The sequence below is a fragment of the Hakea prostrata genome, chromosome 1, assembly GCF_041222555.1.
Source record: "Hakea prostrata isolate BN-2017 chromosome 1, UWA_Hpros_2, whole genome shotgun sequence".
NCBI lineage: Eukaryota > Viridiplantae > Streptophyta > Magnoliopsida > Proteales > Proteaceae > Hakea > Hakea prostrata.
In genome coordinates this window covers 2,968,311-3,029,816 of record NC_142600.1, presented here as the reverse complement: position 1 = coordinate 3,029,816, position 61,506 = coordinate 2,968,311, and the positions used below count along the sequence as shown (strand labels likewise).

Sequence of the window (61,506 nt, the reverse complement as noted above, 5' to 3'; positions counted from 1 at the left end):
ATTTTTGCAAATTTTCCCTTTAGAGGTCTAACATTGCTATATTTGATGTTTGACTTACACAAAACATGATCTCTATTATCCTTAGAGATTTACCCTTACCTTGACAATATTTTGGAGATCTAACTTTACTGGTAGATTTGGGGTTTAACTGCGCATAACTTGATCTTTATTACCTTTGGAGATTGTCCTTATCTTGGTAAAATTTTCTTCTCTAGATCTAATGTTGTTGTAGATCTAAAGTTGTATTTTTTCCTGCTGTACTCTAGCAATTACCCTCTAAAATATATTTCTTCTCAAATTTGTGCAGAAAATGATATTTTCGATATTTGAAGATTTTACCTTTTTCCTTGGACGTTTTTCTTTGAAGACCTAAATTTGCAACAAAGATGTGGACAAAGCCAAATAAAAATTAACAGACATTTTCTTAAACAAAAATTAGAAAGTGGTCATTAATTTGTGAAGTCCGAAGATTGAGTTGTAGATATTTATCTGGACAGATGTTTATTTCTATCTTGACCAAGTTGAACATGTGTGATATCTATGCCTCAACCTGGGGGTGGGGGGAGTATTAGAAGTATGACTGAGGTTACCTAATTGGAATAGAATTTTCTTTGAATCTCTTATTTAATTATATTTTATCATCATATATTTTCTATATTGATTTCGTATTTGGTGTTAGATCGGCTTCCTAACAAGTCTAGGTTTAATTTTCTACTTGTTTTGTAGTTTTTCCTTACTCAGAGTGTGATTTATTCAGATTATAACTATAATACTCCATTGAGGACTATGAATGAAATAATACATTATGGAACAATAATTTCTTCAAATTCCCACATCAGTTAGTGTTAAGAGATCTTTTTCCAAATCTTGAAGATCCCAGTTAAATTACTCCACGTAAGCATACGCTGGGCCAAACACTTTATTCCTTAAAAAGAGAACATATCTGCCGCATTTTCTCACAACTCACATGTTACCTATTAGGCAAATTTATTTAGGGCCTATGTGGTTACATGAATCCAAGGATTTGAAATGAAATGAGATTTCAAATTTATTGATTCATGGTTCAAAAAATTAATTGTTTGGTTAACCTCAAATCTATTGAAGTTCATAAAGTTCCGTTGGATTACTCCGCATGAATCAGCAAATTTTATTAATTTTATACTATGATAGAATCCATGGATTTCACATAATACCCAACAATGACTTAATTCACGTGTTTAAGCAAAAAAGTGAAATCTCTAAATTTCATGAATATAGGGATGTTTTACAATCAAATTGGAATAAATTTCCAATTCATGAACCAAGGAATTTGAAATCTCAAGATTCAAATAATCCACGAGTGAGATAAGTAATCTTACTACGGAAGTCAAATGTACTTCAACCCTACTCGCTTTTTTGGAAGGAAAATCCATAGTGGTCCCGTTTGTGTTCCTCGAAATTCAAACATGCATAGACTTTGGGAGAATTAGGGAATAATGTGCTACTCTAGAATACTAGATTCAACAAATTTATTCTGCTTATATCGAGGATTCACTGTACCACCAAAAAATATTGAAAGTTGTAACAATGGTCTTAGAATAATACCTAACTAAAGGAATTAAGCCAGAAGAAAACGCCTTAATTAAAAGCGCCATCCTCACTTTCCACTTTAGCTAGTAGCTAGTGACTCCAGTGAGAAGCTTCCAGGAAATAAAAAGCTAACAGAACAAGAGAGACAAGGGGCTCCTAAATCCAATCCCATCCCATGTCTCCAATTTCCCATCTAGGAGTTGATTGGTCTTTGTTTTGTCTTCTGGATGGTTAGGGTGCGCACGCCAAAGTAGGCTTTTAAGGGCATTTCACCCCACGCACGCCATGCAGAAAAAGACGTGAGAGACAATTTAAAATATCAGTATTGAATATCGTATCAGTCAGATGACTTTGATAATATGGTATTATATCGGACTAACCAATGTATTTTAGTACAATCCAATAGAGAAACGTATCGATAGTATCAAATACAGATACATATCGACTAGTATGGTATCGTATCGTAAGATACTTTAAACCTTCCTATTAAAAACTCTATTTTCTTGAATTTTTAATTCTTTTGAGCTAGACTAGCTTGCTTAGAGGGACATGTTGGTCTTCTTCGATCAGAATCTGGTCCAGTTTTAAACCAGCATCATAAGATCCTCAACCAAAGGGTCCAAAACTCATCCTATAAATAAGCGGTTCGTTTGATTTTTTTTGGTCTGACTGTTTCCCAAACAAGAAACTCTATTTTCAAATTTGACATATAAAATTGAAACCGGTTCGTGAGGGAGTGTAGGATTTACCTAGGTACCTGCACTTTTGTTTGTCCGAGATCTCATACATCTGCAACTCATGGTGGCTATAAATTAAGCAACGTAAATACTAAATAGCAAGTAATTAGTAACGTATCATCACCGCAAATAATGTCTTTAATGCGTTCACTAAATAATTCTAACGAAAGCATAAGCACTTACATAAGCATTAAAGTATACAACTCAAATCCATGAATCACATTAAACAGGTGCCTTATTCTTTTCCTTAGCAACAGTAATCAAAACTGTTGGATAGGCAAGCAACCTGGAGACTTTTATTGGATGAGGGTTTTAAAAATATGAAACAATTCAACCGATTGCGACTATATTCTATGCAGATCTTCACAATTCAGGCTCTTTTTGGAATCAATTATCATTCTCAATTATGAAATTTTATTATTATTTGAAATTGTTTGGCATCGATTATCAGTTATCTTTTTATTTAAAATAATAAAAAAACCTCTAAAATCCATAATAGACTTTTTGTATATTATGGATTATGATGAGAATTTCATTCTCTTTATTTATATAAAGGTTTACTTAAAATATTATAGTTAAGATGAGGGTAAAATATCAATAAACATTCTTTTATAAAAAATCATATTTTTTTTTCTTTCTCTTTTTCTCTTTTCTCACTTGTTCATTATCATTTTCTAACAATTTTTTATTTTGACATATCAAACTTATTTTTCATTCCATAATTTATTTTTGACAAAATTCACCAAACTATTTTTCATTTTTGACCAATAATGAATTCTTGTACTTATTTCCTTTAAATAGACATAATAGAAAATGAGAATTGATACCAAAAGGAGCCTTATAAGACAATTCAAATAAAAATCCAAAATTTTATTATGGCCCCAACCATTGATACAATTCATAGAATAAGAACTGCAAGCTGAAAGCATTCTCACCACCGGGGGAGAGAGACATTTTTCCTAAGGAAGATGGAACTGACACTGGTTTTGAAGCAGAGATTTGAAGGTGTAACTACAAGACTTCTTCAATGCATGCGAGTCGAGAGGGGACTGCGGAAATGACACCAGATCTTATTTTCTTACCGATTCATACAAATAACCATTCTAAAAACAATGATTATGTCTTATCGTGACAACAAAAGTAACCAAAAAGGAAAGAAAGGAAAAAAAGAGAGACCCAAGAGTTAAAAGAGAAGCAAAACTTCGGATTTTGTTTCAATCCGGACCAATATCAGATCCATTTTTTACAAGGAAATGGACCATCCATTTCTTTGTAGATGTGTTGACATGTGTCTCAACATTATATCAAATGATAGAAATTCATTTACAGGTCACATCAATCAATTCTTTGATGTGACTTATAAATGAATTTCAACTATTTGATGTGATGTTAGGACACGTGTCACACATATACAAAGAAATGGGGTCTTCTTGTCAAGGACTTGATAAATTTCTGTTTCAATCCTGCACAATAAACGTGCAGAATTGTTCAGCCCAAAATAGTGCAGTTGTTGGGTCGAAATCTAGAAAATTTCGACCGTGAAAAACCAAGTGGTCAAAATCAAAATCTCAATTTGACAACTGTAATTTCCACCAATCGTGCCCTGTTCATTTATAGCGCAAGATTACGACTTTCAAAGGTCAGTGATAGCAGCTCCCATCCATGACAACTATTAGGGGTTCCAAGACACTACTCCCAACGATAAAAGGAGAAACATCTAAGAGTTATCTCAAGAATTAATTCATTTTTATATTCCTCAAAGTATTAACATGGTACGTACCTCGGTGCATATACTTCGACACAACATCCCCATTTTGAAGCATTACCATTTAACCTACTATTGTACTGAAACAACAAAGCTTTATACACTATTAATCCCTCCCTTCCTTCCATAGCCTGAAAGTTAAAAAAAAAAAAAAAAAAAAAAAAAAAAAATCAAAAAGGGTTAAGAAAATGAACCATAGACACTGTAGTTACACTATATTGATTAATGAGCTTTTTTACAATAGTCCACCACCATTAAAGTGTTAAGTGTCATGTTCACAATTACATGTAATAACAGTAGTACGCCATCCTAAACCAAAAAGCATATTTGTACAATCATTAGTGATGTTACATACCATCCTGAACCGTCTACTTAAGGTGTCTGCAAGTAGTCCACCTTTGCGTCACTACCACCATGCATATGCTTATGCCATTTCGCAGGATTCCAAGGTAACACCTCAGAGCAAGCGACACCTTTGTCCTGAGAAAACATGCAATATAAGAAAACAATAACTTAGTAGGTTTATTCACTAATCTATCAAGAGGGCAGGCCTCAGTGAAATGGTGAGGTTGCTTCATTGTGACCAACTAGTCATGGGTTTGAGTCTGGAAACAGCATATCTGCACAAAGGATGTTTAAGGCAGCATCCATTATGACCCTTACCCACACCCTGCATTGGCAGGAGCCTCAGATATTGGGTACCATTTCTTATTCCCCAGTAAAAATCTCTACCAGAAACAACATTAGACATGGGTGCAAAAAGCATACACTGGTGATAGGGCAAACTAGGATTTGCCTTTGACCGGGCCAACCAGGTACTGTGATGAGCACAGGTCGCATCAACCCACGACCACAAGAACAGCTTGGATAATTGTCCTCCAAAACAACTAAGCTTCTATTTTCCGTAGTATCCTGTTGAACAACATGCTGATCATTCAGAAACGACTGAAGGTGGGACGTTTACCATGGTAAAATAATAAAGACCTTGTGATCAAAGATTATTAGATAATATTAAATATAATAGACACTATTGACAACCTTTTCAGCACTCACTGTAGGATTACGATGCCCACCAAGTGCCTCCCCGACGGCATCGAGTATTTGGGCTGGGCTCAGTCCTGCATTAATGAGGTGCTCAACCATTACCTTCACAGCAGCATTACATCCTTCGTGTGACCTCAGTGTGAACGTATCTTCCTCTGGGACAAGCTCATGGTTGTGTTTTTCCACAAATTTGTCCACAATGAAACCACTGGGAATTGCTTTAATCCGCATAAGTGCCTCACATCCCACTCTAACCTCTGGCCTTTGCTTTACTACCTTCCCTCTCTGTCGTTTGTCATTCTTTTGCTTAAAACCTGCTTTATGGCACACATACAACCGTGATAATAGCTCACCTTTACCATCGGTCTTCTTTGTCCTTGACCGGTATAGCTTCTGCTTCCTAATACCAAAGCCTGTCAACCTTGCATACTCATCATAGAATTGGAAGGCCTGATCCTCATCAGTAAACTCCAAACCAACATAAGGAACCCTTGAGGTTGGATTGGCTACTAAAATTTCACTGTTACTGGTATTGATACCCTCATTACTAGCTGCATCTACGTGTTGCTTTTCTACTTCATCTACCACCTCCTCTACGGTTTCATCATCTAATTTGTCACCCATTTCAAAAGCCTTAGAATTTTCACCCTTACCTACTACTTCCATCCCAAGTGACACAGTGTTATCAATTGGAATGTACTCTTCACCTCCATTATTTTCCTTGCCTGATGCTTGGATAATATCAGTCTCCATGGTTACTCACATGTCAGTCTGACCAACATAACCATAAATGCTCCCTGCAAACTCAAATCAAATGTCGTAACTGATATAATTCCTGTTCTTAATTTTACAATTCCATTCCTTACATGCTACCTAAGTAATAGAAAATTCTACACACCTAAAATGAAATTAAAGGGAGGACCAGATATTTTTGTTGCTGACCTCTGTCCATGAAGTCCAAGCAACTCTCATCCATTGTCTTTTACTCTTCTGGTTCTCTGACAAAGGTACTGTCAATGGTACACTTGTTAAATTGGTATGTAATATGTACAAGCTGAAACAAAATCAGCAAATATAAGCTGTTAAAGTTGTGTTAAAAAAATAAAATAGACTTCAGAGTATGAAAATGACTGCAAACTACAATTAAATTCTAGATTTTAATTCAATAATGACACCAAAAGAGACTTAGCAAATCGACTGGGTACATGATTTCTATAAAAATCCCAAATTATGCACCTATTCTCACCAAGATCATGTATTACTTGCTTTTGTCTAGCAGAAATAAGCATGAAGGCTACAAAGTAAAAAGGAAGAAAGAGAGAGATGGCTGATGACAATGGCATGAAGGTTGCATCATCCTTCTCTACTGGAAAGGCAGGTTGCATCTTCAGCCAGTACCCAGGTTGTGGAGAAGCAAGACCAGCTTGCCCTCATCTGGAAGTGTTGCACATTCCTCCTCATCTGGGTACATGATTTCTATAAAAATCCCAAATTATGCACCTATTCTCACCAAGATCATGTATTACTTGCTTTTGTCTAGCAGAAATAAGCATGAAGGCTACAAAGTAAAAAGGAAGAAAGAGAGAGATGGCTGATGACAATGGCATGAAGGTTGCATCATCCTTCTCTACTGGAAAGGCAGGTTGCATCTTCAGCCAGTACCCAGGTTGTGGAGAAGCAAGACCAGCTTGCCCTCATCTGGAAGTGTTGCACATTCCTCCTTCATACTTGAAAGACCAATTGTTGAGTAAAGTTGGGGGGGGGGGTCGGGAGGGAGGAAAGAAGACTTGGGATTGAGAGGCCAGCCAGGACAATCAGGGAATGGAGGAGGCGGAAGAAGAGGAGTTAGAGAGAGGTTATTCCTAAAACCCTTCTTCTGCCATGATAAATTGACACAGAGAAAGACAAAGACAAGGAAGATCAAGAAGTGTGAAGAGTCGTAAGACAACGTAGATCTTCGGTAGCTGCAACTCTTCTTTAATCAATAACACTAACAGATCATATAAATCTCCAGTTGTTTGAAATATGATCTGCTTTATGTATTTTTTCTACAGGAAATGTTGCCTCAGTGCACCTTGTATCATAAACAAACAAAAGTACTTTAACTCCAATTCTGCAAATTAGAAGATTCTTATCCCACTGACACAAGAGGGTTCACTCTTCACCATGGGTGAATAAAAACTTGGCTCTACATTATAATGGGTGGCTTTATGGATGGGTATGCAAGCCTGCTCAAAACTCCATAATTAACTTCTACAGCAACTTCCAAAAATGTCTTTGGGGCACCCTATGAAAGTACAAACTTATCCCGCACCTACCAATATTCCAATTTCCAACACTCATTAGTGTCACAGTTGATGGATCACGCATATGACCTAACAGGACTCCTGTTCCTTGAATATAGCCGACTTTTCCCATGTATATGTATGTGTGCGTGTGTGTGTGTTGTGCCTACATACTTTTTGAAAAAAAGATACTGGTCGTCTGCCTCTAAAGCTGGACACTACATTCACTCTCCTGAGTCCTGACCACAATTGCCTGGCTCATTTCATAATATTGACTAATGACTTCAAAGTATTTAAATTCACTACAGCATCAATTCCCCTTGCCTTGTTACAGTGGACCAACTAAGTTTGGCTGTCTAATGAGCTTCCCTGACACACCAATATACCACATTCACTGTTGAGAAAAAAATATTATTTTAACTACATGATCATGAGCATTTGTCATAAGAAAAGCCAGCAAAAATAGCACTTTGCATGGGTAGAGCTGCAAATTCCATTACTCTTGGAACCTTACACATGAGCTCTCAAAAATGACAACTCAACTGAACACAGCACTTTCCACTAGTGGATCTTCTTTCCCCAATCAACTCGAGTCAAACTCATACTTATCACCAATCATAAACCATGCAAGTCTTTGCTCCTCCTACGTCCACAATCAGACTTCAAGGCTGGTGCTCTCAGTTCAACCCTATTCAGCAGAACATAAGAATAATGATGAGGACTGTATGACAGAAAATTAATTTACAAGGGCAAGTATGGATTCTCAATAAAATGTTATAAATTTAGTTAAGAAAGAAGGATAGAAAGTTGACGTATGAAAAACCAAAGGATTTCGGCATGTATGTCAAAAACCAGAAAACAGGCTCATTACACCCAGCAGTAAGCAAAAGCTACTGAGATAGCGTATATTACTGTGCTCAAGGGACAGAATGGATATTAAAATTGTCATTATACTCTACATATCCTTCTCAGTATTTTGATATTAGTTAGCCATGTTTCTATCCGTCGCAGGAAAAGTCGGAAGTTGTTTAGTTGCATTCTGTACAAAGATATTTGGAATTTCTGATGCAAGATGAAGTGTAATCTTTCTTTTAATGACCAAGTGTAAACAGGTTCAACTCTGGAAACAGCACCCTAGCAAGAGCATTGGTAAGGCTGCATAAATTATGACACCCCAGAACCCTGAGTGGTGGAAGCCTCATGCATTGGGTGTGCCTTTTTCAATCTTTCTTTCAACAAATCTAATGAAAATTTCAGCTTTTAAACCATTTATAATATCTCTGATTACTTGCACAATAAAGAACTCAAGTAATTTATAAGATTCACTTTATTCATATATATCATGTGATGTATGACTATCTTAGAATTAGAAATACATGTGGGCATACAGGCAGTTGGCACTATTTTCATTCCAGTCCAAGTACCACTTCACTTGAAAGAGAGATCAACCCAGCAGTTTTGAGAACCACCAGCTTGGTTTGGTTACTACCTTGATTTAAAACCTAATAGGAAAAGACAAAGACACACCTATGGAGAATCAAGCCTTGAACCTATTAGTTAGGATGAGAAACATGAACCACTAGGCCAGCGCATGGTGTTGGTATAATGGAGGTTAATTTTATATTTATTTATCTCCAATTTACATTTTTACTTTCTAATGGACTGATTCTTTTAATTATACTTTTTAACTGTGGTTTGATCAGTCAAACACCTCTGAGTTGGTGCCAGGGCCTTTTCAGTTCGATGTCCAGTTCCGTTTTGAAGACTACAAGTATGACTAGCATGCAGTCAGTCAAGTCTGAGAACACAAGTTGGGTAATTTCCTATTCAGCACAATATAGCCACTTACAATGACACGATGCAGCACATTAATAAACGATAGTTTAGAAAGTACTCATAAAGTTCATGCACACTAATGGGCTTCTCTAAATTCAATTACATTATTTGAGGCAATAAAGAACAACCATTTTAAGTCATCAGTATTACTTAAGTTGGTGAAAAAGCCTTGGCATAATGGTGAAGTTGTGCTGTTGCTGCCTGTTGGTTGTGGGTTCAAAACTTGGAAACAGCATTTCCTGGGGAGCAGAAGCAAGGGGTAAGGCTGCGTACATTTACCCCTCCCAGACCCTGCATATGTTTGCTTCGTGCACTAGGACGCTCTTCCTTTTTGTTTCATTAAGTTGTAACAAGTTCATGCAAACTAGAGTAGAAGACAAAAAACTTATTCAGCTAACGTACAAAAAGGTTCATGAAGTCCAAAGTTGGTTCATAGAACTCTTTGCAACTAGGTGGGCAACATACATCCAATATAAATATCAACACAGCATATATGCAAATCATTCGCCATTGAGAAATGGGGAACTGTCAACCATTAACCATGTCTTGGATACATCATGTCTTAGCAAAATGGGTCGTAATATTTTTTTTTGGAAAAAAGGAGACTTTATATTAATAGAAATAAATAGAGTACATACAATAATACAGGATTAGATTCTAAAGAACCTACAACCTTGCTGCTCTTCTACAACATATTGCGAGAGCTGAGTAGGCAAAGAGAGAGGATTCAACAAAATTTCTTGGTTTGCCGTTGCCAATCTAGCTAAATAATCTGCGCACCTATTAGTCTCCCTAACTCCATGCACCAAAATACACTCCTGAAACAAAGATCTCAAGATGATCCAACACATTAATCCAAAAAAAACAGGGTCGTAATACAGAGCAACAACACATTCATTCAATGCAAGCATACTCAAGATGATCCCACAGTTTAGCCATTCCCTGACAAGCCTGCAAAGCATTTGATGCTTCCACTCAAGCCAATATTTCTTGCATCACAAGTCGGTGGTGAATCACTTCATGTCAGTTCCAACTATAACCTCCTGTTCAGCCATAACTCTCAGGTAATGGGACGAATTAAAAACTATTCCTTCACACAACTGAGATGTATTCCAACCATGGTCAAATAACCCTAATTTGGTTCTCTCTTTTTCCTTTATCCCTTAATTTTTCACCTTTGACTGATTTAGGCAGCGGAGGATTCACCCAGAACCAATGGTCACCCTTTATGTTTATTCTTGTAGCTGCAGTTGCAGGTCCGTCCATCTGACGGCCAGCATCACCCCATAGTTTTTCCTCATAACTAGAAAACTTTAAGGATCTCCACCAGGAAAACAAGAAGCTTTAATTTTTAAAGTAATAGAAGAATGCTCCTTTTCAAGTTTGGAGAGAGATTTTACTTAAAAGTTCTTCATCCTAAATTGGTATTCTTTATATATGTTCACATACCTATCGTCCATAATAACAAAATTTACTTCTCCCTGTTTGTTCTTACTAATACTCTTATGACTCAAGAGGTGAGGAGAATGACAAGTGGACAGTCATGGTGGCCACCCACATGAATAAATGAGAGAGACGTTGACCCGTGAACTTAGGGGCACATACAACAGAACTTAGGTAAGAGTTCGATTAAAGAATTGCCTAATTAGTTAGGCATGGTTATATATATACATGGGAGGGCGATAGGATGGGAAGCCATTATGTTCTTTGTTTTCAGTTTCTGTAAATTCTAGGGGTTAGAAGCAGTAGAATTCTTTTTCTTGTAGTAAATTGTTAATGAAGTATTCAATTGTCATCAATATATTTTTTTCAATCTTGTTAACTACTCAATAAATACCACTCGATGTTTGGAACAGGGGTCTTACCAACAATTTAATTCTGATAAGTTCTCAGCGCATAAATTAAATTAAAACGATGAAATGATTGTATCCATGAACACTATGTTCGCAGCTAAGACGATCGAGCAGCATATTTCTGGCGAAAATAGCAATAATAAGGAAACCATCTTTGAAATCGAGCATCCAATTTCCTTGAAATTAAAGTAAGGGAAGAGAACAACTCTTAAAACTGTTGAAGTAAAATAGAAGGCAATGCATTATGCAGATTGAAGAATGTGTAGTCGCTTCAACACTACCTGTTAAGAAAACCCAAAAGTAAAAACCGAACTTCTTAGTCTTGGATTAACAGAAAGCATACCAGAGATGAAGCTTTATCGTTTGATAGGCTTAAAGAATCTTTAGGTGTTAACTTGGAGAATCCTCTGCAACTCTACGTACTGTAGTCAAATTTAGAGGGCGGGAGAAGAAAAATGTGTGCGCTGCTAAGTGTCCACGGTGCTACATCTCAGCAAGCTATAAACGAGAGAGGAGGGCAGTACAGGTTACCAAGAGGCCGAGACTCCAGGGTTTCAACCAAACAGACCCTGTAGTCAAATTCATTTCCGTGAGGATAATTTTGTTTGGTATGATTTCTATTTCAGAAACTATTTTTTTTTTTGGTAAATATTTCAGAAACCATTTTCCTGGGAGATTTTTATCGATTTTCATTAAAAATTAAAAATAGGCGTGAACCTTCTTAAAATCTTGAAAAAAAAAAGTTTATTAATAATCTTTAATTTTCTTGCGGGAGATTAATAATCTTTAATTAAAAGTTAAACCGCATCTTTTCGAAATCAATTGTCGTTTTTTTGGCCAAGTAAATCAATTGTCTGATTTTTACCAAAAAAAAAAAAATAAAATCAATTGTCTGATTAAACCCTAGAAATTCCTTATTTGTGATAATAAATTAAATAAATTAATAAATAAAAAGGAAGAGCAAACGGAGCATAAACCGACTATAAAATATCTGACCCCAATCAAACCCAGAGTTCCGTCCTCTTTTCCCGCCTTTCTCGAATTGGCTGCAAGTAGCTTCAGAATGGAGATCTCAGAAGAAGTCGAAGCGTTCAAGAACTTCCTCGTTCGCTACCACTCGGAAGACATTCGTTCCATAGTTCTCTCCCAAGATCCTATGCTTCACTACCCTCTATGCATAGAGTAAGCAAGGGTTAATCTACATTTTCTCCTTTTCCGCCTTCTTTCTTGTTTCGCTTGTTTGATATCGTTGCGTTGATCTGGTTAATCGATTATCGTAATATCAGTTTTGCAGAGCTAACGCAAGATAATCATCAGCTCTCGCATCTCCTATTCTCTCAACCAACGCGCTTCTTGCCTCTTTTCAACAAAGCGGCTTATCTGGTTCAGGTATTCAAGTTTTTTGGAGATACTGTTGCCTTCCAATCTGATAAACTGACTGCCAACTTTGAATGTGTTAACGGCAGAAAGATGTTTTGGTTGCCCTTAAGGGTTGGGACGATGCAAGTATTAAGGGATTCGTGCATGTTCGCATCAATATCAGTGGTTCACCTTTGGAATTCCCTGGTTCGTTCTTACATGTGGCATGATTTATTAGTTAATTGCTTCATATGTTTTTTGTTTGTTTGATTTGTGGTTGTTTGGTTGTATGCAGAAACCTTTCCGAGCATTGGGCGGGTCAGAGTGAAGCACCGGGGAGTTCTTCTCACTCTCAAAGGGACAGTCATCAGGTCGGGTTCGGTAAAAATGATAGAAGGAGAACGGAAATACATGTGTCGAAGATGCAAGTTCAGGTGATTCTTCTTTTATGTATTTCCCGTCGTAGTCTTTTTTGTTTATGATCCTGTTCTACATTCATCGTTTTATTTCTCATCAGTAGGCAGTTCGATTTTCATTTTCCTCTTTAATGTCTTTTGTTCATGGTCCTGTTAACATTCATCGTTTTATTTCTCATCAATAGGCATTTCGACTTTCATTTCCGCTTTAATGTTGCAAATTTAGAACGTTGGTTTGTTTTCAAGCATAGAAGACTTACTCGTCAAACAATAGCTTGCTATTTGATTACCCGTTTATTTATCAGATTTTCATGGAATTTTTGTTTTATGCTGAGTTTCTAATTATTCTCTGGCAACAAAGTCACTTTTCAACTTGTCATGGTTCCCAGAGCATGGTTAAGGGCTTATTAGTTTACTGATTTGCTGTCTTTGCTTTTGAAGTTTGTAAATTATTGCATTTTCTTATGGACCTGGATGGTATATCCTCATTATTGGTATGGAGTGAGGATCTACCTTGTGCAGTCCATTCTGAAGGTGCAATATAGTTTCCCAATTGAAACAAGTCTGAATGTTCATTTGAACAAAATAGCTTCCAAACCGAAGTGTATTTCCACAAACTGAAGAGGTTATGTCTTATCTGATTTGATTGGAGGGGATGCATATTGGATCATACGACATGACTGGTCTTTGGATTGGCTTTGTTTTTAGGTTTGATGTTCATCCTGAACTGGAGAGTGGAAATGCCATAAAGCTTCCATCATCTTGCCCCTCCGAGGTCTATTTTTTTCCCACCACCATGCTATGCCATGCATCAGTTGCTTATCAATACTCTTTCGTTTAAACATTGATGGTATAAAAAATGATGACAACAGATGAAAGCGACTATTGTATTGCTACTGGTTATGTTGCTATCATACCGCATGCTTTTATTTCCCCTTTTTCTTTTTGCAAACTGCATATTTTGTGGATTATAGATGGAAACTCAATGTAACAATCAAACCATCAACTGTGATGTGTCATGTGTGAGATCTGAAAACAAATCAAACCTATTCATCTTTTTTGTTGTGCTTTACTTTCCATCTTAAATTTACTGCTTTTCCTTTACATTTTGAAATACTTCCTCTAGGAATCTTCATTTTACACATGAATAGTTGTTAAATGCCTTGCAAATTTTATCCTTTTTTAGAGGGTGCTAATTGGAACAATGGAGGTAATTTGCTGTTTTACTTCTCTTCTTGTGTTACTATGTGCTTTAGTGCCTCCCATTGATGTTTTTGTATTCTCTACCAGGGGACTAGATCATGTGAAGGCACTAGTTTTGAATTTATAGAAGGCAGTATTGTTTGCCACGACTATCAGGAAGTCAAAATCCAAGAGAGCACACAGGTTCTGGGTGTTGGATCCATACCTCGTTCAATTTCTGTTGTTTTGAAGGATGATCTAGTTGACCTTGTCAAAGCTGGAGGTAGTACATCTTGGAAGCTCCTCCTTGGCTCTTTATTAATCCTATCGTTGTGGAATTTTCTGTGTCTTTGGCTAAATACTGCCTAAGAGCATCCATCATTGGGGTGTGCTGTAGCTACTCTATGATTTTTAATAGTTTAAGAGTTTAATCATGGCACAGGAAAAAGATCTTTAAATGAAACTGATAAGCCACTGGTTTCACAAGCATACACTTGTGGTGGTGTTCAGCAAACTGCTGGGTTGTTAGGCCAGCGGTTACATAAAAATAAATAAAGAGAATAAGCAGTTATTTATATGTAACTAAGGAGAATAAGGGTACAGGTGGAGGGCACTGATTGGGGGTAGACCAAGGAGTTTGGCTATACAACTCAGAAATGGGCAGGGAGAGAGAATGGGTTGGTCTTTTGCTTTCAAGAAATTACTTCAGTTCTCTCTTCTTTCTGGGGAGTGGGGGTGGGTTGTCAATGGTACAATAGATGTCTCATGGAGGCCTCAAAATCAAATCAAAGAAATAAAAAAAGGGAAACCCTGCAAAATAAAAGAAGAAAAAGAAAACTGCTGTATCCTAGAAAATACTTAAGCAGAAAATAATTGTTGCAAAGCCCCTCAAAACCCTACCCCTCTTCAACTCACTAGGCAACAAAAGGCTTTGAGAAAAATACACAGTAGATGTCAAGTGCCATACAAAACAATAGTTAGCAACATTAAGCAAGATCTTTATTTTGATGGTATCATCTGATTTCCGATGGATAGAATGCATTTGTGTATCCATTAAACTTGTCTTGGCCTATATCTTTCAATGTATTCCTTTGACATATTTTACTAACGTCTTGATTTATCCAGATAATGTGATTGTCACTGGGGTTTTGACTGCAAAGTGGTCCTCTGATTTAAAGGATGTCCGCTGTGATCTTGACCCAATATTAGTTGCTAATCATGTCAGGTAAATAGAATTTTGTTTTATTTGGTGTAGGGAAACAACACTAGGGAACTTTTTAACCACATGCTGGTAACCACACTGTCCACTTCAATATACTTTTTGCTTTCTTAGGGCAGAAAGCATGGTTACTCACTTTATTAGTTGCTAACCGGGATTAGTCTTGCTATTCCTAGCAACATCTGAGGGGAAGAAGAAGCACTTACATCTATTAGCTACCTCTCTCTCTCTCTCTCTCTCTCTCCCCCCATAGGTTTGTCTCTATGTGCTTCCACTATACATTTGCTTTTTCCAGGAGAACAAATGAACTGAAGTCGGAGATAGATATACCTGACAATGTTGCCAATAAATTTAAGCAGTTTTGGACAGAATTCAGAGATACTCCATTGAAAGGTACTATAACGCATTGTAATTGTTTTGTCACCCTTCATCTGGTGGCCAGTACTGTTTTTTAGCTGAATAATGATTCTGTAAAGCAGTGAAAATTTAATGCAGGAAGAAATGCAATTCTCCGGGGTATTTGTCCACAAGTTTTTGGACTTTTCACAGTAAAGCTTGCAGGTAAATTGGTATATCATATAATTTTTCTTGATGTTCATTTTGAAAGTTGAAATTGCATTCCTATTGTTGCAAGGAAAATGTGAGCGGTCTAACCTTCAAATCACCGCTTGAATTGATGTGCTAATGAAGCACATTTTGTTTCTTCTGGATCTGACAACTCCATCTTTTGTGATGTTCAACCTGTAGTTGCCTTAACTCTGATTGGAGGTGTACAACATATTGATGGTTCTGGTACAAAGGTTCGTGGAGAGTCTCACTTGCTTCTGGTTGGCGACCCTGGTAATTCTTTTATATCATAAAAGACAAAGTGTGGTCTTTTTATTCTAAATATCAGCTTTAATTCAGTGTGTAGGCAAGACTGTGACAAGTCATCTAGACACTTCAGTCTGCACCTTGTTCATGAAAGCATATTTTGATGTTTTAAGGTTTAGGAAGAATGGTCCTGCATCTTTGATCTTTTGAAGCTTAAATGTTGGAAACTTCTACTGAAAAGAGCCCTCATATTTAAATTGTTCAGTTCTTGACAAGAGGAGAGAATAATCATTTTATATGATGTCCATTAGATGCATTTATTTTACAGTTCCTGTTTGTTCTGTCTAGTGGTGGTTGATCTGCGTTTTGCCAATATTCATTTATTATTATTTTTTGGTTGAAATTTAAATTCCTGTAATGTTTCATTATTTACTGGTTGGCTCCATTATATGATACAGTAAATGTTTTTGATTTCTTTTCTTTTCTTGAGGATGGTGCTTATTTCATATCAACAATCTTGCAGGCACTGGGAAGTCCCAGTTTTTGAAATTTGCTGCCAAACTGAGCAACCGGTCTGTTATTACTACTGGGTTGGGAAGCACTGCTGCTGGATTAACTGTTACTGCAGTCAAAGATGGAGGTTTAGTTTGTAATTTTTTCTGATCCAGTATTATGAATTTTGATTTGCTTTGTGGTTATTCTAATGTGTTCTACTTATTAAAGAAGAGGGGAAAAGGAAAGTAAGAGTTCTCATGAATTCTGGCCACCTTTTATGGTATGATATAATTTGTGCATATGCACCTCAAGTAGGACTAGATGAAAGCCTAAAGCTAGAATTTTGGAAAAATATGGGTGGATTACTGCAAGGAATTCATCAAGGAGAAAAGATTATCATAGGAGGTGATTTAAATGGACATATTGGAAAAGATCAAAGAGGATATGAGAGTGTTCATGGAGGTTATGGTTTTGGAGAAAGGAATGGCGAGGGGATTTCAATTTTGGATTTTGCTACTGCTTTTGATCTATCTATTATAAATACTTACTTCAAAAAGAGAGATGAGCATTTAATTACTTTCAAAAGTGGACAGCATAGAAGCCAAATAGATTTCTTCCTAACTAGAAGGACTGATAGATTGTTGTGCAAGAATTGCAAGGTGATACCGGGGGAAAGCTTAACTGCACAACATAGACTTGTGGTCTTGGATATGTGCTTAGTCCCAAGAACACATAAAAGGTCTAAGGTAAACTATCCCAGAATAAGATGGTGGAATTTGAAAGGAGAGTACTCTAAATCCTTCGTTAATGAAGTAGTCAAACAAGGAAAATGGGATTTTAAAGGGGATACCAATGCAATGTGGAATGAGATGGCTATGTGTATTAAGAAGGTGGCTAAAGATGTTCTAGGTGAATCAAAAGGAAAGATCCATTCTTATAGAGAGACGTGGTGGTGGGATAGTGAGGTTCAAGCTGCCATTAGGAATAAAAAAGCTAGTTTTAAGACATGGCAAAGAACTAAGGATGTTGAGGATCTTCAAAGGTATAGGTTAGATAGAAATGAAGCTAAGAAAATTGCAGGAAAAGCAAGGGAAAGGAAGTATGAAGAGTTATACAATAAGTTGGGCACAAAGGAAGGGGAAAAAAATCTATTTATAAGATAGCTAAGATGAGGGATAGGAAGAGTAGAGATCTTGACCATGTTAGATGTATTAAAAATGGAGATGGTAAAGTATTTGTTTGTGAGGAGGATATTAAGAAAAGATGGGAAACTTATTTCTCTAGTTTACTAAATGAGCATTCTTCAAGCACTTATGTTTCGGACGATTACACTTTTCACCAAGGCACTGGTGTCCGAACTTATATACGTAGAATTTCGATGTCCGAAGTTAAAGAAGCTTTAAGGAGGATGAAACTCGACAAGACACAAGGTCTTGATGAAATCCCAATTGAAGTATGGAAGAGCTTAAGAACCCATGGACTAGTTTGGTTGACTAAGTTGTTTAATAAGATTATGAGCACAGGGAAAATGCCAGATGATTGGAGGAGAAGTGTTGTGGTTCCAATTTACAAAAATAAAGGAGATATTCAAAGTTGTAATAACTATAGAGGCATTAAATTGATGAGCCATACGATGAAATTATGGGAGAGAATAATTGAAACCCGGTTGAGACACTTAACTACAGTTACGGAGAACCAATTTGGGTTTATGCCGAGAAGATCTACAATGGAGGCTATTTACTTAGTTAGGAGACTTATGGAAAGGTATAGAAAATGTAGGAAAGACCTTCATATGGTATTTATTGACCTAGAAAAAGCTTATGATAGAGTCCCTAGAGTGTTAATTTGGCGAGTACTAGAGAAAAGAAGTGTTGCAAGTAAATATGTAGATATAGTTAAGGATATGTATGATGGTTCGGTGACTAGTGTTAGAACAGTGGGGGGAAAAAGTAATGAATTCCCAATAACAGTTGGGCTACATCAAGGGTCAACTTTAAGCCCATATCTATTTGCACTGGTAATGGATGAATTAACCAAAGACATTCAAGATGAGGTCCCCTGGTGTATGCTTTTTGCGGATGATATTGTGTTGATTGATGAGACTCAAGTGGGGATTAATACCAAATTAGAATCATGGAGAGTAGCTTTGGAATCAAAAGGCTTTAAACTTAGTAGATCGAAGACATAATATATAGTTTGTAACTTTAGTCATGATCGGGCAGATGATGAAGTGGTGATACTTGACGATAAAGAGATTCCTCAGGGTGATTGTTTTAGGTACCTAGGTTCAATCTTAAGTAAAAGAGGTGATTTAGAAGATGAGGTTTCCCAAAGAATTAAAATAGGGTGGATGAAGTGGAGAGGTGCATCCGGGGTCTTATGTGATCGGCGTATTCCATTGAAGCTTAAAGGAAAATTTTATAGGACCGTTGTCCGACCAGCTATGATGTACGGTGCAGAGTGTTGGGCTGTTAAAAAGAATCATATAGATAAACTCAGTGTAGTAGAAATAAGAATGCTAAGATGGATGAGTGGCAAAACTAGGATGGATAAGATAAGAAACGATCATATTAGAGTTGGTCTGGGAGTTGCTCCCATAAGTGATAAGCTTAGAGAAAGTCGTTTGAGGTGGCACGACCACGTTCAACGGAGACCTATAAATGCTCCTGTTCGGAGAAGTGATATAATCCATATTGAAGGAACTAGAAGAGCTAGGGGTAGACCTAAGATAACCTTAGGAGAAGTGGTGAGAAAGGATATGTATAGCTTAGGCCTTGTATCTAGCATGGCCTTGAACATAACCGATTGGAGGGCAAGAATCCATTTAGCCGACCTCATTTAGTTGGGAAAAGGCTTATTGTTGTTGTTGTTGTTTTATGGTATGATAATATTGAGTTTTTTGAACTCTATCTTGTACTTCTCTCACGTGTACGTAATAAATATAGGGCATTGTGAAGCATGGGATTAGGACAAAGAATCTACTAGAAATGAATGAGAAATAATATTGAGATTTTGTGGGTCCTTTTAACCTAACAGCCTGTGAGGATTATAGGAATTTCTCTAAATAATATAAACCTATCTTGTGCAATTGGATATAGATTATGGAACTTTTATATATATATATATATATATATATATATATATATATATATATATATATCCTTTTTTAATGGCATTCTATCTGAATTTTACAAGGAAGTATTTTAATTGGTGGACCTTTTGAAGATCAGTAACTAAAAACTAACTACTGGGCGATAAAAGGTTTTAAATGGTTTTTTGGGAAGAGGGTCCAGGTATTGGAATTGTCGGTGAAAGAATAAGATATATCGATATAACTTAATAGATATAGGATAAACACATAAAGTGGAAGAAATATAGAAAAATGGGAGGCACGCAGATAGAATTGCATGATCCTTGAAGCACCATAGATGGAAAAGTATTTTTGTGAGGTAGCTAGTTTGAGAACCAATATTTGATGAGTATAAAGATTTAATGTTGTTGCTTGCCATTTGATTTAGGCACAAGGTTGTGTAAATTTATCTTCTATACTTGAATAAACACTTCTTCTAGTTTTTTTGTAGATTGTAGTCCTTACTTTTAGGGAATGTTCTCTTGTACAATTTTAGTTTATCCATTACATCATTCCAAGTGTCCCGAGGCCGAAAACTAGAAATGGTTATTGTTATTGATGCCATGTTAACCAAAGCAAACAAACTCGCTGCACCTCTTTGGGTGTCTTGTCTATCTTGTGCATGGACATTGCACTCATAGAATTGCATGTCCTTGAAGCACCATAGATGGAAAAGTATTTTTGTGAGGTAGCTAGTTTGAGAACCAATATTTGATGAGTATAAAGATTTAATGTTGTTGCTTGCCATTTGATTTAGGCACAAGGTTGTGTAAATTTATCTTCTATACTTGAATAAACACTTCTTCTAGTTTTTTTTGTAGATTGTAGTCCTTACTTTTAGGGAATGTTCTCTTGTACAATTTTAGTTTATCCATTACATCATTCCAAGTGTCACTGAGGACCGAAAACTAGAAAAATGGTTATTGTTATTGATGCCATGTTAAACCAAAAGCAAACAAACTCAAGCTGCACCTCTTTGGGTGATACATTGTACTATCTATGTAGCAATGGACATAATAAGCACTCAACTGTGGCACAATTAGTTCAAATGCCGGCAGAATGCCTTGAAATATTCCATTCTTGCAGCAGCCACTGCTTTGAGTCCTGTTCCTCTGCAATTTCTTGCCCCATATTGAGGTTGCATTGTGGGTGAATTTTTCCTTGATAATGTAATGCACATGTCAATACTCAATGATGATCTTGGTAAACAGACAGCAGTGGTGATTCCTTGTTAGCATATTGGTTTTACCCCTAATGCCTAACCATGGGCTCTCAGACAAAGAAAACAAGACAACTAATGACACCACGCCTTTAGAAAATTAGAAGGGGGGGGGAAAGCAAAGAAAGAAGGAATTACAAGCTAGGCAAGAATTAGCCAAAAACAAGGACATTGGGCCCAATTGGACCAGAGAGAAACCTAATCTTCTCTCTCTATTCTTTTTTCTTCTTCTTTCCAGCTGATATAAAGTCAACTAAAAAGTCGTAATACACTTGGTAATGCCCTTTATTAATATGTTTGCTTCTCCTTCATCCATTACGATTAAAGGCATACAAAGTGGTTAGATTATCAGTATTGAGAATATCCGTTGAGACATCCTTATCGCACAACAAAGAAAGGTTCTCCTTTCAAGAAATAGGCTGACTGCAGTTGGAGAAGATGGGAGAATGAGTTACAATGAAGGGGATAGCCAAACATTTGAGAAAATTGGATACCCTTCAATCAGAAGGATGAACCGGCTTGGATAATGAAGAGGAAGTGGCGATCGACTGAGGATGGGGGAAGGGGAGGGTTAAATTAGGTAGAAGTGATAGAGGTGGGTTGTAGGCTAGGTTGAAGAGAGGTGGGGGGTCTTGGGTTGAAAAGTCAATGGGGTTAGGAGGTTTGAGTTGATGGCTATAGTGGGTCTGGGACAAAAGGAGGAGAGCGATAGGTTGAGAAGAGGGGTTGGCTTGGGCCGGTGGAGGGTGGGCCTGGGTTGGGACTTGGGAGAGAGGGGGAGGAGTGGTGGAAAGCGAATGGGTTAGGGGAACAGAAGCGGTTTGGTGGGCTGGGTGGGGGCAGGGTTTGGGAAATCGAAAAAATCTAAAGAGGAGAGGGGGTGAGGGGCTTGGGTGGGCCAGACAAGGTATGGTTGGGGGGGGGAGAGTCCGGAGACTAGGCTTAGGGAGGTGAGGTAGCTCGTTGGTGGGAATTTTGGCCTTGGGGGTCAGATAAAGCAAGGGAAGCAGGTCCTAACATTGGTAAGGGAGCTGCAACACCAATTGGAGGAAGGCCACCTCCATCATTAGCAAGAGCAAGAGTGAACTCAGCTGTAGTGGTCAGACTTGCAGGCAACAACAATCTCAGTCGAAGCAGGTCAGTGGTGACTGAAGAGGGAGCTTCGTTGGAGGGAGCTCTGCGAAGTGGAGAGACTCAAGGTCTGCCTGGTCATGGGAGTTTGCAGAGTGGTGCACAATGGTGTCCTTGACCAAGAGGTGCTCGATCGAAGGGTTCTAATCATCAGCAGTAGGAAGAATAACAACTTTAGACCTGCTTCTCGACGATCATTATGGTAGACTACGATTTGACCTGTGGCGTGACTCTGGAACCTTATGTCTTCATCTTCCTCAGTGTTTGTCCATAATATAGTTGGAGGGGGCCATATATTGACAAGCACTAGCTATTGCAGGCATTAGATGCAGCAAAGGTCCATTGGCAATAGGGGCTTGAGAAGAAGACCACCAGAAGTCTAAAGATGCAGCAGAGACAATTGCAGTGGCGAAGTCATGGGTTGGTTCCCCTTTACAGGATGAAGTTGCATGTCCAAACAGCTTATAGTGAACACAATGCGTGGGCAGCCAATCGTATTTCATAGATTGTACAAATACATATCTAAATCTTCAATGGAGACAATGGTGGGTGGAGGAGCTACCACAGAGATGTTGACTCAAACCCTAGCATAGGAGAACCTCTTCTCCATTTGTAGGGTGCAAGCTTCCGAATAAAGGGGGGGGGTCCTAGAATCGAGCCAATTTTACAGAGACAGTCTTTGTTCCGGAATTGCAAGGGCAAGTTAAGGAGGGTGATCCATAGATGTAGCTAGTTGAAGTGATCTTGTGGTACTTGGTATAGGTCATCAAGGATGGGATGAACAGGATAAGGAGTTGCATATTGGTTAACATTTTTTAATAAGTCATAATGTATAGAATGAAATATTTTTGATCTGTCTGATCTGACTATCAATTTAGTGTCAATTTGACTTGTTACTTTATTGTGTCAACTAAAATATTGCTTGGATTCACAAGTTTTAATATAGAACTGTATACTGTTTCATCCACAGTCAAGCGTTATTTATTTTGTTCATAAAAACGTGTTGTTTATTGAACTTACTAGACAGTTGATCTTACATACTGGAGAAATCTCCAGGGGAATGGATGCTAGAGGCTGGAGCGCTTGTTTTGGCTGATGGTGGGCTTTGTTGCATAGATGAATTTGATAGGTACTTGAATGAAAATACTGGCATGAAACACACCCACTATTGCTTTATATATCATGTCTAGATTTAGCATCTGTGACTTACCTGGGGACAGCACTTTTCCATTTTAAAGTAATGTTACATGGATTCCTCCCCACACCACCCCCTTTATTAGTTTGGTTACACTTTAGGTGCTGTATTTGGTTGCTAAAATTATTGTATTTCCTCAATAGCTATGGCTTGTCAATACCTTAGTCGTTAGTGTATGGTTTTTTACATCCATGATTGATGCATCTTTCTGCTTTTACAAGTTGAAAGTGTCAGGATTCCTATAGTCACAAATTGACTTTTAATATGCGTGCAAATTAAATCATTAAACAGAATGTGAAAATTGCATCTAATAGTGTATACATGATAGAATTGGATGCATAGTTAGGGATTGATTAGATCATTATCTAAAGATTGTATGACCTAGTCCCTTAGCATATCAAAGCATAGGTATATAAGTTTTGTGAGAGGTGACCTTGTTTAGTCAATTAGTCCTACCTAATCTTGCTTATACATGCAGCATTTAGGAACATATATCATATATGCTATCATTAGGATGTATCATAAATTAACTATAGTCCTCCTTCATGTTTAGATCATTCTCTAAGATAGGCCATATATGATTAGAATTTGTCACAAACTAACTGCAGTCTTCATCTTAAGAAGAATTTCACTGTTTATGTATCCTATCCTAAAGTGGACTGTCAAAGAAAAGAAAGCTATCCCTCGAATATGCCTCCATGTCCTTTAATTTGGGCTTGGGGGGGGGGGGTGAAAAGCTCTTTGCTAAATCTCACTGAAAAGACATTCCATGATTGCATAAGATACATTGTTAAACATTATTTAAGTTTTTTGGAGATTTTAGTAGGAAAATACTTTAAGTCAAGTCTCATGGAAAACATTATTTAGGTCATTCTGAGATTTTGGAAAATGCTGAGGAAAATGATCCATATGACATAAGTCCTTGTAGTGTAAAGGATCCACTGTTGTAATATAACTCACTCATTTACAGTTCCGACCCTTGTGGGCCACTGATTTGGCAAGAGCTTGGTTGTTCTGGGGACTTGATTTACATGCCTGCTCATATTCCCAGCACTGCCTTTATTATTTTTGCCTTATGCAAGCCCGTTACGGCCCTTGGATTCTCCCATTAATAATGTCTATAGCCAACTTGGAACCAGACTGGATGCCAGCAAACCTTTTGATATACAGATCCTCTAGCCTTCATAGATTGCTTTCATCTCATAACTATTGCACTCTTTGAGATTTAAACCCTATACCTGTTATATTTAATTACTACTCTTGAACATTAGGCTACAATTGTTGGGGAAAAAGAGGTCGAGTATTTTTCCCACCTGTGAATAGTGTTATGTGGGGCCCTTGTGAATAGTACCTTTGTAGGACCCACGTGAATGGTGACCATGTGAACAGTATCAAAATAATGCCGCAAATAATACAAACACAAGATGCACGTGGTTCGGCTATGCTTACATCCACGGGACAACTAGGAGTTTCTTCACTATGAGAATGATAACAATACAAGAAGGTATCCGATTTTGGATATAGGGATTGGGTTTGGTGTAAATCCAAGTGTATTTCTTGTACTGTTATCATTCTTATAGTAAAGAAACTCCTAGTTGTACCGTGGACATAGGCATAGCCAAACCACATATATCTTGTGTTTGTATTCTTTGTGATATTATTTTGATACTGCTCATGTGGTCAGTATTCACGTGGGTCCTACAAATGTACTACTCACGAGGGCCCATATAGCACTACTCACAACACAAACAATATTGAGACTACCTTTCTCTCTCTCTAGGTGTTCTCTCCCCTGTGTTGTATTGTCACAAACAACTCAACCCTCGGAACACTTTCTCCTTGATGTGTTCTCTGGCTGCTTGTTCCTTCCTTAAGCAAACCTCCTCTCCCTATTTATTGAACCGGAGAGGTGGTTGAGACTGCGAAGAAAAAAACTCACGATTTTCAACTCTCCTCAACTTCTTCTTCTCATTTATCTCTTTTTGTCTTTTATCAATTAATTCTCTTCGGTGGAGATAAGAACATAAGGAGATACAAAGAGTCTACCAAAAAAAAAAAACAAGGAGATACAAATAGAGAGAGAACTCTCTCTCTTCAAAAGTCAACATAAGTGGCTGCCCCCTCATTTAATGCATTGACAAATGCATTCAATGATAAATGCAATGTACTTATCAAAATTCGGAGTGTCCTCTTATGAGGAGGAGCCACAACAACAATGCAATTTACTTTTTGTAATCATATTATCAGGAAGAAGGTAAACAATATGATTTTGCTTGGCAAAAACACAGGCCTTACAAATTTTGGAATAATATTGCGTTTTTTAAATAAACTAGGAAACTCGGAAGATGAAGTACTAAGAGGTGGATGGCCAAAATGCTTATGCCACTGATTTAACTCTGATAAAGTGGAAGCACAGGTATCCAACTGACAAACCTGAAGATGAAGCACAGATGTAATAGAGACACTGTTCTCTAGGAGGTATAGTCCATCTATCAACCTACCATTGCCAATCTAGGACCTTTTTATTCATCTATGATCTTGGCTATTTGCTCCTTGTTGATCTCCTATCACTCTAGGACTACATCATGGGCACTCCCATATGTTTTTAAACCAGCATATAAAAAATTTGTATAATTTTCCTTTTTTCTGAATGAATATAGCTGTCTAACTTAATAATGATGTTATTTGAACTTTGTCTTATGGATCGGTTCAAGCCTCTGAATTAAAAGAAGTCCTTTCCCAACAGAGTGACCTACCAATGGGCCTGGATGAGAAAAAAATGGGAGTCAGTAGACTGTCGAGTGGTCTCTAAAATAAAACCAGCTGGGTTTAGTCCACCTCCATGGTCAACATTTTTCGTATTTTTTCAAACTGAAGACTTAAAAAAAATGGTTTCAGTATTGCTGCTCTTTATTTTTCTCTCTGTTGATGAAGATGGAAGAGGCTTCTATTGGAGGATTTGGAAACTTAAATCATTACTTAAATCCTAATGGCCATCTTTATTTTGCATTTTACCCAACCTATCCCTCTTTATATCCTTCAGATCCAATTTTAATATTTTGGTTGTCTAGTGGCAATTGGATAGGATAAATAAACAATCCATATTATTATATGGTACTACAACAATTTGTAATTGGAATAGATCTGCAGCACATGAATGCTCACTCAATAGAGCTAGACAATTGATATAGAATATTTTGCCCATATTCTTGATGCTTCAGATGTGTGATATGAAACTAATTCTCAGCTTTATTCATTTGATAGCATGCGTGAACATGATAGGGCAACCATACATGAAGCCATGGAACAACAAACTATCAGCGTTGCAAAGGTATCCTAGAAGGCTTTTTTGTTGTTGGGTGAATTATCCTAGAGTGACTTCTTAAAAACTGTATATGAATTTTGTTGGTGAAGTGACTTCTTTATGAATGTCTTGCTTGCATAGGTTGTCTTCATAGAAAATTGATCTTTTCTTCAAGATACCTGGTTTAAATTCAGAATTCTGGGCACTTCCTTTTCACAAATTCTGCCATCAGAAGTAGGTCTGGATGACCCTTGGGAGCTGAGGACCCCTCTAGATTTAATTTTTGGGCTCCAGTAATGACCCCTTATGTGATTAACCAAGTTTTCTCTTTTTTTCTTTTTCCTCATTATTAGTTTACATGTTATCTGAGGTCAATCCTGAAGAGTGCTAAATTTAGTTTTTTTAGTGATCTACTTCATCGTACCACTACTATGTCTTGTGTATTGATATTGATCTCCTTCGCAAGTCTCTGTTACACTTAAAGGTGGTGATTTCACCCCCTTTTATGCTGGTTTTTTTGTTCAACTGCAACCTAGGCATTGGTCAATCACTTTTTGGAAGGATTGATTGAATATAATGCCACATTGATTGATTACTTCTCTATTTGAGGCTTTTCGTAAGGTTGACGGTTGATTTTTGTTAAACTTAGTCCATGATTAGCAGTCGATTTTTTGGCGAAGATGTGCTTAATACTTCTCATTGGTCTACTATTTCTTGGTCAGGGTTTTTTCAAAGATCAACTGCTGTTTAGTTCATTAGACTTTTTCAACTTTTTGGTTTGTGTTTTGGTGGAGATCTACTTTTGTTTTGTTTAGTGGGATGCTAGAATCCAAGCCTTTGAATACTCTGATGTATCCAAATATGAGGCTTACATCTGAAAGTGGTGCTATTGTAGATGTTGAGAAGTATCAAAAGTTGGTTGGTAAGCACCTCAAGACAGCTCCAGCCTATGTGCTCTAGTATACTCTTAACCATGGGCATAAACTTATTTAAGGCTTTTGTGATATTGATTGGGCAGGATCTCTTATTAATGTATTGTTAGGTAAACTATTGGTGTTTGTACTTTTGTTGAAGGTAACCTTTTATCTTAGAAGAGCAAGAAATAGACTTTTGTGGCTAGATCTAGCATGGAGACCAATATCAAGCCCTGGTGCATGTCACCTACGAGTTCATGTGGGTGATGCAATTGTTGAGTAGGCTTAGGCTTGAAAAGGCATCCGCAAACACTGTGGTGGTGATAAGCAAGCTTCTTTTCACATTGCATCAAACCCAGCTTTAGAATGAAAAATATTGAGGTGGATTGCCACCTTGTTTGGAAAAGCTATTGCAAGGTGCTTTATGTATAAGTCATGTTTGCACATGAAAATATCTTGTTGATATTTCTTTTGAGTTGAATAGAATGGTAGTAGAGTTGATTAGATTTGTGAAAGTTGGGGATGTTATCAGTTGAAGAATGTGACCAATAGTTATGTTATTTATGATGTATTGTGCCCTTGATAGGGTTATGTCATTGTATATTGAATGAAATGAGAGTATCAACATGGATCAAAGTCTTGGTATCAAGGGTAGTTTTACCAGCTAGAAATCAAGATATGACCGAGATGGGATGAAACTAGGGATTTTGGGGTAAAACTCAACGTGTGATGGGCTTGTCAAACCTTGTTGGAACCAGCTGAAACTAGGTCGGTTGAAATTGGTCATAATTTGGTATTTACTGGTCAAAACTATTGAAAATTTTGAAGTATTGCTGAATTTGTCGTAACCAGGTACTAACCCTTGGTTTGGTTTAGTTTCTTGGAAATTGATATTTAATCTAAATTTTGACCCCTCCTAGTCAAAATTTGAACTATGGTTGTCATACAGGCATATCCTTCATTTTTCTCTTTTCCTCTTCATTGTTAATTTGCAACCTGAAGTAAAATATGTGACCAAAACAAATAAAATATGTTAACAATATTTGTTTCAATATAACCAACTAGACCACAATTTTTTGGTTTTTATCATAGGTAAGATAACAGTGGAGGACGACCCTCTTGGTGACCGGGGTAAACCCACTCCCACAGGGGTGCTTCAGCTTCATTCCCCGATGGAGGAGGAACCTTTTTCTTTTTTTTGGTGTTCGACCTCGATCTCCATCTTCGATGGTGGCTTCTTCTGCTGCTGCATTCAATGGCCGTCAGGACCACTACAAAGTGCTTGGCCTTCCGGCCACTGCTTCTTCCTTCGACATCAAGAAGGCTTACCGTCTTCTCGCTCGAAAGGCTTACCATCTGCCACTGCTTCTGCCCCTTGATGTTTCTTCTCCCTTGCCGTCGATAATGTTTCATCTTTTGCCTGAAATGTCTTCTCAACTGCCTGAAATTTTGTTGCCGCTTGCTATGGTTTTTGCTCATGCATCCTCTCCTCTCGCTACTACTGGCTCGTCCCTTGACGCAACCACTACCGTCATCGCTGGCCATGTCCCTTTCCCTCTCCTGTGCTTAATGAGACTTCCTATGCTCCATCGAGTGAAAGCTCTCTCGTTATGTCCTCTACAACTCTAGCCCTCTCTCACGTTAAGCCTTCTGAAACACCCTCATCCTCTGCTTCCCAAATCACTGCCACCATGAAACATCGTAACCCTTCTTCCTCCTCCGAAGATGTCGAACCAAGCCAAAATCTGCTCAAACTGGGACATCTCCTTGCACAGTTCCCTTGGCTGCATAGTCCTCTGTGGATTCCTGCCATCATATTGCTGCCGAAGACCCTGCTACCCCTGTCAAAGCCTGGGGGCCCATCTCCGCCTCTCTTTCCTCCTATTTTGGTGAAAGAAACTTTGAATGCTGATTCCACCGGCTCCCCTATTATCTCTCCTCTCTCCTCTCACGATCATTTCACCATGCCCATTTTACCCTCCCCCCTAAATGTCCCTCTTTTGTCCCCATGGCCCATGGGCCTACGCCCCTCAAAGCTCGCCTAACCGATCCTTAGGGCCCTATGGCTCTTGGGTCTAAGCCTTTCAACCCATGTTCCGCTCGTGACCCAATCTCTTTCGAGTTCGATTCAAAACCTCCTTCCTCCCCCCCCCCCTTTGCATATCCTTGTTCGGGCTGAGTGTTGAAGGAGTATTCGATCTGCTAAGGGGCGCAACCCATTTGGAGACAACTTCTTGGTTGACTTCAAGTCCTCTAAGAAAAAGAAGAAAAAGAAAAGATCCGCTACTTAGTCTCTTTGGCCCTGTTCGGCCATCTTCTTTGGGTCCTGCCTAGTTTAATTTTTCAGTGCTCTTTGCTTTTTGCTTTATTTCTGCTATGTTGTAAGCGTGTTGTTGGTTTAATACAATTATTTATTCATCCAAAGAAAAAAAGATAACAGTGGAGTAATCAGGTGTGAGTCTCCTTTGCTACAGGTTTTTCTTTATCCGAATTGGTTGAAATGCTTAAAAAAGAACTTTGGATTCCTTTCTTTAATCATTTCTTATGGTGTCAATGACATGAAGGCTGGACAGAGATAGTTGGTGATGAACAAAATTTTCTGTATTTTGCAGGCTGGTCTTGTAACAACTCTTAGTACCAGGACAATTGTCTTTGGTGCAACAAACCCAAAAGGGCAGTATGATCCTAATCAATGTATCACTTTCATTTGAATATTTTGTTTATTCTCATTATGAATGTAAAGGGTAAAGCTATATTTAGCTTTATTACTTATGACATTAGATATTACCTTAAGTCAAGCTGACTTAATGGTATAAGATATGTTAATCATTTCATTTTTGTTTTGAACTCATTTTATCTTGTTGTGTTTCTTGACCTGTTCTAGCTTTGTCTGTGAATACTACACTTTCTGGGCCCTTACTTAGCAGATTTGATATAGTCCTTGTCCTATTGGACACAAAAAATCCAGATTGGGATGCAATTGTTTCATCTCACATTCTTGCTGAGGTAAATATGTTACGTAATTGATCTAAATGGCTTTACAAGCATTATGAGATGTAGGAATGAAGATAACTTAATTTTTTTTTTTTTGGGTGAAATTAATCAGCAAGAAGAACCTGATAGAGGCAAGAGTGATGACGACCTAACAAGTATCTGGCCACTACCCATGCTCAGGAGGTAAAAGTTAAGAGTAGAATTAGTGACACTTGATTCATAATCAGATGGACTCTCTTTAAAGCTTCTGCTTAGAATTCTGTCTCTCGTTACTTGCAAAGAGCCAGATGAGATTCAGTATATGAAAGTAAATGCAATGTAATTATTATTTTATAAAATTTTAGATTTTGGGATATTTTTAGTAGAAATTTGTTGGGTTACCTATGGTTTTAAGCCACTTTCTCTTTGTTGCTGTCAGAACTCTACTTTACTGCTCTTTGTTATTACTTTGCTGCTAGTCTTTTCATCATTTTCTTGACTGCTGTTGAGAATTCTGAAGTATTGCTTGAACCCTGAGGATGAACCATGCCCACTTGCCATTCCTACTGATTCTTCATTTTGAAGGTCAGTTGATTTGCCATCTCTCTCTCTGGTTGGGCTCCTAAATACTATGTGTAAACATTTCCCTAGTTCATAGTTTCTTGTTATGACAAAATTCATCTATTTATTTCTACAAGATATAGATCTGAATATGCAAATCGATCATACCAGGTCTGCTCAAGTCTGATAGATGTTTGGGTTTTGAACCAACTCCTGGTGATGGTTAAAACCCTAGATCCTTTGCCTGATTTCCAGTTAATTATTTTACCTGGTTGGTATTATATAATAAAGTCAACTCTTTTGAGTCTCATTTATTTATTATTATTGTTATTTTGATAAATTGGATCTGCTGAAGTTATATTTTTGAGAAACTTTCATTCATGGGATTTCATTTGGTTTTTGGCTGCTGCTGAATCTTTTATTGTTCTGAATATTGTATAAAAGGAACTTAATCGTAGTTTCGTAGACTATCTTTCTGGGGTTAATTGGCCAGGTGTTCTACACACTAGTTATGGTATTGATGTGAACCGGCTGGGATGTGAACCTAGGATCTAGGGATCAGCAATTGATGCAAACCCTAAATAAGGTTCACCCTCAGGATCTTACTCCATAACGGGGAAAATGATAGCCAAACTACGAAGGTCCCTATTTTTTTGGTAAAAAAGGTATTTTTTGGAGACGCGCTTATTCTTACCTATATGGATGGATATGAACCAGTAGTAAATGAGGGTTTAGCATCCTGCGGTTGTAGGGTTATGTCTGAAAATTAGGTTCTAGGGTTGGGAAGAGAGAATGGCTTGTTTCGGGTAAGGCTAGGGATTTGGGCTGATTGAAACTCAAAATCCTAAACCTTGCTGTAAAATAATTTAGATTTGAATTTTCCAAGTTTAGGGTTTTATAGAACTCGGGTTTCTAGGGGATGGACTAGGGTTAGGGTTATTGTAGAAGTTCAAGGGCGGGTTAGGGAAGGTAATTCTAAAAGGAATTATGGATTGGATGTAGGGTTTGAAAGTTATAAATGGAATTAGGATTAGGGTTTCCATGGTTTTTGGAATTTAGGGCAGCAAAGAGATTAGGGTTTAGACTAGGGTTAGGTTGGTCCTGTTGCGTTCAAATTGAGAGGGTAGTCATTAGGGATAGGGGGATGATATTCCTAAAGTTTGGAACAGATCTGATGGTTATATTGTTGTAGATCTGACCTAGAATTTTAGGTCTTAGAAAAAGTCCGGAAATTCCAGGAAATAAAAAAAAGGGATATGGGGCTCAACACACACAGGCGCAAGTCTCCTCTCCTAGGGAAACCCAGGACTCCCTTTTTGGAACTCCCCAGTTTGAGTTTAAAGGTCTCCCTTTCTATTTGATTAATTTTAGGGTTTCTTTAAGAGTCCTTTTTCTATATAATTAGACCTTTATGAACTCCATGGGTTCATTACAGCAAGAACACCCCTCCCCGTCACCTCAAGGTTCCCTACCAATCGCAAGTCTCAACCCTTCCCTATCCTTTCCGCAAGATCCCCTATCCCTCCCTCCCTTAAACTCAAACTGGGGATACCCTACCACTTTCTAAAATTAATTAAATAGAAAGGGAGACCTTTAAACTCAAACTGGTAGGGTATTCCCTCCCTAGGGTAATAGGTCTCCCAGTTTGATTGGAGTGGTTGTGAACCTCACTTCTCAGTGGAGAGGTCGTGGGTTCAACCCTTGCCGGCGGCATATGTAATTTCCCCATCCCCAATTTCCCTATATATAAAAAACTTCTTTGTACCAAAAAAATAAAAGATACTTCCCGTTCCTTGTTGTTAATTCCCTATACTTTTCCTTGATTTTCTTAACATCTCAAATCCCTACCCATACCAATTTTGTTAACCCTAGGATATTCCCTCGCTTTCGCTATCAACCCTATGTCATCCCATAGGGCCTTGGGGTACTCCTGCAACCAAAGATACATAACCTGTTACCCTTTCCCCCACTCACGCCATCCCAAAGGGTAACCTATAGATTTTAGCCATCCAATAGTATACCCAAACCCTCCCATAGGATACCCATAGGCTCCCTTGTCTTTCCAAACATACCCAAATCATCCCATAAACAAATCCTAACCTTTGATAATCCATCTGTTTGCTGGTTCTAGTTAAAGAGGGTCCTCGAATGTCTAACCTAGACCCTGAGTTACATCACTTGAGACTCATATTCACACAAGGACTATATTGTATCTCATCCTAGGATGATCCAAATTGCAAAATAAGAGAACATATGGACTCCTATAAGAAGTGGATTGTAATTAAGGGAATCCCTTTCCAATTGTGACTCCATACCTAACTGGGGTTCTTCAATAATTTGTTCCTAAACTCAACCAAATTAAGAAAACACAAAAGTAGTTTTTGAATCCTTGATGTAACCAGCCAAAGACAGCCCAAGAAGGGCTGAAAAGGGCCTAGCCCACGTTTTGAATCAAGCCCCCCAGGGGGGAACCAAATGGTATTTTTGTCATTTTCCCACCCCTTGATCAAGTCCTAAATAGTTGGAAATAATCATAATCCAGTTATTTATTAGAGTCCTTTAAACTGTTTTTCCTTTGTTATTTGGAGTCCTAGTTTGAAAGTTATTTTAGAGTTTCAGGTTGAGTGGAAGCTAGTTGGTTGTGATGATTACTCATCCAAAGGGCTTCGTATCTTTTAGCGTTTGTTTTTATTTTGAAGTTAGTTATTTGAGTCCTTGTTTTGCACGTAATTGAAGTTAGTTAGTTTCCTTAAAAGAGTCAAGTAGGAGTCTAGTCCTCTCTAAAAATACCAATTGAGTCTTGTAAGCAATTCAGCTTGATTGATGAATAAAATTTGTGATTGAAAGTAGACTGTGAGAGTCGTGGGATCCCTAGGGTTGACCTCCGGCTGGGTATTTACTATTGTTTCTGCAGCACCTACCCATTCCCCCCATAGCAACCGTAGCTTTCTCACCCTTCCCTTCCTCTTCCTTCGATAGCAGTTCCCCTACCCCTCTTTTAGACCTACCCGATCCCCTTTAGATCCCATTCCCCCTCCCCTAGGACTGCACCTGGTTTTAGAGCATTACCGTATAGCTAACTTCCCAAAACAACCCTGTTTCCCTAACCCAGAAATTTTCTGCACTTCTTCTTCCTTGGAAGAATTCTGCAGAATTTTAAAACCTCTGAACCTTAATTTGTTGGACCAGACTAGCTCCAACTCCCTTAAACCCTTAAACCCTGCCAACCTGCCCTGGCTGAAACCTACCCTAACTCTAAACTGAGTTTCGATTTGGATTTCAAATCTGGAATGTCAAATTGCAGCAACTTTCAGAGCTATCACCCTGTTACAGCAAGGCTAGCTAAGCCTAGAAGACTTTGCAACCTCTGAACCTCCTTGCTCTTTTGCTGGAAATCCTGGTCAACCCTAAGAATCCAAGGGGATTACCAAACTACCTCTAGCCCTAGATTTGGGGTTACATCAATCCTACTAACACATTGGACCCTTTAGTGAGTATAATTTGAATGCTATTAACACCTTGGATCCAACTAAAGGATTCTTCTCTAATTAGGGCTCCTAACTAGACTAGGACTATTTCATAACTCAACAAAGGAGGACTCAAAAAAATAACAAAATAAAGGTAGAGTAGGACTCCTGATAGAATTCTGATTTTGTGCTAGATCAAATTGAGTGGGATTAGGGGTACTCAAAATGACCAAAACTCCCCGGGTTGTTGGCAAGGCCACAATGTACTCATGACCTTGCTGGGCCTTCTTCGGCTGGTCATTGATTCAGTTCACATCAGGTAGGCACGTGGAAGAAAAAAGTAGATAGATCATACCATAAGTTCCATAACTAGGGTAAGCATCTAACCAATCATCATCCATTTTAATGCACCAATTGGTACATCCACATCTATAGGGCAAGATGTGGTCAACCATCCAATCATAGGGTAACATCCACCAACTGTGTTTACCAAAAAAAAAAAAAAAAAAAATATTCACCAATTGTCCATTTGCACACATTGTTTGCCATCCTTTTTTCAGGTAGGGGTGTCAATAAAACCCTGTTGACCCGGCCCAACCCAAACCTGTCCTGAGCCCGACCTGATTCCAGCCCAATTTTTTCAACCCGAAGGGTGGGCTTGGGTTACAAAATAATGAGCCCCAACAGGGTTGGGTCAGGTTTTGGTTTAGCCCTTAGGCCAACCCGACCCTATGTTACTTTTATTTAATTGAAGTTATATTTAATGTTATTTAATACCAGAATTATATACCAATGCAACATTGCTTAGTTGGTAAAACCAACAACTTTCAATAAAGAGGTCATGGGCTCAATTCTACTTGGTGGCAATATTATTGTCAATTTTGTTCCCCATTAAAAGTCAGGGTCAGGGTTAATTAGGGCCAACTTGACTCTCTCAGGGTTAATTCGGGCGGCCAGGTTGGGCCGGGCCCTGTTAGGGTTGGGGATTTTAAAACCCTGACAGGGTTGGGTTCGGCTTGGGTTTCAATTTCAGTCTCTAGGGTAGGGGTAGGGTTCAAGGTTTGCCTGGCCTGTTGACACCCCTATTTCTAGGCTATGAAAACTAATGCTCTAAAAAACATGAAGATTAGAGCAAACACAACCCACCCTCCACATGGATGTAATCTTAAGCTTTGCCTTCACATTCAACCCCAACCTAAATCCACCCCCCCTCCCCAAACATTGGTGCGCAGACGTGAAAGGAAAAGCATAACACAATGATTTTACATTTTGTGGCTAAGGTTGACTAACTGAAGAAGATTGTCGTTAATAACGGGTGTTTGGTATCTTCAGCCAGGAACCCTGTTGATAACCCTTGTAATCCCATTCACATTGGGAATTAAAATCCAAATGTGACAAGGATTGAAGAAAATATGCAATTTAAAAAGAAAAATTTTAGTGTCAGCAAAGGGTTGATATCCCTGATCTTCTGTATGGGTACTCATTTTTGGATAGTCTTGTTTCTGATAAAGTACAATGCTACAACGTTTCTGCAAATGTCTGTGGAACCTACCAAATATTTTGTTTTTGCAAAGGGTTGAAATGAAACCCGATGCAGTACTGTGGATTGAGCCAGTTTCAACTGAAATTTTGAGCATTTGGTGAAATTTTCAGCCCATAGTTTTTTAGCCAAATTCTCAGTCTAAGCATTTGACTTTAGTTTAATGACCACGTTGTGAATGTAATACGGTCAAGATTTGACCCATTATATTCATTTCACGTAATTTCAAATTAGAAGCTTGGAAAATCCAGGTTTTCAGGTTTCATGGCTGAATCATCGATGTACAAAATTGGAACAGCTACTTGGGCAGTAGAGGAACAGAACAGAAGTGGTAGTTTGCTGCATTGTTGGAGCATGTTTGTAGGATCCAAAATTTGAAGTATGTCACTTGCTTTAAATTCTAAATCTTCTGGAAATTGGGATAAACTCTTGGTGCTTTGATATCGAAGTTTCATTTGTCATTCACTGTAGTTCATTATGTTTAGCAAACCTAGTATAAGGTATTCTAATTCGTTTTCAGGACTTAATTTGGCCATTTGGCTCCTAAATTTTTATATGTTCTGCACCATAGGCCTTTCTGTAGGTGGCCTGCTATAGGTTGTCCTGATATGTGTTCAGTACTTAATTTGACCATTTAGCCCTCAAAATCAATCATTGAAATTTCCAGAGAAATATGTGGCAGTTTTGAACTGTAGTTTGGTTTTGGTCTGAACAATTCTTCTGGAGCCTGGTCAAAACCGAGTCTAGAACCTTGCTGAACACATACACATTCCCTAGCCCAGGTAACGTACAAGATGGCAATCTAGTTCTACCCAAACATTGCTTCAGCAAAAGTAGTGTAATCATCTATTAAAAATTGATAACAGTATGTTCCTACACTAAGTTGTTTTAGAGCCAGTACATATGTTTGGAAGTTTGAATTAGTGTTTGTGCAGGTACATTCACTTTGTAAAAGGACACTTCAAGCCTTTCATGACCAAGGATGCAGAAAGAGTTATTTCTAGCTATTATCAACTCCAAAGAAGATCGGCAACAGATAATGCAGGTTTGTTCCCACACCAATGCAACTCTGACAATCCATTTGTTTTATTTCATGGAAGTACTTCTATTTTGCAGCAAGGACTACTGTGCGCATGCTTGAAAGTCTGATACGCCTAGCTCAAGGTCTGATATTGCCTTCTCCATAATGTGTCCTATTCAACTAACTTCCAGTGTCCTGGGATTTTGACGTTATTAACATTGCAGCACATGCAAGACTCATGTTCAGAAACGAGGTGACTCAATTAGATGCCATTGCTGCCATTTTATGCATTGAATCATCCATGACAACTTCTGCTATAGTGGATAGTGCTGGGAATGCCCTGCATTCCAATTTTGCTGAAAACCCAGATCAGGAATGTATCCTAGTGGATTAGTTGCCTTACAGGAGTAACAAAATCTGTCCCGTAATTATAATGTTGTCCACTCTTGTATAGATTATGAGTGGTATCCTTCATTTCAAATACAGGGTTGCAATTGAATTTTATTTTAATCCTAGACTGCTTTCGAGAATGTTGAATACTACCTCCAGCTCTTTTGGAATCTTACATGCATGTCAGTGCACTTGCCATTCGAGGAAAAACTGTTTTCTAGTTGTGCTGATTGATTTTGTCGAACAATATAAATATAACACAGTATGCCCTGAAATTTCCTCTTCTCCTTCTTTATTTATTTTAAATATCATTTGTGCATTCTTGACCTAAGATACCATAGATGCAAGGCAAGAGAAGCTGATCCTTGAAAAGCTGAAGTCAATCGATGAACTTCCTTCATAAATAGCTAGGTAAGGGTGTTTGATGTGATAACAATTTTACAGCAATGCTGAATGCTGGAATTTTTTTTTCACAGGTATAACACAGAGCTGTGAAATGTCTCTAACAATAATTGATCTTTGAACCCAGGTACAGGGGGTAATATTATATAAATTATTGTTAAGAGTAAATATCGGCCTTTGTTTGAAGTTGCAGCCACGGCCCAAGCTGAAGCTAGTTAGGTGATGCTGCAAAATGTAAGGTAAGCTACTCTTTTCCCATATTTACATCTTTCTCTGCTTCTGCTAAATTTGAATTCAACATTCATTTCTTTTTTCGTGCTTTCCTCCGCATGTCTCCGTTTTCCCTTGTTAATGCTTTTATGTTCTCTTGTCGATTCTTGTTAGTTTGGACTTCTGTTTGCTCTTATCTAGTAAACCATAGTAGCAAAGTCTATGCAGTCTTCCTTGGTAACATCTTGTATGCCCAACCTTCAGAAGGATTGTTCTTGTCCTTTATAGGCGAATGTTGATACTTGTGCATTCCAGTCATCAAACAGCAAATTGGGCTTTTTGGTTAGGTAATGTGGACTATGTATAGTAAAGGATGTCTGGACTTCAAACTATATCTGAAAATTCACTGGGTAGACAGCCAATGAGGTTTCCTGAAGCATTTCCCAAAACTAAGCCTTTCAATGTAACCAAAAGTATAGACTATAGAGTGCGTATCATTTCTTAAAATATGGCAGCTTGACTTTCTTACGTTAAGTTAGATCTCTGAGGTTTCCTTGACTTCTTATGCCATCTGAGTGCTTTGTGATACTTATTACAGAGGTAAGTCTCCATTAGGTATCATGGGGGAACGGCTAACAGGTTTATCAACAGGATAAACCTAGCTTGGCTAATTATGCTAGTCGAGGCCCATAAAGTTCAGCTGTGTAAAATTTAGGACTAGACGGATCCAGTAGTGCTCGGTAGTATTTACTGCGTTTGTCGTGGACATGGGCTTGGCAATGCTGCATTGGCTACAAATTTTATGACTTACCGGTATTTCTGATGCCCCAACAAGCTGAAAAATAGTTGTGCCAATGCAGACGGTGAAAGGCAGACCAGTTGGGATTCTTTTTCTCCTTTAGATCCGATGAGGTATAGAGTACAGCTCGCCCTCTCCACAGTTGACAGCTCTGACTATTCTTCTCAGCCGATGTGAGTTAGCTAAGGCCCCAACATTCGAGGGCCTCGTAGGCGTATGGACGTAGAAATTACTTATTACTGAGAACCTGGGATCTCTCAGGGTTTAAACAGAATTGTTGTTTCAACCGTCGAACTCAATCTGAACCAAATCAATTCTGATCTTTATTTTTTTCCCCTTCGAAAAATCAGTTCGAATTATCAGTTCTAATACGAGTAGCATAATTTGTCCTTCAAAAATAGCGTATTCCAATGGCTTTTCGGCGTGAATCAGCCGTGATGTATGTTAGCAATCAGATATCGTGATTTGTCACTCGATTCACAAACCCAATTTAAAACCCTGGATTACCCCCACCCAAACACTAAACCACAGGGGTTACTTCGTGAGAGAGCCCAGTCGAACGATGGCCCCCTGGATGACATGGGAGAGCTTTACGGAAAGTCTCTTTCCAATTCCTAATTTTCTCTTCTACTCGTTGGTTTTCATCCGGTGTCTCTTTCTCTAGTTATTATTTTTATTTCCTCTTTTTGTGGGGGGGTTTTGATTTTTGAAAATGACGTGCGGGGTCCAATATCTTGCACCAACCATGTGAGTGGAGCCCGCGAACCCCACTTGGTCCGACATCTAACGTTGGCCTATTGTTTTTGAAAAAGCAATTTCGGTTTCTTGTATTTATTTTCTTCATAAGAAAGAGGATGGGAGCCCTACACCTAGTCACCTACCACCTAGACTGTTTGACCCTATGTATTCTGGAAGATATTAGGATGCCCTTTTTCTAACACCCTTTTTCGCATTGGGAAATTGGTTTTCCACTTTTGCTCGCAGCTATGAGAACCGGATCAGACCAGACCGATGCGTCTAATATGATCCTATTGTGATTGTCTCCTATCGGTCTAATATGGTCCTATTTTAATTGTTTTTTCCCATTGACTTAAATGAAAAATATTTTAATTGTGTAGTTGAATTTTTGGTATATGTCCAATCTCAAAGTAGGATTTTTATTTTTTAGTAAATTAAATAAAAGTTAATATTTTTAATCATATTTACTAAACTGGTAACATTTGGTTTTGATGTTGCACATGTATTAATAATCCAACTATGTGGGTTGAAATAATTTTTTCTGTGAAAATAGAGAATTTGACTAATGTTCTATTAATTTAATGAGTATGAATATATTTTCTATATAGTTGCCACGTAAGAGATTTCACAGTATATGTGCCATAGTTTTAAAGATCATGAATTGCATGTGAGTTCCCACCGAGTTGATTTTTCGAGTGTTAATGGGTTTAAATTGATCTGGGTAGTTTAAATCCAATCTTTGTTGAAGGACCTAAGCGCTAAATTATTTTGATTGGCCTTTACTTTGTCTTGATTTCTAACTCTTAAAAACAAAACATGTGTGTTATTGTTGATAAGGAGATTTGAAATTTTAACTTTTTTTATTACAAAGTATTTTTGCTTGCGGATTGAATCAATTTTTCGATGTAGTTTTAATTAAATTAACACAGGGTCGGATAGGGCTGAGTTGGTTTTGTCCTAGGGTTAAACCCACAAACCTTGCCCGGTTTTGTTAGGGCTAGTTTCTTTGAAATCCAAACCCATATATTGGGGTTAATAATAAGTCCGGGCGAGCTTGGGGCGGAAGGTGTATTTGGGATGAGAGTAAAGAGAGTAAAGCCACGGAGAAAAGAAAGAAGCCGGTCCGGCGGTCGGTGCAAATGCCGCAATAGATGGAGAGTGTCTTGTAATTTTTTTTGGTGCAAAGAGTGTGTTGTCATTACGATATACGAAATGTGCTAAAAAGCTATCCGTTCAAACTGGTGTTACATCCAGTCAGCTCTCTTCGGTTCCCGACGCTGCGTGTCGTGCTAGGACCCACTTTAGGATTCCTTATGTCTTGGGGCCCCTTCTTCACATTTGAAGCTGTGCACTATAGCAGCCAAGTTCTTTCTCATCTTCTCTCCGAATGGAATTTTTAATTTTTCAGATGAAAAGAAACCAAGAAGCCAATGCAATTCAACCGTTACTTACACCGTCATCTATGGTTCCTGTTATCCATCCAACCTTGCGTAAAGGTATCCAACTACCAAGAAGCCAATGCAATGCAACCAAGTGCTATTTTTTTTTCAAGGTGTGTAAGAGCCTTGATTTCCGATCCCGAAGTAAGATAGAGATACCAGCTCAGTGCATCGTATACCTTTATGTTTCTTTACTATTATTATTATTATTTTGGATAGAGTTTCCTTATTAATTCCAAAGGATATGAATTTACCTCTACCGTGTACGTATTAGGATTTGCCTATCATTTGTGGGACAGAGTTGTCATATTCCGTGGGGTTTCCCGGCTTTTTATAAAGCTGTAAACAAGAGGGTTGGGGTGGTGGCATTGGGGGATTAGATAAGAGGTTTTGAAACAATCCCAACAGCCAACCTGTTACGACTTGCAGGGTGCTTTTGGTTTTTGGTGTCAACGTGTCCCCTTTGTAACCCACTTTTGAAAACAGACACAGTCTGTGATGAAATAAGCAGGCGAGTGTCCAAGCAAGAGAACTAATAATGGATTTAGCATCCAAGACAAATGAGAACTTAGATGCACGAATCTCAATGCAGACTGACACAAAGAAATAAGAAATAAACATGCGAATCAAAATGTTTTGAGGGCTCACTAGCGCAAGCAATCTGATACCCAATCTATTGATTAAGCTAATAGCGGTTACTGGGGAGAGTGGGTAAGATTTTGAAAGATGGGTTAGTTTACATTCTTGTTATTTCAGCTTTCGAGTTTCTCTGACTCTTTTGTGTCAAACTTGATTTATAAAGCTGACAAGGAAAGTTATTTATGCATTTGAGGCACTAATCTGTCCTCCTAGTTACATGTTCTTCAAAGCGCTAGAAATGATAGAATCCTAGTTTAGTCTTCTAGGTTTCATATATTAACTACATTTCTCATCCGTATCAATCATGATTGATCCACACTGAGTAAGAAGTTTTAGCATTCACTTATTCACAATGAGTGGTTGCCCTACATTTTAGTGGAATAAATATTGGATTGGGTGCTTTAAACCACTCAGAATTTATGATGGTTTGTTTCTTCATGTCCCCCTCAAGAGTTGAATGAGAAGATGAAGAAAACTATCTTGCAAAAATTAACTTACAAGATCCGAAATTTTCATATAATTTAGGTACATGCAAGCAACATGTCGCATTGGCGCCCAGATGCCGTGATAAGTAGGCAAGAGTTCCCGTGCCGTGAACGAGTGTGGGTAAAGAAGTTAGTCTAAAAACGTAGGATTTGATTGGCACCTTGGAACATTGGATCTTTGATAGGTAAGAGCTTAGAATTGATAGATGTAATGAGGAAAAAAATGATTAATATAGCCTGCATTCAAGAGACGAGATTGAATGGTAAAGACACTAAAGAGTTGGATGACTTTAAACTTTGATATACTGTGGATAAATTTAATAAAAATGGAGTAGGTATAATGGTGGATAATGATTTTAAGAATGATGTGGTGGATGTTAAAATTGTGGCTGATAAGATTATTGTTATCAAGCTTGTCATGGAAAAAGAGATTGTAAATATAATTTGTACATATGCACCTTAAGTAGGATTAGATGAAAGTCTTAAGTTAGAATTTAGGGAAAATATGGATGGACTAATGCAAAGAATTCGTCAAAGAGAAAAGATTATCATGGGAGGTGATTTAAATGGACATACTAGAAAATATTAAAGAGGCTATGACAACGTATATGGAGGATATGGTTTTGGAGAGAGGAAGAGATTCTAATTTTAAAATTTGTTGTTGCTTTTTATCTACCTATTGTAAATACTTACTTCAAAAAGAAATATGAGCATTTAATTACGTTCAAAAGTGGACATCATAGAAGCCAAATAATTTTCTTCCTATCTGGAAGGACTGATAGATTGTCATGTAAGGATTGCAATGTGATACCAGGGGAAAACTTAACTACACATTATAGTCTTGTGATCTTGGATATGTCTTTAACCCCAAAAACTCATAAAAGGTACAAGATTAACTATTCCAGGATAAGATGGTGGAACTTAAAAGGAAAGTGTTTGAAATTCTTTGCTAATTAAGTAGTCAAACATGGAAAGTGGATTTTTGATGGGGACACTGACGCGATATAGAATGAGATGGCTATGTGTATAAAAAGGTGGCTAAAGATGTCCTAGGTAAATCAAAAGGAAAATTTCATTCTTATAAAAAGACTTGGTAGTGGAATTGTGAGGTTCAAGCTACCAATAGGAATAAGAAAGTTAATTTTAAGGTTGGCTAGAAGAAGTGTGAAGAATTATACAATAAGTTGGGTACGAAGGAAGGAGGAAACTCTATTTATAATATAACTAAAATAAGGGATAAAAAGTGTAAAGATCTTGACCATGTTAGATGTATTAAAAATGGAGATGGTAAAGTACTGTGATGAAGACATCAATAAAAGATGGGAAATCTATTTCTCTAATCTACTTAATGACCATGCTTCAACCCTAAACCAAGGCACCAATTTTCAAACATATATGTCTAGATTTTCGATATCCGAAGTAAAAGAAGCACTAAGGAGGATGAAACTCGGCAAGACACAATGTCCTAATAAAATACCAATAAAATTATGGAAGAACTTAGGAACCCGCTGGCTAAGATGTTTAATAAGATCATGAGCACAGGGAAAATGCTAGATAAATGGAGAAGAAGCATCGTGGTTCCAACTTACAAAAAGGAGGAGATATTTCAAAGCTGTAACAACTATAAGGACATTAAGCTGATGAGCCATACTATAAAATTATGAGACAGAGTAATTGAAACCCGTTTGGGACACTTAATCACAATTACAAAGAACCGGTTGGGGATTATGCCGAGAATGTCTACAATTAAGGCTATTTACCTAATTAGGGATTGGAGACTTGTGTAAAGGTATAGAGAGTGTACGAAGGACTTTCATATGGTATTTATTAACCTAGAAAAAGCTTATGATGGAGTTCCTAGAGTGTTAATTTGGCAAGTACCAGAGCAAATAATTGTTGCAAGCAAATATGTAGATATAGTTAAGGATATGTATGATGGTTCAGTAACAAGTGTAAGAATAATGAGGGGGGACAAAGTAATGAATTTTCAATTACAATTGAACTACATCAAGGATCAACTTTAACCCCATATTTATTTGCACTCGTGATGGATGAATTAACCAATGGCATTCAAAATAAGGTCCTTTGGTGTATGTTTTTTGCAAATGATATTGTATTGATAGATGAGAATCAAGTGGGGATTATTACCAAGTTAGAATCATAGAGAGTAGCTTTGGAATCAATAGGCTTTAAATTAAGTAAAATGAACACATAATATTTAATTTATAACATTAGTCATGATCGGGCAGACAATGGGATGGTGAAACTTGATGATAAAGAGATTCCTCAAAGCGACTCTTTGAAGTACCTAGGTTCAATCATAAATAAAAGAGCTGATATAGAGGATGATGTTTCCAAGAATTAAAATAGGGTGGATGAAGTGGAAAGGTGTGTCCGGGGTATTGTGTGATTGACATATTTTATTAAAGCTTAAAGGAAAATAATATAGGACCGTCGGTCGATTAGCTATGATGTATGGTGTAGAGTGTTGGGATGTTAAAAAGAATAATATAGGTAAACTTAGTGTAGTAGAATGAGGATGTTAAGATGGATGAGTAGCAAAACTAGGAAGGATAAGATAATGAATGATCATATCAGAGTTGCTCTAGGAGTTACTACCATGTTCAACAGAAGCATATAAATGCCCCTGTACGGAAAAGTGATATAATCTAGATTGAGGAAAACTAGAATAGATAAGGGTAGACCTAAGATAACCTCAAGAGAAGCGGTGAAAAATGATATGCTTAGCTTAGGCCTTGAACAAAACTAATCGGAAGACAAAACTCCATGTAGCGGACCCCATTTAGTTAGAACAAGACTTATTGTTGTTGTTGTAATTGGTTTTTGTTTCAGAGATGTGGCTTAAGTTGAATTGGCTTCAGGTGTGGAATACCCCAGCACAAAGCCTGATTGAATGAGGATCATTTGGCTTGGTCAAAACCTGCATTGGGTCAGTTTGGATCAGTTTCCGCATTTAGGGTAGGTTTTGACACGTACCAGAGTTCAATCCAAGCGGGAAAATGATCACCGTAAGCTGTGGATTGCAGTATAATGTAAGCAACTGCATACATATACTGTTTTATACACTCGTACCCAAAGATCTAAACTTCAGTCTTCTCCAAAAATTCGTTAGAACCCAATTTGTGCACCATAGATAAGCTAGACACAAACAAGTGTTTAGTGTTTCTTTATTTCCTTTTTGTTGGAAGAAGTGTTTTTTAGTGTTGGGTAGGTAAAAAGATGGCACATTATACATAATCCTATAGTCTTATGATATTAACATTGGTAGAATTAGACATAGTAAGCTATACCCCTGGAAGATGTTTAGTGTCGGGTAGGTAGAAAGATTACAAGTAGATAGCTAACATCTGACTTAAGTAGAAAATTAATTTAAGTGAAATTAGAGAGCAGGTGAACAACACTTCATTCTACATTAAGTATGAATAGATTCCATAAATAATGTCTAGTCCCTTGTGACCTGTCAATCTGATGGTCTCCTAGGTTCCGACACCTTGAAAGCAACAATAAATATTGTTAGAACATGGCTGGCGTAAGGGAACGTTAATGAATAATAGTTTCGACACTGTTAATTTCATAACCCAAGGGGAATTAGATTTTATATATCATCTAATCTTCCTAATTAAAATAGACCCTGGGGACACTCTGCAATGCTGTAATGGCATCAGCAAACTAATAAATATGACTTAAATTCGGCTCGAGAAAGTCTATTAATTATGATGTAGGGCTTCTAGCTGATAAGTTACTGGATTGGAACCACGGATTAACCGTTGATATGAGCAGAGGAGAGATGTAAATACTAACGTAGTTTTTTTTTTTTTTGGGCCAAAAATACTAACGTAGTTAATTAGGAATTTGTGTTCGTTTTAGCTTTACCAAGTCATATCCCCTCTTCGGGCATAGGACAAGTATCAAATGTAAGTTCCAAAAAGTTGAAAGCGATGTGCCTTTTCCACAGATGTCATTTTTGGCGAGGTTTCATATACTCCTTAAAGCTGCAACGTCTCTTTTTCATGTCCAACCCGGCTTTACTTTTCAATTGGAATCTGCACAAAGTCAATCCAATTGTTCAAAGTTCTAACAGCGCTTGTAATATAGCACACTAAACATTCAAAAACTACAGAACTCATGGATATGATAGAATTTGACTCTGAAAGTTGACAAATGACGAATTCGAGCTTCAACTATTATCTTATGACTAGAATTACCATATTAAGCTATCATATGGTATAACTAAGAATAGAATATTTTGTCGTCTTAATACAATTATCTGGTATCAGATTTAAAGCATGCGTAACTCTAGATATAATACATTATACATCTTCTACTAAAATAAAAATACAATACATCCCATATTTTACGGGTAAAGCTACACAAATTACAAGTGATATTTAATACTTACGCTTGTCCAAACATATCTTGTTTTCATTAAATTTTTTTTTTTTTATTTTTTTTTTATAGCTGTTTTTTGTTTGTTTTTCTTTTTTCTTTATAGATAGAATATAACTGACAGCTAATTGTTGTATACAATACATTTCTTACAAGGCTTTGTTTCAGTGTGTAGGATGTGGGATTAACTGATAATTAGTATTTAAATGTTCTAGTTTGTCTACAAATATTTCATTGTACTTCATCTGAAGTGGTACTTTTATTCTTTCATTTTGACACCTTCCCCCTCTTTTTCTTTATCTTTTTACGAATTCAACCATTCGCAGTAGTATATACTTAAGAGTTTCCCTGTCTCTCTGAGCAGGTGCATGATCATTCATGACACTTTTTAAAGGTCGTCCAAGAAATCATTATATATGCATGCATGGCTGATGGCTCCACGTACAAAATCCTGGAAATTTTTTATTATAATGGTCAAGTGGAGTAAGTGCTCTCAGGTAAGAAACACCTCTTTAATTGATTGAATTATCAGAACACACTAGCCTCCCTTTTGTGGATTTTGAAAAATGTCCTTGATATAACACATATATATCTGGAGAATGACACTTTCTACCTCTTGTTGGATTGTTCAATGGACGAGCTCCCAAAATCATTGAGAGACTTGAGTCTGAGGCATGAGTGAAATTTTAAAAAAGACAAAAAAATTGATGAAAATAGAAAAAGAAAACTCCTCCACAGGACCACAAGAACAAAATTTTGAAAGGAAAAAAAATCTGCAAAACTTTTGCTATTCGCCACATAAAAATAGAGATATTTTGACCTCCCGTCAGTTAGACGTTATGTATTTATGTTGTCCTTATGAGGTGAAGGCATTGTCTAGGGAATGTGTTAACTAATAATCTACTTGTATTTGTTATAAGTATTTTGATTTTCTTTTGTAATAGAAGATCTGCTCTCAGCAGCGAATCTAATATTAAAACCCTAAGTAACTTTTATAATGCCCTGTCTGCTTGACCGAACTATTAAATCGTAGTTGGGTGAAGCAGATATCGTATTTTATAATTCATTTTGGCTTTAGATATATGGAGTAGAAGAAAGAAAAAAACAAAGAGATATAATAGATTCATGTTGCTGTCTCTTCACTATTCTATTGATTATGTATCTTAGGTTCTAACTATTATTAAAAAATATACTCTAACATATTTTTCTATATAATAGAATACAAATAATAATGATAACTACTTTTGATCATGACATGTGTCCAATATGGAGAGGTTGCCACTAATAAAAAACATGTCTTCCAATGTTTAAAATAGTGCTTACATTATTGAGAATTGGGTTTGAGAGAATACTGAAAATTCAACTTGTTTTACCGTATTATTTGTTTACAGATTATAGGTATTGTTTAAATTTGTTTTTTTTTCTTCTTTTACTTATAATATATAATAATATAATTATTTTCTAGTATTCTCAAGCTATGTACGTGGTTGATTATTTCTCTTTTACTACATATTACGCAAAGACTTTGGAAAAAATATGCAAACTAAGAATTTCATAATCATTTTGAGGGAAATAGGCTAAGAATCAAAATTTCTACATGATTTAATGAGACTCTTTTAATGTTCACAACGAGATGAGTATATGGGAACCTCACAGTGATGTTATATGATATTCAATTAAACCTTATATAGGAACTTTACCTAAATATTCATATGACCTTAATAGATTATAGTAGTCTTCTTTGCTTATGCAAATGATAGAATGCAGACTCCAAACCTTTAACAAGTGTCATTGACAAACAACACATCCATCACATCAAGTGTTCTCTCTATTGTGTAAAAGTAAAGTTTATTTGAATTTAAAACCTCTTGGAAATTGACAACCTTAGTTATCTATCAACAATGGCCAACATATTAATTTGGGTGGGAATCATTTGAAGATATACATTTCTCTAGCTCTGCTGATATCACACAGGACTTTAGCAAGGAAAGCGAAAGATAGAAAATGCAGCCCAGAGACTATAGGCTATTTTTTTTAACTTGTATATTTAAAGTGCTTTTTTTCTCTATCGTGGGAGCAAGGGATTGTGCAATTAGGTTCTGACACCTGACCAGAATTGAACAAGTGGGATTAGCATATTCCTTCATTTAATTCTCTGGTGATGTTGGATTCCATTACATGCATGAGATCATCAAATTGATTCAGGGGATTGTTAAAGCTCGGGATTGAGACCCATTAGCCAATCTCTTACAGGATAAAATGACCCTCAGGATATCCTTCACCCTATAATATTTTATTGAATTTTTCATTCAAGTTTCCTTTTTTTTTCTTTTTGAAACTGAAGTTTACACATATTTTACCCCTTAATAGACGGGTCAATTTCACTAAATTGGGCAAGCAGCAGTATCTTTGATGATATATTTCTCTGTATCCTGATTTGATTTGAATCTTTTTAGTTTTGTTTTCAAAATAGAGTGGATAATGCTTTTGCTGACTTTTTAGCTGGGGAAGTTCTTGAGTTCACTATTAGTCATGTGTGGTGACAGTTTCCACCCCTTGGATTGTTCAAATGTCTAATGTTTTTTCTAGGAATATAATCCTAAATAGCCTAATATAAGTGGATTTCTAATCCCTATATATATATATTAAGTGAGGTTTTGCTGTTGATTTCGAGAGACTTGACTCTCGACTTCATACTAAGAGAAATTGGTCTTTTGCAGCCTAAAATCCCACTAAGCTCTACTTTCAGGTTTTCTTTGGATAATATTTTCCCTTAACCATAATTGAAGAGAAATTTCATTCCTAGGATCTACCGATATTATGATCTGTAACCCATTGAAAAGCATAATTTAAACATATGTATTACATTTAGAGATAGAAGTCTGCCAATATAGGAAGACTTTGTTGTGGGGTGGGAAAGAAAAGCATAAATCGATATCTTTATTTTAATTTTTATTTAACCCAACCCTAGTAAAGTTGGAATCACTTAGGTCTGTTCTTTTCTTTCATGATGTTAACATATAACCAAAGAAATTTAATTTAATCCTGTGTTGGTTAAAGAGCGGTAGTAACCTTGTATAAGCGAGTGTGGGCAAAGTGGAACATGTCACCCTATGTGCTAGCTGCCTGGAAATTTAAAAACCCAATAACAAACAAATGGATACTTAGGAAAACTTTTGTTAAAATATTTATAGTGGGAAGACAGATGAAAGTAGGGAGGAGATATGAAAATAAAATAAGCTAAAAAAAGGCAACCCACTGATGGCAAAGAAAAGAAAAAAAAAGAGGTGTAAAAAGCAATTCCAATTTCTGGATTATCTCCATTTCCAATCACCATCCATCTGCAATTCACCGTGGTGATGGTAATGATGCTTCATGGCCCTACATCACATTTCCCGTACCAAGATTTTTATCATTTTTAAAATTGAAAATAAAAAAGGAGGGCCCCACTTATTGCAACTCTTAGGGGCCACATAACACGATTCCTTCACTCTCCTAATAGAAAAGAAAAGAAAAGAACCCGGAATCTCTCCATTTTGAGTGCCCTGATGGCGACACACGACCCCTGAGACAATCCTACGGTTCTGGGTATATTCATTGGATGTTGTTTATAGGTAGGCTTTATTTTTTTGAGAAACCTAGGTGGAGGAAATTTCATACCTGTATAAAGGTATTTTTGTTTACCAAATATATATATATATATATATGGTTAGATTACCAACTCCAAATTGTTCTATATTTGCTGGAAAATCTTATTTTTATGATTTTAATAAATGAACTAAAATATTTGATAATGAAATATTGCCGACACAATGGACAAAATGTTCGGTGAAATATTGCAAACATTTAAATGGGGTTTCATCAGTGTTGGGGAAGTCTTTTTGCTAGAGTGAAGAAAGTAGAAAAAAATGTAGAGGACAAGAGCAATGGCCACCAATCAATGTTAAATTACAAAAGGCGCTTGTCTATGTAGAGGATGATAAATACGAAAGTAGGCATGGTGAGAATTGAGAAGAATCTATTTCTTTTATAGGTTAGGAATAGGTGTGAGTTTGAGAAGCCAATGTACTTCTCTCAAGGGAAAATTGTTGCCACAGCAACTTTCAAGAGGAGTCCAAGGAAAATTTGAAGAAGAAAGAGTGAGAGACAAGAGATTTACTGAGAGAAGAAAAAGAATATGGAAAATCTAGAAAATGAAAGAGTGTTGATGCAGATTTGGATTCTAAAATTTTCAATATTTTTAGCTTGCCGATTTTTTCTTTCCTTAATCGTTACTAAACGTATTATAAAGTGTCGTGGTATATTCTTTGTGAATTGTTTAGGAATATCATACAGTATGCTTATAGGGGTTTCTTTGGCTAACTGTCAATTCCCATCCCCTTTCTTTACTCCATACACCAAAGTCATCCACTTTTGTTTTTTTGTGGGCCGGGCCCCCCGGGGGGTTTTTTTTTTTCTACCGTTCCCATTAGATACATTATTTAATTAAAAAACAAATTTTCTTTTTCTCCTTCGGCATAGTATAATCTAACCATGAAAGCAAGATAAGGAGAATCTAATATTTAAAACTTAAATTATTCGTAAATTTACTTCAGCTTCACCCAATCGTGATTTAATTGTTTTATTGATCAATAAAAATTATTAAATTATAATAAAAGAGATACAGTAGCCTTACATGTTGCTCGTTCTTCCATTCCATTGGCTTACCATTTTAGGTTTAAATATTATATATTTTAAAATGTTTAAATTTATAATAATTAAACTGTTCAGTGTATTTTCTTTCTCTTGCCATCAAAGGAAAAAATGTGAGGGTGACGCAAATGCATATGCTTGCATTTTCATTGGTGAGCACAAGCGTGTACTCTCTATAGACCCCAAGGAATTGATCTTCCCAACAATGATATTGTACATTAGAAAAATATAGATCAACTAGAGTCGTGGGATTGAAATGTAGATAAAAATTTCAATCTTGACCATTGATATTCAACTGTCGAGATTTTGATTTCAACCGGAATCTCGGATTTGAGGATCCAAAATTTTACATGATGGTCTTGTGCATTAAATGTGCATCGCATTGGGAAAAGGCTGACGTGACGGGCGACAACTAGTTACAGAACTCCAATAAAGTATCGAGAGGGCTATCATGGTCAGGTGTGAAACAATTGCCCCTATTTGTAAAGAACCCCTTTTCCCACTTAAGCAATTTCAGTCAATTAGTCCTTAATGCTTTGTTCCAATTTTATCCATCAAAATAAATCCCAATAATAGTAGATGTGCCTGTCTGGTGCTAAGTCTTAAAATGAACCACCCATAATTGAATCAGTTAGGATCGTGATTGATCATGGCTGGTTTACCAATCAAATTTCTAACTTTTTGAAACAACGGGTCTTTCTTGGGAGGAAAAAAGAACATTGAGAGTTTGCCCTACCCATTACAAAAGATAAGAAAATTCGATTACTAAAATCGGAAGGCAACATATAATTTAGTTTAAATTGATATGTGAAAAGTAGTTTATGGTTCTTTGAATTTCTAGAAGCTTAGATCTATCTTATGGTATCTCCATAAAATACGTAAAAAATAAGATACTGTAAGGTATGTATGTGATGGATTGTATTCTTTAATATCTCGTATCTTTCCTAACGTTTTTAAATGACTTTTGTAGTTATCATATAATAATCGTCTCGAAAATGATAAAATATCTGTTGAATGGAAGAAAAAAAAAAAAGGACTGTTCAAAGTATTGATATATGATTTGTATAATAATATGCGAGTAAATAATTATTAAAACTCTTAATCCAGTATTAGTAAAATAAACAAAATACCTTCAAATCGTGATAAATTTTGTTATTTCCTCGTCCAATGGTTTTGGAAGGTTTTAGTCTTTTCAGATATTTGAATTAACCCACCCAGTTCAGAAAAAGTTCTTGTAAGTTGTAATAGAAGCAGTAGATCATTTGGGTGGCGTTGCTGTCTTTTCTCATTTCTACGATTGACGTCAACGCCACAATAGTTTAAGCAACAAGTTGCCATTATATACAATCAAAATTAACTACACCACACTCTACGTGGCTATCACAACCTTCCGCCCGCCAAGAGACTTCCAAGTTCCAAGCAAACTTGGATTAGATTCCTTATAACGCTTCCTCTTCAACAGCGGCGGCGGCGGCTGTGATGGCTTCATCTCACCTGCATATACTGTTTATCGTTATCATGCCCGCTCACCCAACGTCATAAAATGGCAAATGGTGGCTCTCAAGCCTTCAAACTCGGGCCTTGTGCGCGTGTGTGATTGTGAAGTGACTTTGAGGAGAGAAATTTGAATGATTAATTTGCAGAGACCCAGAAGATACGTGATTGGATCCTATCTTAAAAGGGTCTGCAGTGAAAGCGAATCCAAAGTATCTAGAGAAAAGGGATGGGTGGAAATTTTCCAAAAAGCTTAGATCTGGCATTTTTTTTTTTTTTTTGAGAAAAAGAGACTTTATATTAATAGAAATAAATAAAATACAAACAATAATCGGGATTAGGTTCTAAAGAACCTCGCTCTCTTCTACAACATATTGAGAGGCGAGCAAAGAGAGGATCCAACAAAATTTGTTGGTCCGCGTTGCCAATCCGGAAAATCCGCGCACCTATTAGTCTCCCTAACACCATGCACCAAATATACTCCTGAAACAAGGATCTCAAGTGAAGAATATCCTCAACATGTGTGGTATCCCCCAATGTGGGCGGTGTGAGTCCTAATTGCCACCTGGGTCGAATGCACCAAAACCTTATTGCGCCGTATTGGTCGCAATTGCAAGCCACACCGATTGCAAGCATCTCATGAAACACCCACATTAGCACAACCACCGACAAGCAAAAATAACATCACCCCGAATTTGGCCATGCCCATACCCTCCATTGTCCCCGGGATGTGATCGAGTCCAACCCCAGGGGGGTAACCAATAATGGACTTCTTGGCAGAAACCGAAATCCCCAACTGAGAAGAATTGTCTCTGTCTTGGGCAATCCTCCACCACTAGCTTTGCTTGCGTCGGGTCATCTTAGCCACTGTAAAGATGTCGGTCCTCCGGGCCCTTCGAGGTCGATTATTCCTTTCCTGCCCAGTAAATCATGGTAACAAAGCTGAATCGTCTCACATCATTCAAGCTATCTGGCACATTAAATGTGCAGGATCATCAAGCAGAAATTTTGGTCGTAAGATTCGAAATTTCGATCCCACCGCCCAAAGTGAATGGCTTGATGGTCCTGCGCATTTATTGGCACAGACCCAAGCAAAGTCCGGAAAATTTGGGGTAACATATTTTGGATGACTTGATTTGAGAAATTTCTTTTTTTATTTTTTACCATCATCAACATACTTAAAAAAGGACCAGGGACCCGCATACACAATGAAGTGGAGATTCTGAGGAGAATATGAATCTAGAATGATACATCAGAGTTGAAATATGAGACTTCCTTGGTATTATTCTTGTTCTATTTTTTTTTTTTTTTTTTTTAAAATTATATATAAAAAAAAAAAAAGAAGGGAAAGGGCGCGAGGGGAGGGAGGCGAGGGAAGGAGGGGGGGGGGGGGGGGGGGGGAGGGGGGGGAAGGAAAGGGGGGGGGGGGGGGGGGGGGGGGGGGGGGGGCCCCCCAAAAAGGCCCCCCCCCCCCCCCCCCCCCACCCCCCCAGGGGGGACAGACAAACAACACCCACAATATTGAAAACCACCAATATCATGCTAGAACCATGTACATCCACATTGTTCAATTTATATGCTGCTCATGCACAAAAGTGACAAGTGAATCTAAGTATCTCTAGGGAAGATTCTAAGTTTATATGCTGATCATATTCCTTTTCTCAAGAGTGAAGCTTCCAAAATTTGCATGCATCATTATCATCTTGAATGTTGTAACGTAGTCTCATTAGACCTATTATGCAGGGGTCATGCAACATAGCAACAACACCCTCCTATATTAGATATAATTTCTTATTACGTGCAAGGCCTAAAATTAACAATATTGTCATTAATTATGCTCTTTTTTTGGGTATATAGGTGCACAAATGGCATGCACCATGTTTTATATAACACATGTTGTCATTCATGAAGATTTCTCATGTCATATATGGAAGGAAGACGAGATCATAGAGAGGAGATGAACACGGTTTATGTAAGGAAATCATAGATTCACAGTGAGAAAATTAGAAAGAGGAGATGAGGGTGGTTCATGTCATTCAAAGAGTAATTAAACATTGGATTATTCAAAAAAAAAAAATACATACTAAATGATAAGATTCTATTTAATTGTGAACCAGAGAAATAGATAAATTTATATCTAAAAATCAAAGTAGAAAGAACTTGAGAAACAGCCACCCCACAAATTCTTGGTTAAATTCAACACTTCCAAAACCTAAAGTGACATGATCGTGTACTTTTTTTTCTTCTTCTTTTTTCTTTCGGTTGGAGGGGAGGGTAATTAAAAACCTTTGTACGTTAGATATGTTGATATGTAATCATAATTAAGCATATGCTAGTTCTACCCAAAAAAAGAAAAAGAAAAATTAAGTATACACTAGTAATTATATGCCACCTTGAGAAATGTCAAGCACACGATTGCTTTTTAAATTCCTTATATAAAGAATAACATAGGTTTCTTTGGGTACCTTTCTACTAATAAAGTCATTACCATAATTTAATTGTGGGTATCAACTTTGAAAGGATCAAATTATCTGGACCTTTCATGGTTGTTTTCATTATAAAAAACATGACGCATGGTATGATACATATTTTTAATACATAAACGGGACCCCAAAAAAATTTACTCAAAGAAAGTATGTGAGGAATTTGCTTGAAAGATCTCTTTAACTAGAGTAGAGAATCCTGAAAAAAATATCAAAGTCCCCTCAACAATAGAGGCGCCACCAATATCCAATTGATAGCAATATTAACTTCTCCATAGACATGATGTCGAAATCCTGTCATTAAAGCTCAACTACACTTTGGTTTCATCAATTGGAAATGCATGAACATGCCTCTAAGGAATTTGATTTGTGTGCACCCAATCCTTTATTTTCTCCATGCGAAACCAATCCGACAATGTGAAGGAAGGAATTTACCCCCAAATGCCTTTGGTATAACAACAATCCCTCAATACATAAGAAGCATCTTTGTCCCACTTATCGTTATGAGAAGCAAAAGCATTCAGAATCGAAATTTTACCCTAACTTCTTCCATTAATGTTGGATTCTCCATTTGTTTGATGATGATGATAACACATGATTAAAAATATTAAAATTTTGTGTTGGATAAAGAGCAGTTGGAAAATAGTATAAGATAGTGTATGGGCAAAGTGGAACATGCCACCCTATGTGCTAGCTGCCTGAAAAATGAAAAACTCAATAAAAACAGAAGCTAAACGAGAAAATTAGGTTAAAATATTAGGGGAAGAAGAAGGGAGGAAAGAGAGATCCGAAATTAAAATAAGCTCTAAAACCAAACGCTTGGTGAGAAAGAAAAGGAAAAGATATTCGAATTTTATTTTTATTTTTTGAATATTCTTCCATCATCATCCATCTGGCAATTCCACCATGACGATGTTGATGTCTTGATGATACATCATGGTCCCACATCACATTCCCCCGTCCAGACTCTTCTACTTTGTAAATAGAAGTGACAGATTAGGGTCCCACTCAGATTAAATCATGGGACCACATTATATAAAAGAAAAATCGAAGGGAATCTCTCATTTTCAGCTAAGATAATAATAATGCAATCATCATATTTTAGCGGCTATGATGGCACCACTAGATTGCCAAGAACAATTCAACGGTTCTGATCATGTTAATCGGATGGTTTCATTGTATGAACAGTGGAATAGCAAGCACAGTAACACGAATGGTTTTAAACCATGGACACACTAAAGGTGGGACTTGCATTCCATGTTTGGCTGTGATTTGGGTCCTCTCTTATCTTTACTCATTTTAATTTAACACGAAATTATCAACCATGGTTTTTGGCCGTGGGTTTTTTTTTGTTAGAAGGTAAATTAAAAGTGTTTTTGAAAAGAAATGCTTTTAGAAAAGTATTACTGGCAAAGCTTTGGCTACGTTTGGGGATTTTTTTATTTGATTTTTTAGTGCTATAAAGCTGCTTTCACCAGGAACACTTAGTCGTATATGCTGTCCAGTCATAAGCGCAGCTTTTGAGGACTCTTCTTTCTTTTCTTTTCTTGGAGTGAGACTTGTGCCGTGAGTCGTTGTAAGTTGTAACTTGTAAGGGAAAGAGAGAGAGAGAGAAGAAAGGAGTGGTGGAAGCAAGGAAGAAGGAGCCATTGATAGGTGATAGCACTGCACCCTACAAAGGAAGGCTTTTTTCTCTCTTGGGAGAAGGGACATAAGGCCTATAAAGGAGCTCTTTGGTTGGTTTTGCTCTCTCACCTGTCAAATGTGGAAAACAAGACAGAGAGAGAGAGAAGGGTTCAGGGCCTTCAGGCCTTGTGGGTGTTTGTGCGTGTCTCTGCAAACTTCACTGAATTCCATATATGACATCCTCCGCTGCCACACCGTTCTTCAATTTGGGGTTCCACTGAACAAAACCCAGCTAATTACTGAATTCCGGTCATCTCCCCGTTGAGGGAACACAAAGTACTTCCTCATGGCTTCTTGATCACAAAAACTAGTGGGTCTCACTCGTGATTTTTTTTTTTCCAAAAAGTATTTTTCACCGTGGGCCCCACAGGTTTTTGTGGTCAGAAAGCGTCAAAGTGCTCCGCGTTGGAGTCGCAAATCCACTTGGCCAAATTGATAAAAGGTTATGTTTGGATGTAAAGAAAAGAAGTGGAAAAAACATGGTGTTGAGACAAAAATTATTATCCATATAAACTTTTCTAATTCCAGTAGTTTCAGTCTATGGATTTTTAAAAGATGAAAAGAAAATACAAACGCTACAACCAATTACATATAAACATTTAGAATCTCAACCCCCCCACCCAAAAAAAAATGTAACAAATAAGTAGTATTGATGGTCAAAGCTGGTTGGCTCTATGGACAATGACAAATACCACTTAGCAAGTCAATGATGTGATGGTACATACAACTTATACATGTTTGAACAACTTATACATGCTTGACTACATCCTCAAGGAGTAACTTTTATATATAGTTTAGATATAATACGTAACTTTATCCTTGATCTCGAAAGAATTCAAATTATTCAATCTTTACCTTCCTCTAAGGTATGGTCTTATTCAAGTCAAAACTAGGGTTAATAACCCAATCCTTATCGAGTCCAATTATAGCGAATGACAACAGATTTTAATCTATCAAGCTCAAGGGGGTGCTTAATCAAAACTTGATTGTTGCATTTTTCGTAGGCATCAATTTCGATGTTACAAAAGATTTCGAATTTTGATTAAAATGTTTTTTTTTTGAAAAACATATATATTCAAGTTGGCAAGCGGTTAAAGACCCGCCCTCCCACAGTGAGGTCTTGGGTTCACACCCACTCAATCGTGTATATTAATTCAGTTCCCACCCTAGAGTAACAAGCTACCTTTCCAAAAAAAAAAAAAAAAAAACCTTTGAAGATTCTCAATGTCTCTCTATAATTGGAACAATAGGAACATGGCGTATGAAGAGGGAGTCTGACCTCCTTTTGACTTTCACGACCCCAACAGAAAAGCTGCAAACTACAACACCGCTCATGCACGGCCACGGTTGGACACACTACCTTTCCATTTTTGTCCTTTATGTTCTTATTTCTAGGTTATTACGTTTCAATAAATCCAAATGTGAGACCAAAAATAATGGTTACAGTACATCTGAGGTTGATAACCTACAATGCTTACTAACAAAATCATCTTTAGACTATAATCTTCTTAGCGGAATTGTTTGGAAGAATAATTTTAACCATTGAAGATTATTCTCCCTATAATATATATATATATATATATATATATATATATATATATATATATATATATATATATATATATATATATATAATGTCACCACCAGATTAAAAAAAAAACAACAAAGAGATAAAATGAAAATGATAGCTATGGAATCAATTTTGTTCATTTTTATCCATGCACGGATTTCGGCTAATCCGTTTCCACATTAAGATTAAATTATCTTACATGGGAGCTTAATAACGAGCTAATTATTCCCGCCAAATTTTCCCAAACAGTACGGAATGGTGAAGCGCAGGAAATCAGATAAAAACTCATGAGTACCCAATACGTCATCCTCTGGAACCCACGTGAATTCTCTCTCTCTCTCTCTCTCTCTCTCCCCTGCAAGTCTTCGTTTTTCTCGCTTATCCTTTTTCTAAACATGGTTGTCTTATTCTGGGTGGCCTGACCTTGGACCTATCCTCAAGTTCTCATCAATCGAGTTTTCTCTTCTGCACCAATCCTGCAACTTCCTCTTTCTCCTGCTGCAGGCCTGCATCTTCTTTTGAACCGATGGATTCCATTGAAGTTAAATACAGCTCTATTTTACAAAATTCTTCTGATTAAGACTTAGATTCTTGATGTGTTGGGACTTTCTTTTTTTCTCCACTTTTTCTTTCTGATCTGGATGGTTTCCTGATCTGGATTTGCTTTAATTCCATTGATCAGAGCAGTACCATGGAAGGGTAGGAGGTTGATCATCGGAGAAGAAATTGCAGTGTTCCTCGGAATTAAAGAAATTGTATTCTTCCATCTTCACGAACTGGGGTTGATACGTTGTTTTCTGTGCAGTAGACGTAGACGAAGTCAATCTTGAATCCGACAACTGAAAGCAATTGAAAGAAGTGGGTGAAGGAGAAGATCTTGAAGAGCAGTTCAATTGCTGAAACATCCCAGATGAAGAAATAGCTGCATTTGGACTGTTATCTTCATTTAAGATCGCACTAGAATCACTGTCGGAAGACCCACTTAGGTTGCGACAATCTTGGTTCAGGTCCGCCGTCTCAGATCCTCCAAGTTCAGCAGCAGCGGCAGCAGAGATCTGACTCTGTTGTTCGGAAACTTTGTTATCGACCGATTCCGAAATTAGGATCTCTTCTTTTGCAGCTGACACATTGCTTTCTACGTTATCTTCTTCGAGCTTCTCTTTTAGCTCCTTGATCTGCAGAAACCCACATTCTAACTTTAAATTAACTAAGAATAGTCCTTACAAAAGTCACTTCTTAGCTTAAATTTAAAATTTAATTACCTCTGCAAGCAGAGATTCTTTATCTTGTAGGAGAGACTCGAAATTAAGCTTCAGAGATTCATAATTGGCTTTCAGAACGCCATAATCTCTCTCCAGTTGTTTGGTCTTCCACCTTGCTCGACGATTCTGAAACCAAACGGCCACTTGTCGAGGTTGCAAGCCTAGTTCCTGGGCGAGTTTCACTTTCCTCTCTGGTTCAAGCTTGTTCTCGACCTCAAAATTCCTCTCCAAGGCTTTCACTTGGTCTACGCTTAGTCGTCTCTTCTTCTCCGAGATCTGACCAGATTCTTCAACACAGTCTTCTTCTTCGAAGCTCTCCAGCATAGACTGAAACCCTCTCCGGTAAACATGGGAGCTGTCTTTCTCCTCTGGAACCAGACCGAAAAGAAAACCATGTTAGCTCAGATCCAATCACAAAACCAGAAACCCAAGAAGGACCACAAGATGAAAAGCATTTAATCAACACTAACAGAACTATTTATGTTATACCCAGAAAGAAGAAACCTATGAAACCATGAAATATTTGAAATAAAAAAGCCGTCATTAAAACACCTTGGCGTTATTATAATTAGGAGCTACATGTTTTACCTGTAAATGGGCAGACGGAGATCATAGCTCCCAATGAATCTGAGCTAGCAAGCCTCTTCATGACTGAAAAAGAATCCAAAAATCTTAAACAAAGAACGTGTTAGATCAGAGTGATTTATCCACTGTGTTCTCAGTTTCTAAAGCTTGAAGGGTTCTGAAACGAAGCTCTTTCACTTCACAGCCACGGAAGAATGACTACACCCGTGCCTTAAATTAGACATGGATAACACAGACTTTTTAAGGACTGAAGCTTTAAACAAGCACTGACACTTATGGCTTCGCCCGTCTGTCTCATTAATGATCACTTCCCCTTCTGAACCCATCAAAATCAGAAGGAAAAAACGAGAAGAAAGAACACCGGAGACTAGAACCCACCACAGAAACGAAAGAAGAAAAAAAAAAGCAAATACGCAACCCAAGCTTGAGCAAACCACTCAAGAAAAAGGTTATGAAAATCCCTTCTCTCTCCCCCTCCACCTCATGGTTAATCAATGTAATCTATATGGCCGGATAATTTCAAACGCTAAATTCTTTGATTGTTCACAAGCAACGAGAGAAAGAGAGAGAAGAGGGGAAGAAAAGAGACAGAAAACCAGTTCCAGCCGCTGGCCAGTGGCCACGCTTTCCTTCTCCTTATATAAACCAACTTGGGTTAGATGTAAGGTTAGAAATTGACTCTGGGTTTACAAGATACATACAATCACATGAAATGCAACCAAATTCGGCTCAAATGCATTCCCAACCCAAAAGATTTTTTCAAAAGATTGTATCACTCGGATATGAACGTTGGTCATGCAACGTTGCGGTAAAGCACCTTCTCGGTCGCATCGGCCGATTCAATATGATGCGGATACCGATACCCATCGTGTCAAAATGATGTTTTGTGCCGCATCTGAACCGGTTAAGACCCGATACAATTTGATAAGCTATTGTAACAGTATTAGCAGCAAAACTTGTGATCCTGATCCTTTGTCTCCAGCCATCCATGAGTACAAAATCCGTCCATCAGGGGTATGGATTTAATCACAATCGACGCATTTGGACATATCCTTGATAGTTGTGATTAAACTCGTCCACTTGTAGTCCATCCAATAGTGGAACCGATTGGACGTACCGAGGGCTAGTTGTATGGATCCGTTCGCAAAATCTTATCAACACTAAACCAGATTTGGTTCATGGTATTAGATTTTGTAT

The 61,506-nt window shown here is 37.3% G+C and overlaps 3 protein-coding genes across 16 annotated transcripts; 1 reads left to right on the top strand and 2 right to left on the bottom strand.

Moving 5' to 3' along the window:
* Positions 1 to 3,902: 3,902 nt before the first annotated feature.
* Positions 3,903 to 11,624, bottom strand: LOC149026671 (uncharacterized). 10 transcript variants are annotated; one of them, XM_089155223.1, is made up of 7 exons: positions 11,433 to 11,624; positions 7,915 to 8,088; positions 6,014 to 6,125; positions 5,125 to 5,912; positions 4,840 to 4,983; positions 4,427 to 4,551; positions 3,903 to 4,202 (listed from the first exon to the last, which is right to left on the bottom strand). In XM_089155223.1, the coding sequence occupies exons 4-6, from the start codon at positions 5,866 to 5,868 to the stop codon at positions 4,444 to 4,446; spliced, it is 996 nt and encodes a 331-aa protein (XP_089011349.1). In that variant the 5' UTR covers positions 5,869 to 5,912; positions 6,014 to 6,125; positions 7,915 to 8,088; positions 11,433 to 11,624; the 3' UTR covers positions 3,903 to 4,202; positions 4,427 to 4,443. The 10 variants fall into 10 exon arrangements, with proteins under 10 accessions (XP_089011349.1, XP_089011316.1, XP_089011342.1 ...); XM_089155190.1 differs by having other exon boundaries at positions 3,904 to 4,202; positions 5,110 to 5,912; positions 6,058 to 6,169; positions 7,910 to 8,088; XM_089155216.1 differs by having other exon boundaries at positions 3,904 to 4,202; positions 5,110 to 5,912; positions 6,058 to 6,125; positions 7,910 to 8,088.
* Positions 11,625 to 12,101: 477 nt separating this feature from the next.
* On the top strand, positions 12,102 to 47,626 carry MCM9 (minichromosome maintenance 9). 5 transcript variants are annotated; one of them, XM_089155128.1, is made up of 22 exons: positions 12,102 to 12,271; positions 12,376 to 12,478; positions 12,556 to 12,655; positions 12,744 to 12,882; positions 13,573 to 13,639; positions 14,155 to 14,329; positions 15,172 to 15,271; positions 15,561 to 15,658; positions 15,761 to 15,826; positions 16,013 to 16,105; positions 16,602 to 16,727; positions 23,110 to 23,182; positions 26,513 to 26,579; positions 30,079 to 30,160; positions 30,351 to 30,472; positions 30,573 to 30,643; positions 36,943 to 37,052; positions 37,124 to 37,171; positions 37,253 to 37,405; positions 37,760 to 37,829; positions 37,948 to 38,054; positions 46,902 to 47,626. In XM_089155128.1, exons 1-20 carry the CDS (start codon positions 12,153 to 12,155, stop codon positions 37,819 to 37,821), a joined length of 1,974 nt encoding a protein of 657 aa, XP_089011254.1. In that variant the 5' UTR covers positions 12,102 to 12,152; the 3' UTR covers positions 37,822 to 37,829; positions 37,948 to 38,054; positions 46,902 to 47,626. The 5 variants fall into 5 exon arrangements, with proteins under 5 accessions (XP_089011254.1, XP_089011240.1, XP_089011263.1 ...); XM_089155114.1 differs by having other exon boundaries at positions 37,948 to 38,059; positions 46,902 to 47,625; XM_089155137.1 differs by having other exon boundaries at positions 16,602 to 16,718; positions 37,948 to 38,059; positions 46,902 to 47,624.
* Positions 47,627 to 58,574: 10,948 nt separating this feature from the next.
* LOC149026669 (homeobox-leucine zipper protein ATHB-16-like) lies at positions 58,575 to 60,931 on the bottom strand. The gene is made up of 3 exons (XM_089155103.1): positions 60,313 to 60,931; positions 59,725 to 60,092; positions 58,575 to 59,637 (listed from the first exon to the last, which is right to left on the bottom strand). The coding sequence occupies exons 1-3, from the start codon at positions 60,371 to 60,373 to the stop codon at positions 59,128 to 59,130; spliced, it is 939 nt and encodes a 312-aa protein (XP_089011229.1). The 5' UTR covers positions 60,374 to 60,931; the 3' UTR covers positions 58,575 to 59,127.
* Between the last annotated feature and the right edge of the window lie 575 nt (positions 60,932 to 61,506).

Bases quoted from the DNA above. Each gene is read 5' to 3' on its own strand.
- LOC149026669 (XM_089155103.1), bottom strand. From the start codon at position 60,373: ATGAAGAGGCTTGCTAGCTCAGATTCATTGGGAGCTATGATCTCCGTC. The intron at 60,093-60,312 runs GTAAAACATGTA...GTCTGGTTCCAG, and splicing joins CTCCGTCTGCCCATTTACAG to AGGAGAAAGACAGCTCCCAT. The intron at 59,638-59,724 runs GTAATTAAATTT...GGGTTTCTGCAG, and splicing joins AAGAATCTCTGCTTGCAGAG to ATCAAGGAGCTAAAAGAGAA.
- MCM9 (XM_089155128.1), top strand. From the start codon at position 12,153: ATGGAGATCTCAGAAGAAGTCGAAGCGTTCAAGAACTTCCTCGTTCGC. The intron at 14,330-15,171 runs GTAGTACATCTT...TGATTTATCCAG, and splicing joins TGACCTTGTCAAAGCTGGAG to ATAATGTGATTGTCACTGGG. The intron at 30,644-36,942 runs GTAAAAGTTAAG...GTGTTTGTGCAG, and splicing joins CCACTACCCATGCTCAGGAG to GTACATTCACTTTGTAAAAG.
- LOC149026671 (XM_089155190.1), bottom strand. From the start codon at position 5,868: ATGGAGACTGATATTATCCAAGCATCAGGCAAGGAAAATAATGGAGGT. The intron at 4,984-5,109 runs GTTGTCAATAGT...GTTGTTCAACAG, and splicing joins CTACAGTGAGTGCTGAAAAG to GATACTACGGAAAATAGAAG. The intron at 4,552-4,839 runs GTATGCTTTTTG...ATGTTTTCTCAG, and splicing joins TAGTTTGCCCTATCACCAGT to GACAAAGGTGTCGCTTGCTC.